General features: G+C 51.5%; 2 protein-coding genes and 1 long non-coding RNA gene across 13 annotated transcripts; 1 reads left to right on the top strand and 2 right to left on the bottom strand.

Moving 5' to 3' along the window:
• Positions 1-3,204: 3,204 nt before the first annotated feature.
• LOC308642715 lies at positions 3,205-26,076 on the bottom strand. Of its 6 annotated transcripts, none has more exons than XR_014020610.1 (5): positions 20,611-26,076; positions 13,568-20,510; positions 7,961-12,521; positions 6,999-7,589; positions 3,205-3,455 (listed from the first exon to the last, which is right to left on the bottom strand). It is a non-coding gene; the product is annotated as an uncharacterized lncRNA (long non-coding RNA). The 6 variants fall into 6 exon arrangements; XR_014020611.1 differs by having other exon boundaries at positions 9,332-12,521; XR_014020613.1 differs by having other exon boundaries at positions 6,999-9,470; positions 9,977-12,521.
• Positions 26,077-35,707: 9,631 nt separating this feature from the next.
• Positions 35,708-57,117, bottom strand: FRMD8 (FERM domain containing 8). 4 transcript variants are annotated; one of them, XM_081281872.1, is made up of 11 exons: positions 56,763-56,912; positions 56,555-56,639; positions 54,316-54,483; positions 50,348-50,449; positions 49,994-50,052; positions 49,717-49,883; positions 46,504-46,731; positions 44,681-44,804; positions 43,696-43,839; positions 39,470-39,674; positions 35,708-37,465 (listed from the first exon to the last, which is right to left on the bottom strand). In XM_081281872.1, the coding sequence occupies exons 2-11, from the start codon at positions 56,637-56,639 to the stop codon at positions 37,347-37,349; spliced, it is 1,401 nt and encodes a 466-aa protein (XP_081137998.1). In that variant the 5' UTR covers positions 56,763-56,912; the 3' UTR covers positions 35,708-37,346. The 4 variants fall into 4 exon arrangements, with proteins under 4 accessions (XP_081137998.1, XP_081137999.1, XP_081137997.1 ...); XM_081281871.1 differs by lacking the exon at positions 56,763-56,912 and adding an exon at positions 56,954-57,116 and having other exon boundaries at positions 35,709-37,465; XM_081281874.1 differs by lacking the exons at positions 35,708-37,465; positions 56,763-56,912 and adding exons at positions 39,941-39,984; positions 56,954-57,117 and having other exon boundaries at positions 39,535-39,674.
• Positions 57,118-60,022: 2,905 nt separating this feature from the next.
• SLC25A45 (solute carrier family 25 member 45) lies at positions 60,023-67,411 on the top strand. Of its 3 annotated transcripts, none has more exons than XM_081281888.1 (7): positions 60,023-61,052; positions 62,077-62,120; positions 62,330-62,401; positions 62,700-62,885; positions 65,277-65,535; positions 65,626-65,765; positions 66,250-67,411. In XM_081281888.1, the coding sequence occupies exons 1-7, from the start codon at positions 61,016-61,018 to the stop codon at positions 66,499-66,501; spliced, it is 990 nt and encodes a 329-aa protein (XP_081138014.1). In that variant the 5' UTR covers positions 60,023-61,015; the 3' UTR covers positions 66,502-67,411. The 3 variants fall into 3 exon arrangements, with proteins under 3 accessions (XP_081138014.1, XP_081138016.1, XP_081138015.1); XM_081281890.1 differs by having other exon boundaries at positions 66,246-66,381; XM_081281889.1 differs by lacking the exon at positions 66,250-67,411 and having other exon boundaries at positions 65,626-66,092.
• The last annotated feature ends 2,020 nt before the right edge of the window (positions 67,412-69,431 follow it).

Raw genomic sequence — 69,431 nt, 5'->3', positions numbered from 1 at the left:
GGCCCGGGTTTGATCCCCAGCACCACATACAAACAAAGATGTTATGTCTGCCAAAAACTAAAAAAAAAAAAAAAAACAAAAAACAAAAAACAAATTTGTCCTCCTCCCTTCTCAGCCTCTGGAATTAGCTGGGGTTCTAGGCATGTGCCACCCTGTCCAATGGCAACTATTTGCATTTATTGTGATTTTCCAACACAGCTCAAGTTTATATGTGTATTTTGCTATTTGTTTTCTATTTCTCTCTCTACTCTTTTCTTTTCTCTGCATTCTTTTCTCTGCATTTTTTTTTTTCTTTTTGGTACTGGGAATTGAACTCAGGGGCACTCAACCACTGAGCCACATCCCCAGCCCTATTTTGTACTTTATTTAGAGACAGGGTCTCACTGAGTTGCTTAGCACCTGGCTTTTGCTGAGGCTGGCTTTGAACTCGAGATCCTCCTGCCTCAGCCTCTCAAGATGCTGGGATTACAGGTGTGCGCCACCAGTCCCTGTCTTTTAGGTTATTTTTATGAATCCTTCTTACCTCCTTTTTTGTCTTACTATGTATACTGTCATATATATCTAAAAAGAACAAATAAAGTTTGTTCTTTATTGGTTCCCTTAAGCATTTATAGTCTACATGTAATTTATCACAGCTGCTGTGTCACACATTGTAAACTATAAGAAACTAATAATAGCACACTTCCATTTTGCCCCTCGGGAGCTTTGTTCTGAGATACAGCTTCATAAAGCCTGGAAGCATTTTGATCTTTTGGGTGTTGTTTTTAAGCGTTCTTAGGTAAGACTAGAGAAGCATTTAGAGTTAATTTTGCCTCACTTGGTAAAAACCTTTTCTTTTTTTTTTTGTTTTTTTTTAATTTTTTTTTTAATAAAAGTTTATTAAAGGACAGCAGAAAAGACTTCTCCCGGAGGAAGAAGGGGACCCAAGAGATGGAATCCCTGTTTTTTTAATTTTTAATATTTTATTTATTTTATTTTTTTTTAGTTCTCCGCGGACACAACATCTTTGTTGGTATGTGGTGCTGAGGATCGAACCCGGGCCGCAGGCATGCCAGGCGCTATCGCTTGAGCCACATCCCCAGCCCGGTAAAAACCTTTTCTCAACCTGATTCCCCATGAACTATGAGTTTTCCTATTCAGACTGATGGAATCTCAATCCCACATGACTTCTGGAATTGTTCCTTCTAATCCTTCTGGTGGCTCTTTCCCTGTCTCCACATAATTTCCATATATTCATGTCCTGAGCAGAACTCACGGGAAGGGCTGGGATGTAGTTTATTTATTAAAATATTTTTCCCTTAGTTGTTGATAGATCTTTATTTTATTTATTTTATACGTGGTGCTGAGAATCGAACCCAGTGCCTCACACATGCAAGGCAAGTGCGCTACCACTGAGCCACAGTCCCAGGATGTAGTTTATTGGTAGAGTGTGTTTTAGCATGCGCATAGTCCTTGGTTCAATCCGTCGCAATTTAAAAAAAAAAAAAAAGTGTTTCCTCAATCTATTGCTCCAATTCTTGTGAAGACAATGTCAAAATTTTGTAGCAATACCACCAAGGGAAGGCAAGTGCTATGCAGCATGTCTGTATCCCAGCTACTTCGGGGGCTGAGTCACAAAGCAAGTTCATGGCCAGCCTGGGCAATTTAGTGAAACCCTGGCTCAAAATAAAATCTTAAAAAATAAGAGGGGGCTGGGATCGTAGCTTGGGCTGGGACTGTAACTCAGTGGTAGAGCGCTTGCCTAGCACGTGTGAGGTCCTGGGTTCGATTCCCAGCACCCAATAATTAACAAAGGTCCAACAACAACTAAAAAAAAAAAAAAAAACAACTAAAGAAAAGAGGGGACTGGTACCCCCGAAAAGCAAAATAAAATAATAAGGGGGACTGGGATGCAGGTCAGTGGTATTGCTATCCCCTAGTATTTGTGAAGCCATGGGTTCAATCCCCAGTAAAACAACCATGCGCGCACACACACACACACACACCATGGACTTAAACTTTGAAATGTGAAGTTTATTTCCTTAAAATCTGTATGCAGAGGCACTACGAAGGCAAATGGCCAACTGCTAGGAGCCACAAGCAAAATATATGATGTATGGCACCTTTGGTTGTAAAGCCAGCTAGCCACTGAGGTATTATTATGCTAAGATTTACATTCATATGCAAATTGGGCTCCTGCTGTTCACCTTGGCCTACTACTGGACTCATGTTACGGGGACTCATGGAGAGTTCCCATTGGTTGGGGAAGGATAGTAGGAGGAAATTCCGGGGGAGGTCCGGGGGACCCGGGTTCCGGGAGACGGCGGTTCCGGTTAGACGCCCGCGTGGGAGGACCGGTTTTTTGCTTGCTGGCGCTGAGAGTGTTGGCGGCTTTTTCAAAATAAAGTTTTGTTCCTGCTTGAGTGGCTCGTGATTCTGTGCCCAGCCAAGACTGCGGCAGCCAACAGCAGCTGGAGAAAAGTTTTTGTCAGAGTCAAGTTCATTGGGAATTTTCCTTTAAGGACAGAGAAGCGTGCTGGATGGAGAGGAGGGGTGCGGGGGAGGGGGTGTCCCGGACAGCTCAGGGGACCCAAGGGCGCTTGTGAGCGGGACTGCGTCCTAAGGGACCGTGGGACACAGGAGACCAGGACCGAAAGAACGGGACGGGACGCGCGGGGCGGGCCAGGCCTACCGCGACACCAGGGTCACTCCCGCTTCCCCCAGCTCTGCTGGCCTCGGTGCCTCAGGCTTCGCACTGGCTGCCTAACGCCGCCGCCGCCGCGGAAACCCAACCGAGAAGCTACCGAGCGAGGACGCAAACGAACCCGCCACTAGGGGCGCTTTGCGCCGCCGCTAAGCCGCGCCCCCGGCACCTGACCACGCCTCTCAGACTGCGCGGGCGCGGGCGCTGTCCCCGACGTCCTGAGGCTGGCGGGTGGGGACTGCTCTAGAGCGCTAGCACCGAGTCTGTCCCGCGGGGATGGGTAGCGCGTACGGAGGGGCCGCAGGTGATGCCAGCGGCGGAGCCTAGCAGTCAGACAGAACCTCCGTTCCCCGTCCGAGGTGGACGTCTCTGCCTGAGCGCACAGGGCTGGAGTGCAGGGCCGGAGGTGGGGGCGGGGCTTCAGGTGAGGCCCGGAGGTGTAGAGGTCGTTACGCGGGGCAGGAAGTCCAGGTAGCCCTAACCAGGAGCTGCGGGTGGATCAGGCTCCTGACGGGAATGGAGTGGGGTTGTGACTGCCCAGGATCACACCCCGAGCTCGATGTTCCAAAGCCTCAGACACCAGCTCATCCGCCTTGCAGTCTCTCCCAGCTCAGCCTGGTGTTGGAAAGAGAAACATGAAGGTCCCCACGGCAGAACAGTGACATCCTAGATGGTAGAAGGAAGCCAGGTCTGCAGCTCAACATAGAACTTACACTCTGGGCGCTCCACCTCCAGCCCCTTACTATGTAATCTTGTACTACCATTTTCTTATCTAAGAATGGAAATAATAGAGGTTACTCATTGACGTGAGAATTCAGTTAATGTATTTATGAAGCCTTTAGAACAAGGGTGTGGTGGAGGGAGGGAGGGAGAGAGGATAGTTAGTGGGTACAATTGAATAGGAAGAATGAGGTCTGATGTTCGCTGCACAGTAGGACAACACGGCAGCTGATAACAAATGAGAGGATTCTGAGTATTTCCAACAAAGAAATGATATTTGTCTTCATTGACATTTGATCCTTACATCAAATCCTTACCCTGATTTGATCCTTACACATTGTATACTTGTATTGAAAGACCACACTATACTCCCTAAATATGTGTGATTACTGTCAGTTAAAAATGTATTAAAAATTGGGACTGGGGATGTAGCTCAAGCGGTAACGCGCTCGCCTGGCATGCGTGCGGCCTGGGTTCCATCCTCAGCACCACATACAAATAAAGATGTTGTGTCGGCCGAAAACTAAAAAATAAATATTAAAAAATTCTCTCTCTCTCTCTTTAAAAAAAATGTATTAAAATAAAGCAGCACCTTTTGTGGAAAAGAAATTTAAACAGTGGCAAAGCACAATTTTGAGTCAAACTTGTGATTCAGATTTTTTTTTTTTTCAGAATTTCCAAATGCATCTCCTTGACTGAGCCTCCTACACGGAGAAGCTCAGAGTCCCAGCCTTGTACCTCACTAATGTCCTGGACGTCAGACAAACTTAGCTGAATGCTTACTACTGCCAAGCTTTTGCTGCTGTTGCTTTTGTGTGTGTGTGTGTGTGGTTGGGGGTGGTATTGGGGGTTGAACTCAGGGACACTCTACCACATCTACACCCTCAGCCCTTTATTTTTGAGACAAGCTCTCACTAAGTTGTTGAGGCTTGCCTCAAACTTGCAATCCTCCAGCTTCAGCCTCCCACCTCTATGGATTTACAAGCCTGTGCCATTACCCTTGGCCAGGCCTTTACTTCTGCTTTGCTCCCTACCAGAAATCCTCTTTCTTCCTCTTGTTGAGTTTCTGCCCATACTTAGAGGCCAGGAGCTGAAGGGAAGGTAGTGACTTTTTTGCCTGAGGCACAGATCCAGGGGCTGCCTGATTGCCCTAATGTGGGGTCTGTGATTAAGAACTGGTTTGTGGGGCTGGGGATGTGGCTCAAGCGGTAGCGCGATCGCCTGGCATGCGTGCGGCCCGGGTTCGATCCTCAGCACCACATACAAAGATGTTGTCTCCGCCAAGAACTAAAAAATAAATATTAAAATTCTCTCTAAAAAAAAAAAAAAAAGAACTGGTTTGTGGGGGCTGGGACTGTGGCTTAGCGGTAGCACACTTGCCTGGCATGTGTGAGGCACTGGGTTGAATTCTCAGCACCACATATAAATTATTTAAATAAAGGTCTATCAGCAACTCAAAAAATAAAAATAAATAAAAAACTGGTTTGTGGCTCAGTGGTAGAGCACTTGCCTAGCAAGGATTTCAATTCTCAGCACCACATAATAATAAAATAAAATAAAGGTATCGTGTCCTTCTACAATTGAAACAAACAACAAAAAAGCAAACCACTGGTTTGTGGAGTTTTTTTTTTTTTTTTTCATTTCAGGAATTGAACCCAGATGTACTTAACCATCAAACCACATCCCCAGCCCTTTTTAATATTTTATTTAGAGACCAGGTGTCCCTGAGTTGCTTAGGGCCTTGCTAAATTGCTGAGGTTGGCTTTGAAACTCAGGATCCTCCTGCCTCAGCCTTCCAAGCCACTGGGAATACAGGTATGTGCCACAAACCCAGTGGTTTGTGATTTCTGCTGCTCCCATAGCATGCTCAGTGTCTCACCTTGAGCGGCTCCCCCCACCATCCTCACCCCCCCATCCTACCCATGTAATCCCCAGGCCTACTGTGAGGGCTATAGTGACACCCACCTTGGTCCTTGGCATTTTCAAAGAGCCCTCCCTGCCCCCACAGCGGATGGTGGCTGCCTCAGCTCCAGCTGTGGTCTGCCCAGTGGAAACAGACTCTCAGGGAGGGCATGTGACTCAAGCCTGCAATGGGGCCAAGATAGGGGCCTCTGTCTTTGTAGAGCTAATCCACACTGTTTGGTGGGGGCTTCTCAGATGGCAGTAGTGTCAAGTACAGGGAAGACCAGGTTCGTGGATGTCCCCCCCACCAGGCCTGTGTTCTTGGCACTGACCCCCCCCCTTTCCCATCCCTTTTTGTGGTGTTTTTTTTTCTTTTGATGTTTGGTTTGGTTTTTTGATGCTGGGGATCAATCCAGGGCCTTGTACATGCTAAGCGCACTCTCTACCTCTGAGCTCCAGCCCCAGCCCACCTCCTTGAGGTTTCTTAACTCAAGGACATGTAGTATGAGAACAACCAGGCTGCGGAGCCTGCAGATCTGGGTTTGATTCTGCCGCTCATTGCTGGTGTGACCTTGAGTCGGTCACTTGGCTTCTCACAATCTCCTCAGTTTTAGCAACATAGATGTACCACATCTGACCCCAGACAGCTGTGAGAGAATAAAATGAAAATGAACCTGAAGTCCATAGGACCCTATTCCTTGTTTCAAAGGTTAGCTGATCCTTCCCAGAGTAAAGAAGGGAAAGACCAGCCTCAGAGGGTCACTCAAAGACCCACAGGCCTGGCTTCTTCATTTATGAGTTCATTCCTTCCCTCATTCCACATGCACTGAGCACCTACCAAGTGCCTAGTCCTGTCCTGGGATCAGGGTGCCAGGTGAACAAGCTGGTCCTGGCTCTAAACTTAGTGAAAGGGGAGTTCTGGAGGTGCCTTAGCCAGGCAGGTGCAATGACCTCTGGACTCGGCCTTCAGCTGTGGGGGGATGAAGCCTGGGGGATTGGGTTACCATCTCTACCCTTTGCGGACTCCTCAGCCAACCTGCCCCACTTTGTGCCATGCTTCCAGATGCACATCTCTAGCCTGGTCTATGAGGACCACCTACAGCAACTACCACAGGAGCAGAGCGGGGACATCTGGGGATAGTCGGATGGATCAGACTCTGATCTTCGCCTTTTGGTGGATGAGGGAATGGGACTCTAGACTGGGCTGCTGTCAGGTACACAGCCCAGTAGTGCCAGGAAAGTGGAGTAGGCTGTCAAGTGACCTAAAAAAGTACCTGGAGGGCTGGGGATGTGGCTCAAGTGGTAGTGCTCTTGCCTAGCATGCGTGAGGCACTGGGTTCGATTCTCAGCACCACATAAAAACAAAATAAAGATATTGTGTCAACCTAGAACTAAAAAATAAATATTAAAAAAAAAGTACCTGGAGAGGGTGTGCAAGGCATAGATTAAGCCAGGCATGGTGGTACACACCTGTAATTCCAGCTACTCTGGACACTGAGGTAAGAGGATTGCAAGTCTGAAGCCAGCCTAAATGCTGTCTTAAAAAAAGATATATATATATATATACATATATATGTATATTTAATATATATAATATATATGTGTACACACATACACACAGATTATAAATCTAATCTAAATATACAAGTATAATTATATATATACAAGTGTATAATTTATTCAAACAGCTTACAAGGAAGATTCAGTGGTGAGAGGCTCTGTCCCTCATGGTGTCTTGCTAAGCAGTGCCTCCATCCCGAAGAGCACTACTCCAAGACAGTAGTGCCTCCATCCCTCTTGGCACCTTGTCCAGTGGCAGCTGGCTGATGTTCCTTCTCCAGAGCCCTCAACTCTGTAGTCACCACAGGAAGGGAGTTTTACAGGCTAGTTGCAGAAGTGATGACCTCATCAGTGCTAGCTGGCTTGTGTGCTTTGTTCCTTGTATGGCCAGCATTCCGAGGGGTGCTGCTTCCGGCGTACGTGCCAGCGAGCAGTTTTCTACAGCTAGCATTCAAAGGCAGTGTCCTTCAAGATAATACTTATGTAGACATCCTCCTAGGGCCACTGTCATCATTCCTTGAGTTGCCTATGGTCCTGGGAACGAAGGCACAGCTCAGGGACATGGTGTTCCTTTGTTGCTGTCTTTCTTTTCTTTAAGGATGACACAGCTGTTCTCCCTGTCTTCTGGAGGGATGAGGCAGGGCCCTCTGGGCCTCCTTCCCTCTGGTCAAGCAGGACACGGAGGGCTTCTCCACTGTTCTCCATTGAGGGGATGGGGGCTATGCTGGCCAAGGGAAGCGACATCCTGTCTGCTAGAGAATGGCTTCTAAAGTTTGGTCAAGCAGCCTGCATTCTAGCATCCCCTTAGATAGGTCCAGGGTGCTTCTGAGCTGGGGACAGGTTCTAGAACTACCTTCTGCCAGGCAATAGGCAGACCCAAGTGCTGAGGGGGCTGTCCTTCGTCTCTTCCACCCTCTGCTGTCACAGACTACCAGTGCCTGCAGCTGTAGTCCTGTGGGGAGGAGGATTGCAGTACAGGCTATGGATCTCACTGGGTTCAAATCTCACTCCAGATAGTGAATCCCCATCTTCTGAATGATGGTAAAAAAAATTCAGGTAAAAAACTCTGAAAGCTGAAATAACACTTCAACTTACCAGGCTGCCACACCCAACAACGGGAAATTGCAACTGTTGGCCAACATGAGGAAGCCCCTCACTCTGCTGTGGGAAGAGCCAGGTGGTGCAGAAACGGGGGCAGCATAGAATTACCATATGACCCAGAAACCCCACTCCAACCTGAAAACAGGGACTGGAACCAATGTTTGTGAATGAATGCCCATAGATGTCCTGTTCAGAATAAACTGTGGGAACAGCGCGGGGTTTGTAGCTAGTGGCAGAGCGCTTGCCTCGCATGTGTGAGGTATTGAGTTTGATGCTCAGCCCCACATAAAAATAAATAAATAAAAATAAAGGTATTGTGTCCATCTATAACTGAAAAAACCAAACCAAACCAAACCCAAACCTGCAGGCACTTCCAGGGTTCACTAGCTGGTGGATTAACTGTCTGTGGTCTACATGGCCAACGGCATAAGGACTGACACGCGTCCCTGTGGGTGAGGCTTGGGAAGACGATGCTAAGTGAAAAGCCAAACATGAAAGGGTGACTGCTGTGGATCCTGCTTACGTGAAGGACCTAGAACAGGAAGATCAATCGACTAGAGGTCACCAGAGGCTGGGGCCCCGGGCAAGGAGGTTGCAGCCACTAAAGCCCTTGAAAGCCCAGCCTAGGCCCCGGGAGGGCCAGGGTGGACAGAAGGAGCAGGTGGCCTGAAGAAGCCCTGTGCTTACCTGTGCCTCCCCTGGGAACCCATGTCCCTGTGGGTAGGGCAGCAGGGCCTGGAGCTGGAGCCGGGAGGAAGCAGGGACGCCGCGGGGACTTGAACCCCGGCCCAGCTCGTGGGCGTGCCACCACCAGCGCCTTTTGCTTTTTCCTGCTCACTTTCTCACAGACTGAAAGGTGAAAAGCAAAACCTGACCGCGGCAATGAGCCGCGGCCAGTAAAAGAAACACCTGCGGCGGCTCTGCGCCTCCTCCCGCCCCGGCCCACCTGCTGCCTGTCCTGATACCCCTTCACCCCTTCGGATGGCGCAGCCAGGGCACGTTTGTCCCCCAGCCTTAAGCCACATGCATATCCCAACTGAGGAGCACATGAAGTTAGACCAGCAGTGAGCCACAGATCACGGGACTGCCTCAGCACTGACAAGGTTGTATATGTACTCAGATGTTTCCAGAAAGAGCCTAAGAAACTCACTGTGGTGGGACTGAGGTAGGCAAGGGGAGAGGGATTTTACTTTCATTTCACACCTTCTTCGTGGCTTGATTGCTCAGAATTAAAGGCAAGAATCTTTTCATCCCCAGATCAGGAAATCTAAGAGCTAAGGGAAACTTCAAGCACTATCAAATGCATACGGTCCTCCAGGTCTGCTGGGCCCTGGCCACCTGAGGTCGTCACACAGACATGCCCACCTGCCTTCCATCCTGAGCTTTCGGCCACCGTCGGCTGCGGATTCCTTCCCGGAAGTGCCATCATTTGAAAGTGAAGTTGGAAGCACAGTGTCCCCACCAACTCTCTCCTCTTACTGGGCTCTGACCTGGAGTATGAGTTCTGGGGAGGATGGGTTCAAGTCACCAGAGCCCCAGAGCCAAGAGTTACACAAAGCCAACCCTGGACCCTTGGCCACCCTGGCAGTCCAGGGCATGGGCACCCACTGCCGCAGCGCAGGTTCTGCCTCCCACAGCGGGTCCACAGAGCACCCCCATGGGCCCTGCAGTCCTGTCAACTGGGAGGCAGGATCCCCTCCCGTGAACCCTGGGGAGATTAGAAGCTGTGTCTCAGTCAGGTCCAGATGAGAAGTGGAGGCTCCAAGGGGCTGTAACCTGCCCGGGGCACACAGTGGTCAGGCCTGGCCGAGAACTGGCTCCTCGACTCTTCCCCAGGAATCCAGGCAGTCGGCCACCTCTCCCTCCCGCCCTCCCACACATGGGTGCCAAGGTCTGGGGCCTGCCAGGTGTGCTGAGAACCTGCAGGCCCGGCCTCCCTTCCCTATTTCTCATGCCCCATCTTCCCTCGCAGCCTCCCTCCCAAACACACCACGAAACACAGGCACTTACTTATCGCAGCGGCAGAGAGGAAACGAGCACAGCCAGACAGTCCCAACCTGATGAAGCAAAAAGCTCTGGCCTAACAAGGCCTCAGAAATGGGGCTTAGAACATACTCTGCAAAGATGAGCAAAGAATTACTTCAACAGGTTAGTGACAGCCCTCAGGTGTGTCCCGCAGGAACCCCGAGGGGATCTACACAGGGAGACAGGCCACAGCTGAGGGGTCAGAATGAAATGGCCCCAGAAACCACTGCACACTCAAGTCCCTGGGCAAAGGGAACAGTGGCACTGGTGAGGCCAGGCCAAAACAGCAACCTCCACACCTAGCCCCTCAGGACCATCAGAGGCGCCAGGGAAGCCAGCAAGAGCCCGGCAGCTGCCCCTTTCCTCTGGCCAGTGGAGAGCCCAAACCAAGAGCAGGCTTTTCGATATACAAAGGGATTTGTGACTGCACCATTTGTAATCACAGAGTGCTGGCACTGGCCCTCATTGCCCCATGGTGGCAGTGATAGGTCCATACCCTGATTGGTATGCCCTCAATCAGAAAGGTAGGCCATTTCAGGATGAGTAACTGGGTCCCCAACATATGCCTCCTACCTGAGGTAGAAAAAAGCAAACAAACAAACAAACAAAAAACCCCAAAAATCTTACCAATCATGACTGTAAAACAAACACACTTACAGAAAGAGGTTAGTTACAGCTACAAAATTCAAGTTGAAAATAGCCCCTGCAGGTATTTCAGTCCAATATAATGAGTCCTGTGTGTGTCCACGCGTGGGTGTTATGCATGTGCGCACATGAGTGTGCGTGAGCAGGTGCCAATTTATACCACCAACGCCAGATGCGGTGACTTCCAAACAGAAAGCACTCCACAGGGGGCATCTTTTGTGTTGCTGGGAGTCTTGATGGACCAATAATGCTGTGTCAGAACACAGGGAGCAAACTAGAAAGCCCCCTTGGGAAGAGGCGCAACCAGAGGAGGTGGAGGGCGCAGCCGCACATCCCTTACACAAGCAGATGGTGGAAATGGAATTTGATCCAAAAACTGATCCAGAGTGGACTGTGACAGAGAATACCTTCTCAACTGCCACAGAACATTTATAAAACTTATCATATCTTAAGCAATGAAGAAAAGGAGCCATGTTTAAAGCAGAAGAAACTATACAGGCTGCTTCCTCCAATAACCAGTCATTAAGCAGAAATGGACTATAATGTGAAAAACCCAAAATTACCAAACACTTGGAGATTTAAAGTATGCACTTAATAAGGCCAAGCTCACATCAGCACTGATACCACAAACACAGCCACAAGAACAACAAAATATCTTACTAAATACAGAGGAGAAGCCGTGGGTTTACCTGGATCTCATAGGGGCCACAGGCTGAGGGTTGGCCAGCCCCAGTCCACCTCACCTTGCACTCCTCTGGCTCCAGTGAGCCCCTCACAGCTCACCGGTTTGCTCAGGCTCTGCTCTCAGCCTGGAGTACTCTTCCTTCCAAAGAGGGTCCAAGGGCTCCCGTGGGGAGGGCTCTGTTCTCATTCATGGCTGGGGATTGACCCAGGGGTGCTCTACCACTGAGCTATACCTCTAGCTTCTTTTTAATTTTACAAGTTGCTGAGGCTGGCCTCAAATTGATTATCCTTCTGCCTCAGCCTCCCAAGTAGCTGGGATGATAGACCTGTGCCAATGTCCTGGCTGCTGTTCACTCCTGGTTTGTGTGACCAACATCTGAGCCTAGGCACCATGAGAACAGGCACCAGCCCAGTGTAGCCAGGAAGGACACAGATGGAGTGACCATTTAAAGATGAAACTGGGGACTGGGGTTGTGGCTCAGTGGTAGAGCACTCGCCTAGCATGCATGAGGCACTGGGTTCGATCCTCAGCACCGCATAAATGTAAAATAAAGATATTGTGTCCACTTAAACCTAAAAAATAAATATTAAAAAAAAATAAAGATGAAACTGGTCTGAGGCAACTACAGTTGGCTGTTCCTTTGCTGGGTGCTCTGCATGCCTTTGAAGGCCTGCCACCCAGAGGACACCTTATATGCTCTGGGTGGCTTCAGCAGTCCCCTCAGGATGCTTCACACTCTAGTTAGGGGCCCTGACTGCCACCATGGGACTGAGGGTGTGGTGGGCTGATGCAAGGCTGCCTATACCACAAACTCCACTACGAGCCTTTACTCCCCTCTGGCACTGTCACAAGCCTGGATATGACAAACCAAGCTGCCAACACTACCAAAGAAAAGCAGAGCTGCAGAGCTGCTTGTTTTATCTAAAGCAGCTTTTTCAAAAAGGCCAATAAAATAGAGTTCTTGAAAGTCTATTCCAGACCAAAAACTAACTAACAAAAACTAGGCATAAAAAAAGTTGAAAAAGCTATTCCTGAGGAGAATATTAAAGTAGAAAAAGATACTCTGCACTAACATACATGAAAAAGGCGATTTTCGGGCTGGGGATGTGGCTCAAGCGGTAGTGCGCTCGCCTGGCATGCGCGGGGCGCGCAGGGTTTGATCCTCAGCTCCACATAAAAAGATGTTGTGTCCACCGAAAACTAAAAAAAAAAATATCAAAAAATTTTAAAAAAGAAAAAAGGCGATTTTCTTGAAAAACAAAACTTGAGAAATTGACTTGTGATGAAATAGAAATACTGAGTAGGGCTGGGGATGTGGCTCAAGCGGTAGCGCGCTGGCCTGGCATGCGTGCGGCCCGGGTTCGATCCTCAGCACCACATACCAACAAAGATGTTGTGTCCGCCGAGAACTAAAAAATAAATAAATAAATATTAAAAATTCTCTCTCTCTCTCTCCCTCCTCTCTCACTCTCTCTTTAAAAAAAAAAAAAAAAGAAAAAAAAGAAATACTGAGTAGCCCAAGAGCCCTAGAACTACTTTCAGAGAGCCACTGAACCTCCACAGTGTTGGCCACTGTTCCCGGACACTGCAGGGTGTGGACTGCAGGGAAGGCTGGGGACCTGCCACAAAGAGACAGAGATAGCTGCTGCCTCCCCCGCTCAAGCAGGGTATCCACATCACACAGACCTAGCTGCTATTCTTCTCCCCACCTTATCACTGAGGAAACCTTCAAGAATAAGAAATTCAGATGGGCCCAGCTACTCAGGAGGCTGAGGCAGGAAGAAGGTTTCAGCCCAGGAGTCAGGGGACAGCTTGGCCAAAGTTAGCAAGACTTTATCCCTTAAAACAAAAGGATTTAGCCCAAGTCCTGTGCTACTAAATGGCAAAGAAACCTAGTTGCTTGGCCAAAACCTGAGTTTGTAGATGCTGCTCTTAGGATTATCTCTCTGGATGTCCTGATCCCAAAGCCTGCTCAACAGCAGCCTGAAGCCCAAGGGGACCTTGTAATTCATTACAAACCTCCAGGTCCAGGAGTGGCTTGGATCGAAAGTCATAGGAGGGCTTATTATTCCATTAGTATTAATGAAATCATTAATAGTTCATTAGTTGAATTAAAATCATTGGAGGATGAAAGAAAAACCCTTTATCTCAAAAGATTCACGGAAGGCTTTTGAATAAATTCAATATTTCTTATGATTTAAAAACAAATAAAAAACTCCAGAGCAATCTAGAAAACAAATGGATACCTTGTCCCGTAATCCAGCAAGAGTGCAGGTGACATCGGTGACATCAGAGACGAAGGACACACCTGAGCAGTACTTCTCTTCCATCCCGTTTAAGGATCACCACAGAATGGGACAAAGTATTTGCAAGTCATGTATCTGATGAGGGTCTAGAATCCAGAGTTTATAAAGAGCTCTTATAATTCAATGATAAAATGACAAACACCTAATTAGAAGGTGGGCCAAGGCTCAGCACAGACACTTCTCCAGAGAACATATGCACATGCTAACAGCACATGAAAGGCGCTTGATATTGTCTGTTATCAGAAAAATGCAAATCAAAATTACATAATACCATTTCATGCCCATTACGATGGTTATATTTAAAGAGTCAATAACCCGTGTTGATGGGAATGTGGGGAATGGAACTCTCACACGACTGCTGCCAACGCAAAGCAGTGCAGTGGCCCTGGAAAGCAGCTTGGCAGTGCCTCAAAATTACACACAGGGTTACTCTGTGACCCAGCAATCCCACTCCTACCTGTGTACCAAGGAGAGTTGAAATCACATGTTTACATAGAAACTTTACACAAACGTTCGCAGTAGCACTGTTCATAATGGTCAAAAGAAACCGTCCAAAGTCCAATGGAAAAACACAATGCAGTTATCAATAATGGAGTATCCTTCAGCTATGAAGAGGAAATTAGTCCTGTTACATGCTACAGGCGTGACCAACCTTGAAAATATCATGCTACGTGAAATAATCAGACACAGAAAGATGCATGATTCCACTTACATGAGGTTCCTAGAACAGGCAAATTCATAGAGACAAGGTAGCACAAAGACGACCAGGGCCTGGGGCAGCAGGGTGCGGAGCTTCCGCCTGGGCTAACGAGGTCTATGGCTGCACAACCTAGGGAGTGAGCAGACCAAGACCCACCAACGGGGCACTTGAGGGGCATGAGCTCTATGGTAATGTAGATTATACCCAGATTTTTAGAAGGGAAAATAAAATTTATTTGAAAAGGAAACTTTATATTAACATCATAAACAAAAAGCTATATTAACATAAACGTATAAACATTAACATGTGAACTATCAGCAGATGGCAACTCATTTGTGGACCAACAAGACAATCACCCTCTGGGCAACACGAAACAGGCCAAGGGGGCTCATATGCAGCCCCCCGGGCCCCAGCAGGACCCTCGTCCTCCATCTGCTGTCAGATCCCCCTCGTGGGTCAAGTGGGAATGAGACCATGATGCTCATGGCTCATTAGTAATTACGGCCAATTCCAATAAGACAAGAAGAGATGCAAGAAAAATGGAATAGTTCCCGTGGGTGACACAGTCCCCAGAGAACAGTGCTAAGTCCATGTCAAGAGGCCAAGTACAATGCCTGCATTATTTCATTAATCCCTATCCCACTCTGAGGTAGGTCATGATCACCCCTTCTTACATATGGGGAAACTGAGGCCAGGCGATGTTCAGGTGGTAAGTGGGAAGGGGTGGTCTCACGGTGGGTGCCAGTTGACTTGAGAGCCTTTCAGTTTTAGCTAAGATGCTGTTTGTGCTCCACTACTGAGCTATGTCCCCACCCCAGAAACTTTAACACATGCAACCACAATACAAAACATTCAGTTTAAGGAACAAACTTCATAAACCTGCATAACCCAAATAAAAATCTAAGACTCCAAAGGAACATTAAAAAAATCATCCTATTCTGAATGAACAGGCAACTTCTTCATTCTTAAATGGAAAATCTTAATATCAAAATATGTTTATAGGGGGTTGAGGTTGTGGCTCAGTGGTAGAGCGCTTGCCTAGCATGTGTAAGGCACTGGGTTTGATTCTTAGCACCACATATAAGCAAATAAACAAATAAAAGTCCATCAATAACTAAATCAAGTGAAGAAAATTAGTGAAACACTGGTCTGCTACAGGGAAAGGCAGCTGTAGTGGAACAGACTTGAAAGTCCAGAAACAGACTTAATTGTATTAATTTGCTAATGATTACCAAGCAGCATTTAAAATCAGCAAAGTAGAATTATCAGTAAACAGTGCTGGGGAAATCAGTCATTTTGAAACAACCAAAGTAGGTTCCTACCTCATCCTGTGCTCCAAGCAACTTCCAGATGGATTAGGTTAGTGTCCAAGGGAACCAGAAGAAATATGGCAGAACACAACGTAGGAGACCATTCTCATGAAAATTGAAGAATGTGATTACAAAATTTAACAAATTAGCCAGATCCAACACACAAAATTAAAAGGCAAACCACAAACTCGAGAAACATTTTTGTAGTATACAAGGCTAACGGGGTCCCCAACACAGTTCTCGCCCAGCAGTAAAAGCACAGGCCCACACACCAGGTACTCACCGCTTCTCAGAATCAAAAAGTGCAAATTAAAACACAGACATGCGCAGAAGGCCTGGGTTCCACCCCCAGCACCACAACAAAACAGAAAGACAAAATGCTAATGTTATTTCTGCCTTAAAACCAGAGAAGATAAACACAAGGACAGGGTAGGCAGGAGGATATGGCTGAACCCCTCTGTGGGGCGCTTGGCAACCGAGTCGAAAACCTCCCAACTGTTCAGACCATCTGGACCTGGGACTGCGCTGCTAAGCAAAAGGCCATCTTCCCTATCGGGAAATCCTATCAGGAAAAAAAAAGAAATCCTATCAGAAATAGAACAGGCTCGACCTTGAAAGGAGGAGAAGCGCTGGCCACGCCAGCCACACGGGGCAGAGGTTCAGAAGACAAACCCCCCCGAATGTGACCTTGGGTACAATTTCTGGCTTTGCATAAACGTACAGGCATTTTTAGCAGGACAGCGTGAATAGGAGCATTTCAACTGCAAAGACCACTCAAGATGTTGACAGTGTTAACAGCACTAGTAACCATTACCCAAAATAAACACATAAGTGGTCTGTGTGAATTATCAGTAAAGGGTCCCGGAGGCAGACAGACCAAGGCCAATATCACTCACCACGGCTTTCCACATAATATGAAGGCAGATTAAAGCACTGTGAGTACAGGGAAAGACATACCTTATTCTTGCACAGAAGGAATATCATGAAGACATCATAGGGAAGGTTCAAGTAATCATGCAAGTCTAGCCGGGAATATTCGGGAAAGTGCAGTCAAGAGACAGGGCCACCCCCACCATATATTAAAGCATAGAGTACAATATTTAAACTTATGTGGAACTGCACATGAATAGATCAATGGCCATCAGCTGTGTCAATCACTAAATGATATGGAGACTAAAGGCTAAGCACTTGGAGTCACTTATTGCCAAAATTAAGTCCAGATAGGTCTGATAAAAATAAAAGAAAAATCTTGTGCAGAAGCCATTAGATGTCTATAAATGAGCGTATACATATTTACAACTTTGGACAGCAAAATACCATAAAACTCAAATATCAGTGAGAATAGGAAAGTATTTGCAGCACAAATGATAAAGGGTTTAATTTCCTTAATATATAGAGAGCTCTTATAAACCAATAAGTATATAGTCCAGTAGAAACACAAATAGGAATTACAATTAAATACCAATTTTTAGCACCACAAACCAAATTTGAGAGCACAGAGTTGGTAAAGAGCGGGGAAGTATCAGCTGGAACCACCTCCCTAGCAGCATTCATCATATCTGGAAAGGCACAGGGACCAGGCCCCAGAATTCCTCCTAGAGAAAACTTTGCCCCAATGATATACTTGCCCATGTACATGAAGGCGCAGGCAGGTAGGCAGATTTTGTAAAGCCTGAGAAACACTCAAAATGCTGGAAACAACCTAGTTGCACCCTAGAAGGGGTGGCCACAGTTCACACGGGTGTTGAAGGACCAAGAGAGAGCCGGTAGACACCCGATTCCAAGTCAGTTTGTGTGCTATGCTTGTCCCTCCACAGCTTTATGCGAACACAGAATTCTCTGGAAGCTTCAGCGATAGGTCACAACAGCTGCCTCTGTGGGGAAGGCGGCCAGACATTAGAAAAGGACATCCCTGTCACCTACAGGGCTTGAAGTTTTAACATGAGCAAGGATTACTTTGAACATCTTCTACACATAGAAGTGAAATAAACTGGAGGAAACCAGCCGACTGTTTGCCTGTGGGGTCAACACAGGAGCAGAGGCGGAGGAAGGGCCTTGTTTTGACACACAGCTGTCACATCACAGAACAGCCAGCTGGTAGAGGCTGAGGAGCCCGAGAAACCCCAGCATCTACTTCTGGAGATGGTAAGGCTGCCAGGCCCAGGCTGCCCGAGAGTGCCCTGCTGTCCGGAGTCCAGTCCCTGTGACCTGTGAGGCGAGGGGAGCCAGAGCGCCTGTGCCCTCTCAGAGGAGAGTGTCCTTAACTCAGAAAGCCGCTGCAGTTGCTGAGCAGAGGCAGGAGTGCCCCGGAAAAGATAAATGACACAATGTGATCCTGCTTTTGGAAAGGTCACAGCCGCTTTCTTAGAATGTCTGGTTTTTGTTTTTAACCTACTTAGAGACAAGAGCTCCAGGCAGCAGACTCTGGACTTGGTCTTCAAGTTCCGACCCATCTCACAAAACTGAGGGTCCCAGACCCAGAAGGAGCTGGAGTGGGTGTGAATGCTGGGGCTGCCTGGCCCAGACCCCATGGCCTCCTGCACGCACTGTCCTGGGGAGGCCCAAGCCGGTGCACCCCAAGGAATTCAGAGTGCATCACGGAGCACTGCTTGCAATGGCCAGAAGGCCCTAGAAATAACCCTCCGCGCATCTGTGGGAAAGTGGAGAAAGTGTTGAGTGTACCAATTAGTTTCCAAAGGTCACCGTTCATCCATGACAGATTAAAGAGGGCAACTGGCAGGGTCTTAAAAAAAACAAAAAGGTTTTGTATGCTGAGTGCCAAAGAGGATATGAAAAACAGATACTCTCGTATTCAGGTATGCAAATTTGTATCTGTTCTGGAGAGGGACAGACCCAAATTCCATGTCTTATACCTGCCCTGAGAAATATTCAGGCATGATGCAAAGGGGTTGTGAAGGTGAGCACGCAGCACTGCTTCCAGTACCAAAAGATGGCCAAACAGCTAAATAACTCATAGTATGACCAGGACAAGGAATGTTATGCTATAGCTCAAAAGAATGAGGACAATTCTTTTTGTGCTCGTATGACTCTATTGTTAAGTGAAAAAAAGCAGGTCAACAGTGATATGCAGTATGCAGGACTAGCCCAACACTTTGATTGTAAAGGAACAGAAAGGTCTGGAAACCCAGCAAACGGGTAACTGCTAGAGGGGTCAGGGCACTGGGAGTGCCAACCTCATGAATCATGTCATGTTTTAATTCTGTAAAACAAGAAGGCATTGCGTATCATTCCTCTAATGACACTTAACAGAAAAGGAGTAACTATCACCATCAATAGGAGAACAGAGGAACTAACTGTAGAGTCACAAGATGGGCTCTGTCCAACAAGGAAACCACACGAAACGACATCACACCAAGTGGAACAAGCAAGTGGAAGATAAACTCAGGGTTCAGGATGCTGATTGCTCAGGCTGGGGCTGTGAGGAGGACACACCAGGGAAAGAGGAAGCTGCTTTCTCTACCATCCTAGCTCTTGTGTTGGCAGAAGGTTCAGAAATATTGCATTATTAGAAATAATCAAGGAAGCAAATAAGAGAGCCATATCATGTCATGAACCAGAGACTCCGAATAACCCAGTTGTGTGTTCTCAGCTCCAACAAGGGAGACAACGTCCCTGTCTTAAGGAGGGATGCTTACTAGAGTTTAAAACATAACCAACAGTAATAGTCGCTGGGATTTGTTCTATTTTATTGGACATAACAACAAAAAATAGAGCCTAAAATTTCCAAATATGATTCAGACTCAGCCATCAGAGGCTCATGCTGGTCAACCCGGAGCAGAAGGGCAGAGAGCGCTGGAGCTACTCAGTACAAGCTCGCTGTCGATTTTAGCATCATAAATAACTGATGAGATGGAGCAGAGGGCTCAAGGCGCTGTGTTCGTGCTCAGCTACTGAAAGGGAAGTAATGAGAAGCAAATCTGGACTCGGTTACTACTACACTTATCAGACCGTTTTCAGGTTTTTGTATAATACATACTCTTAGGGCTGGGGTTGTACTCAGTGGTAGAGAGCCTGCCTGGCACATGCGAGGCACTGGGTTGGATCCTCAGCACCACACAAAAATAAAATAAAGGTATTGTGCCCGTCTGCAACTAAAGAAACATTTTTAAAAAGTATATATACTTATGCATCAACAAAAAGGAAAAATGGAGAGTAAGTCTGACAATCATGACTGGCAATTGCTTATCTTCCTAACTGTAAGAATTCACCATCCTTATGAAAATCTCTTGGTAAGTAGTCAAAAAATGGAAACAGTGTATCAAGTGGTAAAAAACTCAGACTAGCCAGGAATTACAGAAATACAGATGAAGACAATTAAAATACTTTTTAAAGTAGCATCAAATATGTTGTAATGTTGAATTTCGCAATGATTTCTTGGATGTGACACCAAAAGTACAGGCCACAAAAGTAAAACTCAAGTAAGGTAAATCTGATCACTTCAAAACTAAAAAGTTCTGTGCTGGGGTGTGGCTCAGCAGCAGAGAGCTGTGTTTAGATGAGGAGGTCCTGGGTTTCGTCCCCAGCACCACAAAACAAACAAACTAAAAACAGCTGTGCATCAGAGGGCTCACAAAAAGGCAATACTATGGAATGAAAGAAAATATTTGCAGATCACACAGCTGATAAGGGATTAATACCTGGAATACACAGAACTCTGGCAAGTCATCAATTATAATATCTCAAATTTTTAAAATGGACAGGACTTGAATAGACATTTCTTCAAATAAGATAAACAAATGGCCAATTAGCAAATGAAATGAAGCTCACATTACTAAGTATTAGGGAAATGCAAATCAAAAGCACAATAAAGTACGACCTCACATGCATTTACTGAAATAACGGAAAGCAGGATCTTGAAGAAAAAATTGCACCCCACGTCCACAGCAGCCTTATTCTCAATAGCCAAAGAAAGACACAGCCAGCCAAGTGAATAAACAGAACAGGAGATGCACACAGACATCACCCAGCTTCTTAAATAGGACGTTCTCACACACGTTGCAACCTGGACGAATCCTGAGCCCACTGTGCCAAGTGAGATAAACCAACCACAAAAGACAAACACCGAGTTCCTGCAGGAGGAATCTACAGTGGTCAAGCTCAGAAAGAATGGCTGTTGCCAGTACTGTGGGGAAGAGGGAGTGGCGAGTTTCGTGTTGCTGAGTACAAAATTTCCGTTTTTTGCAGGATGAGAAGTTCTGGACATTGTAATTGCCCAACTCTATTACACTTAATATATCAACTGTACACTTAAAAATCGTTAAGGCAATATATTTCATGTTATGTGCATTTTACAGCAAAAAATTTTTAAGGTAGCAATCAATACATAAAATTCAAAAAACCTGATGTTGGCAACTATGTAAGGAAACAGACATGCTCACAAGAGAAAGGGTGAAGAGTGTTGTAAAGCCACATCACCAAGGACCAGGCTGCACCACTCTGGAGAAGACGACACATGTACAACAAATTTGTGGAAATGCCAATGGCAGCACAATTTAAATCAGTCAAAACACTGTTTACCAGCCTGGGAGACTGGTAAATATCATACAGGATAAGAACAACAGAGAAAAGAATTCATTTGCTCTTTTACGATGCTGAGGTCATGGAATTCTTTGACAAGCTGACAGGGCTCTCTGCTACTCCATTATCCCTCTGATCCCAGAGAGAAGGAAGCTCTGAGGGCCAGCCACCACATAAAAGATTCCACAAAAACTCTACTTAGAGGTTTAAATGTAAAAATGAAACCACTCAATTGTCACAGGAAAATCAGATTAATATTTATATACTCACGGTAGAACAGATCTAAGCATAACAAGTGCAGAAATCACAGTGATTTGATTAACCTCAGAAAATTTTTTTTATATCTGAAATAAAAGTCAATCTAGTAACCAGAATTTTTTTGGTACCAAACAAAAGATCATTGATATCCTTAATAATGTAAACAGTATTTACAAAACAACTAACAGGAAAACAAGTGCTTGAAGAATGGTCACTCACACACTGCCAAAGGCCAGTCAACATGTGAGAAAGGTTCAATTTCACTAACAGGCAGAACAACACTCATGTCCAAAGGTAACATAATCTGGATCCACCCAAGCAGCAAAGGTTTTTAGTACCATAAATGCACTCTGTGGAGGAGTTGGTTTCCTGCTGTGAGAACACTGATTTAGAAAATGCCTCCCTGGAGGGCAACTCAGCAACATGAACCTAAAGTTTTAAGAAGTATAGTAACACTCATTCCCTTCTAGATATGTATTCATCTTGGATAAGTAACAACAGATGTGATAAAGTTTGATTTACATGGAACATCATCAAAACTTTTATTTCCTTGAGTGGAATAAAACAAAACCCGGGGACATAATCTGTAAGGTCATCTAAATGAGATTGTTTAAGTTAATACAGCCTTGCAAGAACCAGAACATTGTCAACAATGAAAACGATGCTTCAAACGACTCCAGGTCCACTACATATAAAGGAAAGAGTCAAACAGAATTCAAATATAATCCCATTTTTGAATAAAACACAGATATCTGATGCATAAAGACAAAATAAAAAGATAAACAAAAACCCAGATGCAAATACACCAGTAACACCTGTTAACTGAAGATTTTTCAATTTGTTTTTTGCCAACTTTATGGTAAACCCTTTTGATGTGAGAACAGTGAGCAGTCAGGAATGGGGAAGGTGCAGGTCAAGGTCAGAGGCCCCAGTAGGCAGGGCAGAGGAGGACACCCTTTGCTTCCCCTTGCCATTATGCACCGGTATGTACTGTATTTAAAACACTCCACAGATATCTGTGCACCTGTTTTAGCATCTCCTCCTTCGACACAACCCCACACCAGTGAGCACCAGGCAGGCCAGAGGCTAGCCTTCCTCCTCACCTGGCATTAGAGGTCCTTGCAGTCCCTCAGGATCAGTAAGACCAACAGAGGGTGGCCAATAGGGTGGTGTTGGGGGCAGTGACTGTCTCACCCCTTTTTGTAACAGGCCACTTCTCGGGGGGCTCCAGCCTGGGCGCCCAGGACTCAGTCCATACCTGCCCTCAGGCTACTTTCATTTATAAAAGAACTTCAAGTTCAACTTTGCTATTTGTAGACACCACTATTGCTCACAGCAGTGGCCCCCACTGGCAGTGCCAAGAGACCAGACGGAAGGCCTTCTAGTGGCACATGGCCTTTCTCTCCTGGGGGTTCTCAGTAGTGCTCAAGGGAGGGGTCACCAAGAGACCCTCAGGAACTAGGTAGACAGTGGCTGACCTGTAGCTCTCAACTCCCTGTGATCTGGTCCCAGTCCATCGGTCCTCTCCCTCCCTTGGACACTTCCCTCAGGGAAGGCCAGTGGTGTTCCATTCCAACTATTCTAAGCTGGTACACAGGACAGCACATAAAAATACAAGTGTCAGGATGAGTCACTGCTGCCACTTCCCCACCCAGGCTGCAGATCAGTTTACATGACACACACTCAAGATTTCTCCCCACCCATCAGAAAGCCTTGCTGGCTCAATAGAGCGCTTACATAAGCCCAAACTTTTTAGTCATGTACCAAAAGAGAACATGAGAATTATGTGCTTCAACAGATACATGCCAGCCTCCCAAAGAATGCAAACTAAATAAACACTTATTACATGTCCATTTTATTCTTATTTACAATGTTTTCCCCAAACAAAATAGATGCCATTTGAAAATATGACCAGAGAATGTTCTAGATTATAGTACTTTAGTACTATAAAGTACGTACTCTCCCACCTACACACTCATCTTCATGTGGTTCAGGATCACATTTGCACAAACATTACCAGCTCTCAACAGTGCACAACCCTCCTCCTGAGGCACCAGTTTGTACTCAGGACGTACCAGTTCTCTTTCAATGAAGATTACATTTGGAGCTAACTAGTGAACATGACTCTAGGCCTCAGTCTACAATCTGAGGACAGGGACACATCCACCTTCAGAGGTGACAGGACAGTCGGGCAACATAACAGCAATAAGACCATTCTAAGGAGTTTGGAACTCAAACCTTTATTTGTGCTGTAAAGGGGAAGAAAAATGGTTAGAAACCACACACAGAACAGAACAGCACGTACCTTACAAACAAGTACTTTAACCACCTGTTTTTACAGCTTTCATTACACAACAGCATACCCAGAAATATTTCCCCATAAGCATGACTAATACACTTTAAGTTCCAATGACAGTAATTGTATCACACCCAAGTCATCAGCTAAGAATTGAATTACCACACCAATGTATTTTTAAGCATAAAAAAAAGGAACCCAGAACACAGGAAAAGTCCTAAGGATAAAAGGTATTGGGTATTTAAAGTGTTCAAATTTAGAGGAAAAACAGGATAAAGCCCATTGGAGTTATTCTATCAATTCAACAAAATCAGCTCAGAAGCAAATCAAAGTTTCACAGGAGCTCTTACAGCCTGCCTGTTAAGCTGGCCCCTTCTGCCCAGTTTGCTTTTATTTCCTAAACTGGTTTTGATTGACATTCCGCGCCCCCCGCCCCAGTCCTGGATCATTTAAACTAAAATTACAATAGATTATTCACTAATAATTCTGATTGCTACCAAATATAGTAATTTCACTGTAACCACAAAAGGTTTTCCTTGTTACAATGACTGATTTCAAGACTATAGTTAAGTAAGCAAAACTTTTGCTATTATGGTTTTGACCAAACACAGAAGTCTATAAGGCACTTCTTATGAAACTCCCTTAAAAATCATTCAATCCCCACACCCTCTCCAAAAGCATTTCCATTTGACTCACTACAGTAACAATTGGAGACCATGAGGCATTGGGTGACTTCTGCTGGAACCATTGCCGCAGCCCCACCCAGGAGAACACATTCAATCCCCACCTTCTCCAAAAGCATTTCCATTTTGTTCAGAATTTTGAATCACTGAGATCTCCATGACAAAATATGAATTACAAACCCAGAAAAGTCCATATTAATCTCATCGTAAGTGTATACTTAAAATGTTTAAAAACTCATAATTTTGACACCAAGTTCCATGTCATTTTTCAAGTAAATATTCTTGTTTTCAGTTATACCTTCTCAGTCTTTCCCACTTTAGAGCAAAGCAAAACAATTTTGCTTTTTTTCTTGAACTTTCCTTGAAGTTCTAAGCACTTTTATAAAAATTTCCAAGCAACTTTCACTGCTTATATGCAACCATTTAACCAATAATTCACCATTAACTAGTGTTTTCTCCACTCACAAATTCTATGAAATTTCTCAGATCTCTGCCCATACTTTTCTCTCCAGAGACTTCCTCTCAACCCACATCCCACACCCTCATGCTCCCAGCACTGCATCCCCACCAGCCCTTGCCCCCCTGTCCGCCCCCAATGGGAATAAGAATACTCTGAGATGTTAAAAAAAAAATGGGGGGGGAATCAAATAACTGGACTGGGGTTGTAGCTCAATGGCTGAGCATTTGCCTAAAATGCCCAAGGCCCTGTTCAATCTGTAGCACCAGAAAACAAAACACCCAAGACCCACCCACTACTGGTGGGCCCACCATTCCCTTCTTGTAAGGTTCTATGCCATTAGAATGCCCAGACAAGACCCGCTACCAACACACAGCTCCTGGGCATGACCGGCTTGTCCCCCTCCCACTTTAGCTCAACACATGAGCCCCCACAGTTTGACAATCTACCTAGCTAACAAATTCCCTCTGCCTAAAGCATTTAAAATTGAACAGATCCTGCCCCCCAACAATCAAAAGCTTTATCATCACACTAAGAATTCCTCCGGCCAATGTGCAGACAGGAAGGCAGGTAAGCAGGTGGGTAGGTGAGAGGTCCCTGGGCTCCATCTCCAAGTGCCATCTAAAAGGCATCAGGCTGGTTGTTGGATCAACTTTAAAATGTTCTATAACTTAAGAATCTTCTGGAAGCAAAGTTCACAGCACAGAACTAGAAGGACCAGAGGCTCAATTTAGAAGACGCAGCATCTGAAAACCACCCCCAGGACAAGAGGGGTGCCTGCTGGCATTCCTGTGCCTGGAGGATGGTGCTGCTGGAACATTCAAAGATGATGGCCCCTCAAGACGATGCATCTGCTTTGGACTTGTGAACTGCCCCCACAAGCTCATCTGAAAACCTTAAGGGTTGGCCTCCTGAATACAGGGCTCCTGAGCAAGGCCTGGACACAAGGCACTGGAGAACTGCTCCTCCTCCTAAGCCTCTGGAATTCAATCTGCAGGCATCAACTTAAGCGGGCTGTCTCCTTCAGGGTCTCCCCTCCTGCACTGCTACGACTCACACTGGCGGGGCTCCATTTGTCCTGGTGCCATCTGCTCGCCATGACGAACACTACAGTAACAAACCAGGTCCATGAGGCATTGGGTGACTTCTGCTGGAACCACTGCTGCAGCCCCACCCAGGGGAGCACATTCAATCCCCACCCTCTCCAAAAGCAACACCAACCCACCCCCCAGAGGCTCCACCAGGAAGGCCTTTCCTTCTGCACCATTACCAACAATACCGAGTCCAAGAACACTCCTGCGACTTCACCAGGCTTACCAGACGACCAGAGGCAAGGTTTTAAGTGAAGGGATAACCTCAAGAGAGTTAGAGGGAGGAGGAGGGGTAGAGTGAGCTCACAGAAGAGTTTAGCATCGAACCTAGGGAAATCCAGAGGGGAGGGTACTGCCACCTGGAAAATAAAGGGTTGGTCAATATTGTCCCCAGACACAAGCAGCCTGCCTCAGCAGCCCCCAGTAACAGTTGGCAATGGCACATTGGATCGTGATCACTCCACAGGCCACCCTTCACCTCCTGGGCTCCACCAGGTGAGCCCTGTTTACATACCACCCTGGGCCAGAGCTGTCAGGCCCGCGAAGCCAAGTCCAGTTTCCTTAAGACCAGGCCTCCTCCCCAGGCAGGTTCACAACCCTTTGTCTGGAAAAAAACGGGGGCTGCTGGTTTTGACAAGTTTCAAGCCGGCCCTCCCCGCCCAGCTGCGGGCCTGCGACCCTGCCTGCCAACGACCACCACTGCCTAGGCCGGTCTCCACCTCTTCCCGCCTCAGCCTGCCTTCCTCCTCCACGTTAACCAGGCCACTGGGGCCAGCTAGGCCCACGGAAGGACCTCGGCCTCCCGAGAGCTGCTGCGGCCTCGCGGGGTGCTATGGGCCTTCGCGCTGCAGAGCCCCCCACATCCAAGCTCCTTTTCAGCCCTCCTTCCCCACGCACCCCCACCCCTTCTAGCTCTGCCATCTCCTGCCTGTGTCCCCTGAGACCCTGAACTGGTCACTTCCGCCCCACCACTACACCCAGGCGCCAGCCCTGCCTGTCGCTAACTCCTGCTGGATGGGCCACAACTTTTGCTTTTATAGTCCCGGGGCGCGTCACGAGACACTACTCAACGGGACGATTCCTCCACTGACACCGGAAAAAAAGTCCCTCCCCACCCCGCCCAAGAAGCCAACCAGGGGCGGTTCACGGTCTCCCTTTGGTGGCCACTCCCTAATTATCCCTCCTTCTCTAGTAACAGCCTTCCTGGGGACAGATCCCAACGTCACATTTGGGAGGCAGTGGCCGCGGGGAGAAGTCCCTTCCTCAGGTGGGGCGGGGGGGGGGGCGTGCAGGGGCCGCGCTTCGGAGCCCACCGAGAGAGTTGCGGGGTCGCCTCGGGTCACCCCGCCCAGCAGAGGCCCGAAAGAAGGGCCGGCAGAGCGTCTGGAAAATTCCAGGGGCGGCGGAGGGATCTCTGCGGCGGCGCAGCACTGTCCCGGCGGCAGCGCGTGACTCCCGGGCGGCGCCGCCGCGTGCTCGGCTGGTGACGTCAGCGCCCCGAGATCGCGGTGGGGGCGGGGACGCCCCGGAGGACGCGACCCCCTCGAGGGAAACGCGGTGTCCTGCACAGCAGACTGTACCCGCTGCGCGCGTGGCCGAGACGCCCTGCTTTGTTGCTTAAGTGGCAGGGGGCGAGTGGGTGTGTCCCTGGTCCTGGCCCTGCGGGTCAGCAGGGACCCGGGGAGTTGAAGCATTTCCTAACAGCCGTTAATTAGGCCGCCGGATAGAATATTTAGCGAGATAAGTGAGTGACTATTAATGGCAAAAGTTTATGCAGAAAACAATATGGGCAGTTGTAGGGCCCGAGACCAGGTGGGTGTAGGTTTAAAACTCACTTTGCTTTTGGGGTGAAGAGTCGGGGGAGAAAAGTGATTGAAACAAACAAACCAAAAACCTCAGCACTGGTCCGGGACAGCTTGTGGCTTGTGATGGGCCCCAAGGAGTGGGTCTAGTGGCTTCTGGAGGCACCGGGCTGGCTGCCTACCAGGCATGGATGCCAGCCTGCCAAAAGCAACCTGGTCGAAAGGCTGGCAGGGCTAAGGATTTTCTGAGGGTTTTGAAAAGAATAATTGGCCTTCCAGTACCTTATGGGGCCAGGGTGAGGAGGAGGCCGAGAAGACCCCCATGGGGCACCTATTGGTTCAAGGCCCGCCCCTGAAGTAGGTGGTAGAAAGAGTCTCATGGGCAGAATTACTGCCAGGAAGTCTCCTCCCAGGCCAACCGCCCACACCCCAAACAAACCACCCTGTGACAACAGGCTCCCTTGACAACGAAGGGAGGAATCCAGATAGAAATTTTCCCCTGCCTCTGCAAGATGGCATTTGCAGGCAGGGCGGGGCTCGGCCGCACCCCTCCCCTGCTTCTGGGAAAACTGGTGACTCATTGTCTTGTGACTGTCAACACAGAAGGCTGAGTATGTGGCAAGCCCAGGCTTGTTGGCTGGTGGCTTATCCATGGAGAGTCCCCAGGCTCTGCTTGCCTTTCTCCAGGTTATGCCCATCAATCTTGCCCTGGCATCATTTCCAGGGGTGGGTGACTTGGCCTGAAAGAACAGTGGAGAAGGGATTGTTCCTGTCAGAATGTTCTAGAAAGCTGAGAGGTGTGTGTGAAACCAAGAAAGTGACATCACCCTGCTGCTTCCCAGTACCAGGCTGTGGCATCAGCTCTTACCTGCTAGCATCTGAGAGATGCACAGTCACTACTGTTGGCTGCTTCCAGGGCCCAAGTTGATGTCTGGTTTTTCTCTATTTCTCTTCTCAAAACTCTCCCTGGTTCATACACATTGTTCCCAAATCCCAGACACTAGCTTTCTTAGACTTTTCCAAAGAGTAGGAGGAGGGGTAACTGGCAATGCTCAATGCACAGGGTTCTATAAAGCCCAGGCCCCTCCATGCAGTATCAGGCTCCTTTGTGCCCTCTCCTCTGGAGCTGCCCCAGCCACCCTCTTCCAAGGACAAAGTGACACAGTTTCACAGTTGGTGTTTGGAAACTGTCCAGGCCAACTAGTTCTACGCAGCTCATTTTCCTCGGAAAAGGAATGTGTCTGTGGAGTGGTGAGTGGAAGCTTCAAAACCACACAGAGGTGCCCTGTCCTGCCTTGGGGTCACAGGGCTGTGCCCACAGTATGGTGGGCCTGTGTTCTTCTTTATTTCTCTACTATGAGGCTAAAAATACCTCCACCCTGATGCAGGAGGGAGGAGGGGTAGCCAGTGCGTCAGCAGATCTCTGTAGATCAAAACAAGCTGTTTCAGAAAACTGCCATAAACAGAACCTCAGGCCCCTGGGTGGGGCTGAGTGGTGAGGGACCGCCCTGCCTGGGGGGGTGGCCACAGTTTATCCACCCAGGCCGCTGGTTTAGGGGCTCTGGGTTGGAGGGGAAAGGATAGGGGTGGGGGACTTTGCAACATCCACATTCCAGGGTCAGAGTCCCCTCTCCAAGACCTTGGCCACAGAGGATAAAGATCAGAGGCCTCCCTCGTGACAACCTACCACTCTTGTTCTGAAGACAGCTCAGCTCTTGTTTCTGAACATATCCACACCAGCCCAGGGAGAGACCCTGGTATTTTCCACAAGAACCCCTGGAAAAGACAAGAGGGTTCAGAAAAGAATGATGGTTCAGAAAGGATGGTGCTTCCGATTTACTCCAAGGGTAGGACCATGACAGTGTTGCTGCTGCTACTTGAGAATGTGCCAGAACTTCAGCCCCCATGCTCCAAGGATCCAGTTTGGGAGCTGTGGCCTTCTGGGTCACCTTGGGCTCCTCATGGTGCCAGAGCCCCTCACACTTTCCTGCTGAGCCCCGAGACACCTTGACTCAGTCTGCATCAGGAAACTGCACAGTCACCTTGTGCTAGCCAGGAGCCTTCCTGTCACTGCCTTGCCTCACCCTGCCTTGAAATAGCCCCAGTGGAAAACAACCCCACACCCCAGGCCTCTTCTGGGCTGCCCCCGCCTCTCAGATGATCCAGGGCAGGCTCTGGATCCTCACAGCTGGCTTACCCCATTTCATTATTCTGATGCATATTGTTTTGCCTGGGTCACAGGCCTGGGCACTGAGGTTACCTCTCAACTCTGACCAACACCCCTCCTCCAGAACTTGATCTCCTGAGGGGAGGGGTTTGCGTGGGGTGTGTTGACATCTCTGTGTCCACAGGGTCCTGCCCTGTAGCAGGCCTTGGTGAACGTAGGACTTTACAGTTGACATTCTGTAAAGGTCACTCTGACCACTGCAAGGCTCCAGATGAATATTTGTAGAGTGACTGAAGGCAGGAGGCTGTTTCCAGGTCACCTGTGCTCCATAAATGCAAAGGCACAGAAGAAGGAACAGGACAGCATGGGAACTGAGAACACATGGGTGGCCAGGGGGACTCAGGGCAGCCTCTCTTCACTGGTGGCAGAAAGTATTGAGGGAGAGGGCATCAGATGGAGGCAGAAGCTCTTGTCCTTGTTTGCAAAGCAGACTGGATGCACTGGTCTGTCTGCGGCCTCCCCCCGCCAGGTACTGGGGATTGAACCCGAGGCACTCTGCCACTGAGCTAATCTCCAGCCTTTTAAATTTTGAGACAAGGCCTCATTGAATTGCCAAGATGGCCTCAAGCTTGCAATCCTCCTGCCTTGGCCTTCAAAGTCGCTGGAATTACAGGTGTCACCCCCACGTTGGCATTTGACTGTCTTACCTGTGGGCACCTGGTTCCCGAGACCCTTTCTTGGCCACTGAGGGGCAGATCTGAAGGGGGCTTCTTCTTTAGACTTTATGGAGAAGCAACTTTTTTTTTTTTTTTTTTGGTCCTGGGGATTGAACCCAGGAGTGCTGTGGTTCATTCCCCAGCACCATTTCAAAATTGCATTTTAAGGCAGGATCTCACTAAATTGCCCAGGCTGGCCTTGAACTTCCGATCCTCCTCCTCCACTTCCTGAGAAGCTGAGATTATAGGCCAGTACCACCGAGCCCAGCGAGTCCAAACTTTTCTATACCACCCACATTGCCCTGTGTCCTCCCTTTCCAGCCTCCTCCCCAAACCACCCACCAGGAATCCCGGGAGGGTGCCCCAGGACATCCTGCCAGCTCCCACCCCTAGGTTTGCAAAGCCCCCAAGAAAACCTCTCCCTTTTCCGTGACCCCTGGCAGTCCTGGCTTCCACATAGGTGACTCTTGATAGGAACCTTTAGGCCAGGACCTAACTGCCCTAACAGTGACCCCACTGGAGCAGTAGACTGACCTTGAACCTCTCTGCAGGATCCTTTCTTTTTTTTTTTTTTTTTAAATGTTTTTTTTTTTTTTTTTTTAAAGAGAGAGAGAGAGAGGAGAGAGAGGGGAGAGAGAGAGAATTTTTAATATTTATTTTTTAGTTCTCGGCGGACACAACATCTTTGTTGGTATGTGGTGCTGAGGATCGAACCCGGGCCGCACGCATGCCAGGCGAGCGCGCTACCGCTTGAGCCACATCCCCAGCCCTGCAGGATCCTTTCTGCCCCCCCATTGGTCTAACTGGGCACAGCCTGTGAGCAAGTCTTTCCTTGGGGACAGAGTTCTGGGGGTAAAGTGGGAACACTGTGGGGCTGCTGACCTTGACATTGTGTGGGAGGCCTGTGCTCACTGGCTCAGAGTATCAGCAGTTACTGCCAACCCCACCAAATAATTAAGGTTGCATGGCAGGGGACATAGAAGTCTAGAAAGAGCCGGGACTATTATGTCCCTGTTGTAAGTTATATTTATGTGAAATCGTTTAAAATGCAGGCTGGGAGTGTAGTTCAGTGATAGAACGCTAGCCTAGCATTCTCAAGGCCACCAAAGAGAGAGAAAGAAATAGGTGGAAGTTTAAAATAGCTTAGTATGTGTGGGGGACGGAAGGTTTCTAAGAGGACAGCTGTGAGGGAGGACAGGGACTGTTGGGGAGGCCCCTGGGGTGGCAGCTCCTGTGGGCACTGGGAGGAAAAGGAGGGAGATGACTGGCGCCAGGGTGTGCCCACCCCACCTCCCCGGTTTCCCCAAATGGCCCTGACTTTAAATATTTTGACTAGGGGCTGGGGATGTGGCTCAAGCGGTAGCTCTCTCGCCTGGCATGCGTGCGGCCCGGGTTCGATCCTCAGCACCACATACCAAGATGTTGTGTCCGCCGAAAACTAACAAATAAATATTAAAAAATAATAATAATAAATAAATATTTTGACTAAGTTGCCATTTCACGGAAAACAAACAAAAAATTCCAAAGTGGAATTTATTTCTAGAACATGGCTCCTGATCTTTGGAAAACTCATGTACCCTCCTGGTGGACACCCAAGGAAGCCTCTTATCTGGGTTCTTGGAGGGCCAGGACCCCTGCCCCCATCATGGAACCAATGGCAGGAGAAGGGTTCTGGGAGGTCAGAAGTCAGGGACCTGCTGTGGTTAGGGGATTGGTGGGCAGCGCTTTCAGAATCTGTACCAGGTAGGACCCTGACTGAGCAGGGCGGTGCCAGGCTTGTGCCCTCTGCAGACAAGCAGAAGGAAAGGGCGGGCTCAGCCGCCCCCTGCTGGTTGCAGTTAGAGCAGCACAAGCAGCACAAGACCAGGGGTGTGCTTGACCCCACAATGTCAGCCCCTTGAGTTAAAGAGGAACAGGGTCTCTGCGCAGGCCTATAAGCCTAGTTGCTTAGAAAGTTGAGGCAGGAGGATGGCAAGTTCAAAGCCAGTTTCAGCAATTTAGCGAGACCCTAAGCAACTTAGGGAGAACTTGTCTCAAAAAATAAAAGGGGATGTGGCTCAGTGGTTAAGCACTCTGGGATTCAATCCCTGGTTAAAAAAACAAAACAAAACAAAAAAACCAAACAACTTAAGACTTGCTGCTTAAGAGTACTAAAGTTCTAGGGCTGGGGATGTAGCTCAGTTGGTAAAGTGCTGCCTCACATGCACAAGGCTCTGAGTTCAATCCCAAGCCCCACACACACCAACAAAAAAAAAAAAAAAAAAAGAGAGAGAGAGAGAGAGAGACTAAAGGTCTGGGACCCAGGCCCACCCTGCACGACCGTTCTGGGTTAAATTGGGTAAACTGGGGGCTGGGGCTCAGTGGTAAAGTGCACAAGGCACTGGGTTCGATCCTCTCAGCACCACATAAATGTAAAATAAAGATATTGTGTCCACCTAAAACTGAAGAATAAATATTTTTAAAATAAATAAATAAATACATTGGGTAAACTGGCAGCCTTCGCTGAGATACGGGCTGTACTGGAGCAGGGAAGTGCCCGTTGGCTCAGAAGCTTCCCTGCCAAGGAGAAGGACAAGCAGTGAGTCTGTCCTGGGGTCTGCTCCTCCCCCGAGTCAGGCGGTCAGTGTCAGGCTCCAAGGTCACAGCCCAGGCTTTCCTAAAGCCCTCTCGGTTTGTGCCTTTACCTCCACCTTGCTGAGCCTGGAGGGCTCCTCCAGAAAGACTTCTTTCATCCCCAACCCTCTCCTTGTCCATTACCGTTCCTGGTTGTCTTGTGTTGGGTGTGGCCAGCTCCTCTGTCACGTGCTGCCTGTGTGTGTAGATGCAAGTGGGAACACAGGGGAAACGCAGCCAGCAGGGCTTGGGCTTGGGGACACACTCCTGTAACTCAGGACAGGAGGCTGAGGCAGGAGGATTGCAAGCCCCAGGCCGGCCTGGGCGACTTAGTGAGGCTATCTCAAGATAAAAACTAACAAGGGCTGAGGATGTAGCTTGGTGGTAGTGCTCCTGAGTTCAATCCCCTCCTTGCAACCCCCGAAATGCCTTATGACCTCAAAAGCAGAGACTACACAAGCCCAGGAAGGGGACCAGGAACTGAAGAGGTCCCTGTCCACACCTTTTTGGGGTGGGGGTGCTGGGGATGGGACCCAGAGCCTCACATGTGCTAGGCAAGTGCTCTAGCACCAACCCACACAGGTCACCTCTACCTAGCATCTTGCTTATGGGATTCTGACCTCTGGAACTGTGACTTAATTTCTGTCCTTTTGAGCCACCCAGTGAGTGGGACTTTATGAGGGCAGCCCTAGGAAACTAGGGAAGCCGGGAATGGAATGGCATTTCAGGGAGGGGAACCATGATTTCTCCTGAGCACTCCCCGTTGCCCTGCACACACGGCAATGGGGAAGCGGCTGGACGACTGCTCCCATCATAGAGATGAGAAAAGGAGTCCCAGGAAGGTGATGTGACTCACCCAAGGCCACACAGCAGTGAGGCTGTGAGACAATGAACAGGGTCTTGGCCCTGCAAGCATGGAGGGCGGACAGGGGTCCAGCCTGACAGGTTCAGGTTTGGGGGAGGGTAAGGAGCTGTGGGCTGGGGTGTGCTAGGAAGCCAAGGCAGGGAGGGAAGAAGAGGACACCTGGACATTCAAGAGAGAGGAGCCTACTTGAGCAAAGGTCCCCAGGCAGGAGAAGGCAAGTCTGTTCTAGAAACAAATGGATTTAGTGTATTTACTAGGCAGAGGCCAAGCCAGGACTTGTGGGGCCTCACACATACCTTTTTTTTTTTCACCCCAGCACTGGGGATCAAACCCAGGAATCCAGGGTGCTTTACTACTGAACTATATCTCCAGTCCTTTTTGAGATAGAGTCTAAGTTACTGAGGCTGGCCTCCAACCTGTGGTCCTTCTGCCTCAGCCTCCAGAGTAGCTAGGATTATAGGTATGTGCCACTACAGCAGGTATCAGCCGACTTCAACAGGAGGATTATCTTGGATTATTTAAATTGATCCTATGTCATCACAGGGTCCTTACAGGCTGAAGAGGGACCAGAACAGTTGGAGGAAGACATGTGAGGGTGGATGTTTAACATGTGTGATGTGAGGACTCAGCTGTCATTAGCCTTGAGGGCTAATGAGAAAGGGGCCAGCACCCAAGAAATACAGTGGCCTCAGCAGCTGGCCAAGACTGTTTTCTGGAGCCTCGGGAGTCAGTCCAGTCCCTCGTGACCATGCTGAATTTCTCACCTGCAGAACTGCGAGATCCTGGATGCTCTGGTGTAAGCCATTAAGACTGTGGTGACTGTTCACAGAAGTGACAGGAAACTGACACTGGGGGTGGGACACAGCAGGTCTGGGGTCATACACCATGCTACCACTGGCCTGGGCTGCTCCTATGGCCCTCTTCTCCCTCCCAGCCTCCCACAGACTGAAATGTGGAAGAGTTGACCCCTGCTGCCCGCCCACCCATGCCAGCACTAAAGTGCCCAACAACCCTTCGAGGTGGGCACTGTTATTATTTCCAACTGAAAATTCGAGAAACAGACCCAACTCAAAGCCTCATGCAGTGCCTGTGGTCATGGCATCCTGTGTCTGGATCAGGCAGAGGCCACCAGTGCACAAGGCACCATCACTGTCAGGGATGTCCGGGAGACAGCCCCGGTCTCAGAACCACACTGCTGTGGGAGCAGTGCCCCCCATCTCTAGGACCCCTCCCTGTTGGAGAAGCCTGTGTCAAGGCCTGTGTCACTGCTGGGCAGACCCCTGCAAGGCCCACTGTGCTCCAGGGTGGGTGTGACACTGCCCCTGCCCTCCAAACTGGGTGCTGCCAACAGGATCTGAGGGGAACAAATGGCCTCTGGCCAGGCTCAGGGTACAAGGAGCCCAAGGGAGGGTATGGGACTCTGCAGAGCCCAGCTGAATCACCCTTCCCTGGGGGCGCCAGTGGACCACCAGGGCTGGTGGGGCGGCCCTGAGGGCTTGACACGTACTTAGTAAAAACCAAACAGGCAGCGAGTAATCAAGTCCCAGGCTGAAATAACACACCCTCAGTATTTCCTAAACCACTCCAAAGTTTGCTAGAAATGGGTTTATTAATAAGTCACATGATACAAAAGAATGAGTACATTCGGAGGACATTTAGTAGAATACTGCTTTGTCCCAAAGGGCAAGCAGAGAAGGTTAAGGCACAATGGATGCTTAGGAAGTGAGAAAGGCTGAAGGGAAACATGCAGTGTCGTACCAGGATGCACACCGGCCACGCCCCTCGGCCATCAGATACGAATACAGTGCAGTGACAGTCAGTAGGCCCCAAGTGACCAGAGGGCTGGAGCTGAGGGACAGCTGGCAGCTCCAAGAGGTCACATGACTCCAGGAGGGGCAGCAGGACACAGCAGCTCATGCTGTCCCACAGCAGGGACACCCCAACAGGCTGAAGAAGCCTCCCGGGCCTCCTCTTTCCACTTCCTCATTATGACAATAATGTCCCTGCTGCGGGAGGCAGAACCGCCTTGAAACATCTGGGGCCTCACAAGCTACCAAGGGAGGTGAGCGGATCTCATTTTTGTAGCACGAGAGGTGTGCGCTTGCCCGCTGTCACCTGGGAAGGGACTGCAGAGCAAGCCCTGTGCCACCCAGGCCTGCTCTCCTGGCACTGAGAGCCACAGACCACAGACAAGCCCAAGGGCCCGGAAAGCCCTCCCTCTAGAGCCTGGCTCGTCCCAGATCATTCCCATCACAAAGCCACTGTTGCCAGGAGGACAAAACTGGGACAGCAGGCAGCACCTGTATCCAAGTCCCCTTGTCAACGTCCTTGGAGGGAAGAGACCAGCTAGCAGGTCTCCTGTAGGGACTGTCCCCAGGGAACCCCAGCACTGCTGAAGGCACACTCAGCTCTGAGGAGCAGAGGGCGCCTCCTGGTGCCGTCAAGGTTCATAGGCTTCACCAAAGCAGGGGACGGGGACCCCACCTGCCGCAGACGCCTGGCCCCGGGGTGCGGGAACGGCCTGGGCCTAGGAGAGTGACAGAGGGCTTTCAGGAGATGTTCCCAGTGTGGAGTGTGGGTCTGGTGGGCTTGCTGGACAAGCCAGCCACTTCCCAGCAGTGACATTAGAGACTTGGTATCCTGTGTGCCCACAGGGTCACCTGAGTGCAGGGGGCACCCTGCCAGTCCCATTCAGCCAGGCAGGGGTGCCAGGGGGACCTCACCTTCTTTGGCACGGTCCAGTCCCAGGAGGCCCTCCCACTTCCTCGGAGTGCCAGCCCACCCTGTGGTGTGGGTGGAATGCCGCAGAAGGAATGCCAGACATGGTCACCCAAGTCCAGGGGAAAATCAAAGGCCCACTGAACCTGCAGGTCCAGCCCTGATCCTCGGCCCTCAAAGCTGCCAGCAGTACTTTCAGAGCGGAGGACACTGTCCACCTTGAGATGGGCATGAAGGTGTGTCTGGGGTATGAGGGGGCAGCTGGGGCCCCATCAGGTGGTCCTGAGACAGCAGCTGAGCCCAGAGTCCAGGCAAGGGAGGGCAGGTTGTCATAGGGACCTGCGGGAGGCCACTGGCCAGCGCTGCAGTCCAGTACAATCCCAGGCACAGAAACCACCTCTCCATGGTCTGGCACAGCAGGCCCTGAATGGCCAAGGCGGCTTCCGCCACACGCTCAGCTCTGGAGACGACGCGGCCTGGCCCTGGCCTGGGAGGACGGCTGCCCTCAGCCCTGCTCCGGGCTGTCGGTGGGCTGCACCACGGTGTAGCTGCCCTGGCTCGTGGAGAGCTGCCGGCTGAAGAAGGACGTGGTGCGCCTCGGCTTCACCCGCTTGATGCCCCTGCCTACGGGGAAGCCAGAGGCACGTGCTGAGGCCCCAGGAAGCCGTGTCTGTCTCCAGTGGACGGCTCTCTTGGGGCCTGTCTGGACTGAGCACCCACTTTAGACCCATCCACCCTCCAGCTCTACCACAGGTAACAGGATGCGGGGGGACACGTGGCTCCAAATCCCAGGCAGTGGCCCTGTGCTTTATCATGGGCCAGCAGAGCTGTCCGAGGAACCTGCCCTAAACCTTTTCAACTGACCAAAGAAGCCAAATTCCTGCCATGGACACAAGTGACTAAAGGCAAACCCAGGAAACAAAGAATTCTCTCAAGTTACTGACGTCAGGCTAGGCGATCAAGGTCGACGGCTAGCCGCACGCAGACCGTGGGCACCTCTGACAGCGATACAGATAGCACTGGCCTCTGTGGTCTTCCTCCCCCAGAACTCAGGAGCCCAGGTGACAGACCAACCCCAGCACAGGCTTTCTACCAAAGACTCAACTGGTATGACACAGTCGGGGTCACCAAATAAGGAAAGTCTGAGAAACTGTCACAGCCAAGAGAAGCCTAAGGAGACAACTAACTGTGATGTCTCTTGGCTAGGACCCTGGGACAGAAGGCCATTAGGCAAAAACCAAGGAAATCAGAATGAAGTGTGAGCTTCCGTTACAATAACATCAAAATCTAGTTGTTACACGTCCCCTATTCGTGTAAGATGTTCACTGTGTTGTCTTTGCAGGGCTGGAGTCAGAGCCCAGGGTCCACTGATCAAGACGTTAAAAAAAAAAAAAAAAAGCAACAGAACAAAAATGGGCAAAAGAAATGAACAGTCATTCATGAAGGAAATATACATGTGTACAGGTGCATGAAAATGCTCCAATTTCACTGGTACTCGGACACCAAGAGTTCTCTCCAAGGCAGACATGGCTAGTGTGGGTGAAGGTGGAGAGGGCTGCTGTCTCTGACGGCAGGGCACGGATGGGCCCAGCCTCTCTGGAAGGTGGCAGGTACCCAAAGTCTTACCCTGCACACCCTCGGACCCAGGAAGTCCACTCCCAGGAATTTACTCTTAGGAGACAGTTCAGAATCCAAGGAAGAAATCAGTTATAGGTAAGTTGTCTATGACAACCGGCTGGAAATAAGACCGAAATAACATGCTTGTTGGTTTAAAAAAAAAAAATTTTTTTTTTCTGGTGCTAAGGATCGAACCTAGGGGTACTCTGCCACTGAGCTATGTCCCCAGCCCTTTTAAATTTATTTTGGGATAGGGTCTCCCTAAATTGCTGAAGCTGGCCTCCTGCCTCCTAAAATGCTGGGATTAAGGTGTGCACCACTTTGCCTGGCTTCACATTAAAAAATTTAAATGCACTGGGCATGGTGATGCACACCTGAAATCCCAGCAACTCAGGAGGCTGAGGCAGGATGATCCGAGTTCAAAGCTGCCTCAGCAACTTAGCACGGCCCTAAGCAACTTAGAACTTTTCTCAAAAAATAAAACAAGGGGAGCTGGGATTGTGGCTCAGTGGTAGAGTGCTCGCCTAGCACACGCGGGACTCGGGTTCGATCCTCAGCAGCACATAAAAATAAAGGCATTGTGTTGTATCTATCTACAAAAAAGATTCTAAAAATAAATAAATAAATAAATAAATAAAATAAAACAAGGGCTGGGACTGGTCATGGTGGTGCCCACCTGTAATCCCAGTGGCTGGGGAGGCTGAGTCAGGAGGATCCCAAGTTCAAAGCCAGCCTTAGCAATAGTAGTATACTAAGCAACTCAGTGAGACCCTGTCTCTAAAAGAAAAATACAAAATAGGGCTGGGGATGTGGCTCAGTGGTCGAGTGCTCGACTTCAATCCCAGTAACAAAAAAAAAAAAAGAAAGAAAGAAATTTAAATGCTACCAAGATGTACAAAGAACCTAGGTGTGGCAGTGCACACAGGCTAACCCATGGCTCTAGAGCTTTCCACCCACGGTGTCCCTGGGGCATGCGTGAGTGTGCGTGCGTGGATGTGATGCATGGCTCACCGTCCTCCACGTAGTCAATGGTGGAGAGATGCTGGATCCGGCTGCACACCACGCTGCCCTGCCTCCGCAGCTTGGGGCGCTGAGTGGGAGGTGGTGAGGGCCCCGGGGCCGAGCGGGGACCAGATGTGCTCTCCTGGGGAGCAGCGGGCTCTGAGGCCAGGTTCAGCTCGATGCAGTACTCAATGAGGCCACTCATCAGCTCGGCCTGGGAGAGGAGCAGGGCCAGCGTGAGGCCTGTGGCCCAGCCTTGCCATGGCCATGGCTAAGTGACATCAGATATACAGACCCAAGGCCCTGCCCTCTTGGAGGGTGGGGGCAGTGGCGAGGAGGTGGGAGGACTTAGGAACCACACCGTTCCCAAGGCAGGAAGGAGGGCTGCAGTGGGGGCTCTGGGGACCAGGGGGCAGGAGAGGTGTCCCACATGAAGACTCCAGAGGTGAGGCCGGGTGCACTGGGCATGGTGACACACACCTGTAATCCCAGTGACTCAGGAGGCTGAGGCAGGGTCCCCTGGTCTGGGAGGTGATGTGGAAAAGAAAGAACATTCCAGTCAGAAGGCACAGCCTGGGAAGGCTGCCTGTGTGGGCTGGAGCAGGAGCAGAAGCCCGGCTGGGCTTCTAGAAGCTCAGCAGCTCCAGAGAGGGTGAGGAAGGGAGGGGGCACTCGGCTACAGAAAGCCACTGTGTGCTGGCTGGGAGCACCTGCAGGCCTGGAGAAGTGGGGTGTTGTCACTGGTGGGGGTGGCTCCCTCTGAGCACATTCTTCAAAAGTGACATCTTCTAATAGATTTAAAAACAGAATGCACACTGACATAAAAGGTGAGGTAGCCAGATGTCTGCGACCACAGCTGGGCACAATACAGAGACCTCAATTTCTCAGGGTGTCACAGACAGAAGGCTGTCGAAGGGTGGTACCCTTTTGAGCATCTACTGTGAGCCAGGTGTTGCTGTAGGGACTGGGAAATGGCCGGGGGAGTCAAGCTCTTGTGCTTCCGAGGAGAGGCCCCCAGGACCAAGAGCTGATTGTGGAGATGGGCTGGGTACCTGCTGGTAGCCCCTGTACTGGTCCAGCCCAACTATCCCCAGTGTGGCCTGAGGCCTCAGCAACAGCACAGCGTGCCCTCGGGAGGAGTGGGTGAGTGGGCAGTTCCCTGGCCTGAGAGGAAGAGCAACAGCTGAGGCCTAGTTTCCACACTGCCCTCTGGGCATGTCCACAGGGGCCTTCTTCTCTCACTGTCCAAGAGTGGGCAGTGGGCTTGTGCACAGGTGGCAGCTGGGGGGGACAGTCCTACATGAACTGCAAACACAATGAGGAGCACCCTAAGCTCCTTGGAACAAGAGCTGAGGCAGAGCTTAATGCTTGGGGGGTCACAATGCAACCCCCATTCACAACACCCCTTCACAGAACTGCACTCTCCAGGCCCTGGGGATGACCAGCATGCCAGGCTCCTTGGCCCCATGAAGGGGACGGGAGGAGCCTACAGCTAAGGCCACTCTCACATTGGGCAAAACCAGGCCTTCCCACAGACCAGGGCAGGCTGGGATGTCCGCTCAGTCTGTGAACACCAGGCAGGACAAACGACAGGCAGACAAATCAGAAGGTGACAACTCTGTCCCCATTCACAAACAATATAATGGCCTGCAGGAAAACTACTAGACTAGGTGAGTGAGCTGAACAAGGCTGCAGAATACATGGCTGCCATCCATGTGCCACAGCGAATGACTGGAAATCAAAATGTCAAGAGTACCACCAGACACAGAGCAGAGGGCAAAAAACAGAAAAGAAAAGGGCATAAAGCTAACAAAATGCTAATGAAAGAAACCAAAGACAATTAAATGGAGGAGACACAGAAATAAGTGGGGGCTGGGGGTGTGGCTCAGTGGTACAGCACTTGCCTAGCACACATGAGGCCCAGGGTTCCATCCTCAGAACCCCCACCCCCACCCCAAAGTAGAAATGAGTGGACTGAAGCCAGTCAGTTATCTCCAAAGTTGTCAATGCAATCTTAATCAAAATCCAGGTGGGGCTGGGGATGTGGCTCAAGCAGTAGCGCGCTCGCCTGGCATGCGTGCGGCCCGGGTTCGATCCTCAGCACCACATACCAACAAAGATGTTGTGTCCGCCGAGAACTAAAAAATAAATATTAAAAAAAAAATTCTCTCTCTCTCTCTCTCTCTCCTCTCTCACTCTCTCTTAAAAAAAAAAAAAAATCCAGGTGGTGCCCAGCAACTTATTAAGATCCCGTTTAAAAATAAGAATTAAAAGAACTAGAGATGTAGCTCATTGGTAGTTTCTTGGGATCAATTCCCAGTACCAAAAAACAAAAACAAATCCCGGGTAGTGTATTCTTGGGTGGGTGGGGGGGAACAGGAGAAGGGTAGAAATCAGCATGCTGATTCTAAAATTCATATGGAGGGCTGGGGCCATGGCTCAGTGATAGAGCGCTTGCCTAGCATGTGTGAGGCCCTGGGTACAATCCTCAACACCACATAACACAAAAATAAAACAAAATAAAGACATTCTGTCTATTTACAACAAATTTGTGTGTGTGTGTATGTGTGTGTGTGTGTGGTGCTGGGGATTGAACCAAGCACCTTGTGCATGTGAGGCAAGCACTCTACCAACTGAGCTATATCCCAACCCCCAATTTAAAAATAAATAAATAGGCTGGGGTTGTGGCTCAGCAGTAGAGCACTCACCTAGCACATGCAAGGCACTGGGTTTGATCCTCAGCACCACATATAAGTAAATAAATAAAGATCAATCAACAACTAAAAAAATAAAATAAATAAAATAAAATTCATATTGAAATTGCAAAGGAACTAAAATAGCCAAAATAAATTTGTTTTCGTACTGGGGATTAAACACAGGAGTGCTTGACCGCTGAACTACATCCTTAGTCCTTTTAATTTATTTTTTTGAGACAGGGTCTTGCCGACTTGTGATCCTCCTGCCTCAGCGTTCCAAGTTGGTGATTACAGGTGTACACCACCATGGCTGGTCCCAAAACAACTTTGAAAAAGCAAAAACAAACAAATCAAAGTTCTAAAATTTCAAGACTTAACTGTAGGTTGAGCATGATTTTGTGAAAATCTGAAATCCATTAACTTGTTTTCTTGTACCTGGGAACACGGGGGTGCCTAACCACTGAGCCACATCCCCAGCTCTTTTTTTATTTTCAGATAGGGTCTCACTAGGTAACTTAGGGCCTTGTTAAATTGCTAATACTGGCTTTGAACTTGTAATCCTCTTGTCTCAGCCTCCCAAACTGCAGAGATTACAGGCATGTGGCACTCTAGGAGGTTCTAAAGTTAATCGTGTTTATCACACAACCCAGAAATCTCACTCCCAGGTTTTTATACAAAAGGAGACCTATGCCCACATAAAAACCTATACATAAATGTTTGGAGCAGCTTTACCAATAAAAGCAAAAAACTGGGAACCCAAATCTCCCCAGTAGGTAAGAGGGTGAACTGCTGTACGTCGGACAATGGAAACCCAATTGAGAATAAGGGGAATGAACCGGGGCTGGGCAGTGTTAGGGCGCTTGCTTGCCTAGCATGGCTGGAGGCACTGGGTTCCATCCCAGCACCAGCCCCTCCCCCAAGGAGAACCAAGTGTATGGAAGAGCCTCAGAATCATGCTCCTCAGTGCAAAGAACCAGCCTCGGAAGGCTGCATCCGTTACACTGAAGGGTGGAACACAACTGGTTGACCCATCCACCCCATTGGAACACTGGTTGTTTCCCACCTCTTGGTAAAGACCTACGATACCACCTGTGGGAGAGGACATGTGCTTTTAAAGATGGGAGACCCTGAACTCGTCTATGTGCCAAGAGAGGAGAGGAGGAGCAAGAACAACCCTTCAAGGGCTCTGACAACCAGGGTGGGAGGAGGCGCAGGGGAATGGAGGTTGGGGCCAAAGGTTCACCGGGTACATGGACAGGCCACATACAGAAGCTCACTGAAGGCTGAACCTTAATGTCTGTGCTCCTCATCTGAGACCTGGAGTAGCCACAGCGCTGACCTCATGGGGCCTTGAGCACAGGAGGAGATGGTGCAGCTGCTCATGCGGAACTGCAAAAGCCTCAAGGAACAGCTGCTCCAAGGGCAGCTGCCACTGCCACCACCTCGGGCTGCGAGAGCTGCAGGGCAGTCCTCCCCTGCCAGCCCCGGCCCAGCAGAGCCCGCCCTGCGGGGTGACACCACTACATGCTCCCCACTTACCTGCTTGGAGTAGATCCTGAGCAGCTTGTTGACAGGCACACCCTCACTGTCCCCATCGAACTCCAGCCACAACACAGGCTCCTCCTCCTCCGGGGAAGTGTGGTCCCAGGACAGCTCCTGGAAGCTGAGGCCCAGCAGGACGTGCTGGGGGGGGCGGGGAGCGAGGCTTGCTTACCTGGCAGTGGCCACCCCACCCTGTCCCACTCAGCCTCAGCTGGGAGGGGACTCCTGCTGGGGTGTTTGTCTCTCTGGGTTGTCTAAATTCCTCCATGTGTTTCTCTAAGGAGAGGAGCTGGCTTCCATCATGCTCCTGGGGGCTGGGGTCCAGGGAGGCCAAGAACCTTATTCCTCAGGCTCCCACCCGTGGGGCAAGGGCCCTGACTGCTGAGTCACCTCCGGGAGGAGGCAGTGGGACAGGGAGGTCTCTGTCATGAGACCAGCCGGCCAGGAAGGGCTGGAGTCCTTGCCGGGGACAAAGGGATGTCAGTCAAAACTCTTCAGCCAGTTTGGGAGGGTACTTGTGCCCAAGTGCAGGGAAGCCGTCACTGCACAGGGAGAGCTGCTGGCACAGACGCCTACACTGGCAGACAAAGGCAAGCCAGCCACGACCAGGGAACAGCGGGCCTTGGGCCCCCCCTGGGCTCCCAGCTGTAGGGTCTTTTAGGGTCTTTCTGGAACGCCAGCAGCTGGACTCCACCACTGGGCAAGCAGAGCAGCCAGGCACCCTGACTTCCTAAGCTCAAAGGGAAGATCCCCGCTGCAGCTTCCTCCCCGCTCTGGCCACGTGCAGTGCAGCCCAGTACCTGAGGCAGAAAAGCTGACCCAGAGCAGACCTGAGGAAGCAGGCCTCCAGGGACAAGCGGGAGGCACAGTCCACTCACTGTCATAGGCCCAGGGGAACTAGGAATGCCTGGGCAAGACCCTCACTCCCTTCTGACCCACAGAGGTGGCCTAAGGTCCCACCCCAGGGGACTGGAGGCTGTACCTTCTCCCTGCTGTCGATGACATGCACGCCTTCCAGACTGATGGCCACAGTTACTGACTTGCGTCCGCCCCGGTGTAAGAAGCCCTGGGCTGGCTTGTCAATCTCGCCATGGAAGAAGGCACAGCTGGGGAGGAGACGGGGGTCAGCCGCTCCTTCCAGCACTTGGCACACTGGGGAGAACCGCTCTATGCTCTAAGATGGCTTACTCTGTTTGGGTTAAACAGAAGCCTGCCCTGGAGGAGGAAGAACTGAGCAGGGCGAGGGGAGGTTTCATGGGGGTGGTGGCATATAAGCCAGCAGTGCAGGACATAAGGGACTGGGTGGCACAGGGCAGAAGAGACAGGAGAGAGCACGAACCCAGGAAGGGGGACAAAGCAAGCTGCGCTCAGGAATGGCTGGAGCCTGGGACTTGGCCTGGGGGTCAAGGCTAAGGTCACTAGAAGTAGCCACAGAGCCCTGCTGCCCACTGTCCAGGACAAAGATGCTTGAGCAGCAAGGACCTGCTGGGACAAAAGAGAAGGTGAAGGCTGCCCCGGGAACAACTTTCTAGGCTTAAGACTGAGAAGCGGGTGGGGGCTGTGGCTCAGCCGCAGAGCGCTAGCCTAGCATGTGGGAGGCCATGGGTTCGATGCTCAGCACCACATATAAATAATAAAAAAAAGGATATTGTATCCAACTAAAAAATAAATATTAAAAAAAAAGACTTGAGAAGGGGTGTTAGAGAAATAGCCTAACATTTGTGAGGCCCTGGGTTCAATCCCAAGCACCACCCAAAACAAGACAAAACAAAAAACCAGACAAAGAAAGAAACAAAAAGGCTGAGAAGGGAGCTGGGCATAGTGGTACACGTCTGTAGTCCCAGCAACTCAGGAGGCTGAGGCAGGAGGACAGGTTTGAAGCCAGCCTCAGTAACTTAGCAAAACCCTAAGCAACTTAGTGAGACCCTGTCTCAAAATACAAAATAAAAAGTGCTAGGGATGTGATTCAGTCATAAAGAGCCTCAGGGTTCAATCTCCAGTACCTAAAAAGTAAAGTGTAGCTCAGTAGTAGAGCTAGTAGAGTGCTTGCCTAGCTAGCATGCACAAGGCCCTGGGTTCCATCCCCAACACACAGTGAGAGGAAAAAAAAAACCAAACAACTGTGGAAGCCAGTGGCACTGGTTGCCAAGCCCTCCTCCCTCTCCCACCTGTCCCACCTCAGCTAGGCTGATGTCCATCACCAGCCTCAACGAGGGCGAGCCCAACAGTGCACGCGCACAGGACTCGAAGCTGCAGCCCTGCAGCATGCGGCGCTTGGTCTCTAGGGACCCTCCCGACCTGACTATATCTGTCTCAGGTCTCTGTCATTACCACTGGGCCTGTGCCAAGCCTGTGGGTCACTGCCACACCCTCCTCTACTCGCCTGGCTGCCATGCCTGCCTGCAGCTGACCCCCTCTCCCCACCACCGCCTCGCACATGAGCTTCACTAGGCAGGGATCACAGGGCCTCTGGCTCGTGAGGTCCCTTCAGTGCAGAGTGCCCACCGTGCAGTAGGTGCGCGGCAGCTATTTGTGATACGTTGACTGGGTGAGCCAGAGAGCTGAGTGCGGGTGCTCGGCCAGGCCAGTGACTAAGTGACCATGGCAGGTGGGAGGAGAGCCATCCAGGTGTCCTGGCCTGGGACAGGAGCGGGGAGCACAGGTACCCGGCTTCGGCCCAGCGCTCATGCCAAGACCGCGCTTCACAGGAAGGACGGAGCAGCTGGAGCTCCGGGGGCTCACGGGCAGCTGCCTGGACAAGCCTGCCGGGCTATGAGCAGTGGGGCCAGGGCCGAGACTGCTCACCCATAGAAGGGCAGCTCGTGGCACTTGAGGAGGTAGGCACGGTAGTGGGAGCCCAGGGCGGCCTCCTGCCCGCTGTCGCTGCTGCCGACTGCTTCCTTCACCTGGCGGTAGGCGTTCAGCAAGCCCTGCTCACCCGTCCCAGACTTGGCACTGCGGCCCCGGAAGGCAGCAAAGAAGCCGTGGCCCCGTTTGCAGAGATGGGCAGGGAGGAAGGAGTCCAGCTTCTCTCTGTGGAGGAAGGAAGTGGGTTCTGGTGGCCCTACCAGAGGTGCCAAGGACTTCAGGGTGTGGGTGACACACCCAGGGGAAAGGAAGGGCTTGGTCGGTGCCTGGTTGGGGACCCACAGGGCATATGTGCTCACCAGGGCTCTCCCTGCCCTGCACGTGGACCGCTAGAGGGAACCCCACTGTTCCATTTCAGCCAGGGCCTGCTGAGCCTGGCTCAATGGCCAACCCATCCTGGCCAGGAGGGGCCCCTGTCAAGTGCAGGTGGGGTGCTCTCCCCTGTAAGAAAAACAGGGTGACCAGAGGAAGTGACCTCCAAGCCAGGCACTGGGTAAGAGGCCCAGGTAGGCACAGCCATGGCGGGGGGCAGATCTGCCCCTCCACAGGGCAGGTTCTGGAGTTGGACCTGCCTCTGCCATGACCAGCTGCACAACTGGCAAGAGGTATCTTCCCTGCTTTGTGCTGCTTCATCTGCAGAATGAGGACGGTACTGCCACCAAGGGCACCAGTGATAGTTACCGCCACCCTAAACACGTAAGACTCCAGGCCCAGGATTGGAGTGGGAGCCCCCCGAGGGCAGCCCAGGTCTCATCCACTCTGATCCTGCTCTTTCCTACTGCTCTAGGAGCCAGCCCACGTAGCCACGAGCAGAAGCCCTGGACACATGCCTGTCCCTTGAGTCCTGTCCCAGTCTGTGGCACCATCCACGCTGCGAAGAGCCTCCACACGGCAGGCCCTGCCTGCCTCCCCCTCAGTACCAGCTCCCCACCCAGGAGACCTAAGGAAACACCACGAAGCTGGCAGAGGGGACAGATTCAGGGTCCACCAGGCCCATTCTCACCCCAGGAGAGGAGATACACTAGCGAGAGCACCGTGGTGTGCTAGGCTCTGTGGAGGGTGTCCCAGTGGGTCCTGCGAGGGGCTCGCTGACACGAAGGGTCAGGTGAGTACAGGAAGTTGGGAGGCACCGAGGTGTGCAGGAAGGGACAAAGGAAGGCTGGGACCCAAGAAGAGAGCCAGAGCAGGCTCTATTGGGAACCAGATCGGCAGGAGGGTTTCAGAGCAATGTCTATGTCACAAGGAAGGATGACTGGCATTTCTGAACTGGGAGCTTTTCTAACCAAAAACTTGTGCAAGAGGCCTAATGCTTTCTTCTGCCAGATAAAGATGCCAAAACACCAGCCTAGAATCAGGTTCATGAACAACAGGGCGCCCCATCACACACGCACACAAAGCAGGAAAGGATCTCGACATAAATGCAGTTACTTCCGCATCTTAGGCCACCCAAGGATTCTGGGGACCATGGATTGGCTGTTCCAATAAACTAAGGTCAGGGCCTGGGGATGTGGCTCAAGAGGTAGCACGCTCGCCTGGCATGTGTGCGGCCCGGGTTCGATCCTCAGCACCACATACCAACAAAGATGTTGTGTCTGCCAAAAACTAAAATATTAAAAAAAAATCTCTCTTTCAAATAAAATAAAATAAAGTCAGAACTCTTGGTCTGTGAGGCTCCAGGGCTCCATCTTCCCTATATACAAAAACGGACACAAATCCCAACGAACACAGAAGGCTGGGGCGCTGGCATGGGCCCAGGCTGAGGTCAGGGCTAAAAGATCTCACTGTGCTGCCATCTTCACCAGAGCAGAAGGGTCTTGTTGAGGATTCTGGAGCCCCAAATACCCCAGGCCGTGAGGGCAGGGGCAGATGCTCCAGCAGAAGGGCAGAGGGAAGGAACCTATGTTGGCTCAGGAGGCCCAGGCCCAGCAGGCATGAGGAGGGGACCCCAGAGGGCTGCTATGGACATTTTGTCACCTGTCCCCTTACACCCCTTCATTCAGGAACAGCTCCCACTTGCCATGAGAAAGCCTTTCTTGCTCTCAGCTCATGTGGTTTGTTGGGTTTGTGGTGGGACCCCCAGAAGGACCTGGGCTGCTCACGTCACGATGCTTCCTTTGGGTGGACCTGGGACCAATTCACTAGTCACCAGAATGAGTCCAAGGGCTCTGGTCACACAAGGGAAGAGCAAGTTACCACTGGGCCCACGGCATGAGTGTGCCTGAGCTGGCAGGGGCAGGAGGATGAAGGCTAGGCAAGGAGAGTGAGAACGGGGCTGGGGCCCAGCTGAGCCCTGGCACTGAGCTCGGCCGAGGCTCCTTGACCATACTTGAATGTGACCTGAGCAAGGGCTCAGGTGTGCCATCAGTTTGAGCTGGGTTTGTTGTCACTTACAAGAGGAACAGATGTGCCTACTGCAAGGGCCTGGGCCCCACAGTCACCAGCCTTGGACCAGCTCAGCTGACAGCCCTCCAGTTCAACTCAGACTGGGGTGGTCCTTGCTGGGCCCCAGTCATCAGCCCCAGCACAGGGTCCCTGTCCTGCACACCGCTCTCCTGCCTCATCCACTGTAACAGGGTAGTATCTCTAAACCTCAGCGGCATCCTCCGTGGAGGGGAGAGCGTGGCCTGGTGTGCTGCCAGGGCAGACTCAGTCCTTGCCCCTGCCCCCACCCCAAGGCCTGCATATCACATGGCAGAGGCAGCCCCGAGAAGGTTGGGAAGCACACAGCTGGCTGGATGAGTGTCTGGGGAAGGGGGTTCCATTCCCTGGGTTTGGAATTAAGCTGGACTGTTACTGGCCACTGAAGAACCAGTATTGGTTAGTCCCTGGCTGTGACTTCAATGAACAAGGCCAGTTCCCTCCTGACTTCAGCCAGAGGCCAGCCTCCGCCCTCACACTTTCCTAGGGCCTCTTGGGCTATGGAGTCTTCTTAGATAGCACTTCACCCTGGTTTCCTCTGCCCAGATGAGGGAAAGGGGGTTCAGAGAGGTGGAGCGACTCACCCAAGGCCACACAGTGAGCATGTGTGATAGGACTGAGGCCTCCAAACTCCAGGACTGTGCCCCACCTTGCAGGACCGATGACCACTCCCACATAAGTGGGAGCAACTTCCCCTACCAGGTGCCCCTGCCTTGGGTCACCTGCCCTCACCTCAGGGTGCAGGCAGCAGGCTGGCCAGGCTGGTAGGGCCCAAGCTGCACACGGCACACCAGGGCGCCAAGCACCTCGCAGTCCTCCACATCACACGGATATCGAGCGGTCAGCACGTTGCCCTTGGCCTCCTCATACAGCAGCCGCAGGACCTCCGCATCGTGGATCTGTGGGCCAGTGTGGCAGAGGACTGCTCAGCCAGCTGGGGCAAGGCATGAAGGGAGAAGGGGAGCTGGCACGGCCTGGTCTGGGTACTCTGCCAGGGCTCACGCCTCACCTGGAGCTCCCGCCGCTTTGGGAAGAACACGTTCCTTCGGAATTGCAGGGAAGGCTCATCTGGGGAGGGAAGCAGTGTCACTGGCCAGCCACCCTGCTCCGCCCAGCACTGCCTTTCCCTGTGGCTGGCTCAGGCCCAGCTCCCAAACTCACCCACCTTGACTACGAAACCCTCATGCCAAGGGCCCTGAGAGAGCTACACAGTTCACCGCCTCGCCCGATAAGCGTCCCAGCTGCCCTTATTCAGCCTCCCCTAGGCACCTGATCTCCCATCAGGAGTGGCTGCCCAAACCTGGGGGAGATGCAGGGCCTGCCTTCAGCTAGGGCAACTCCACCTGCCCAAAGCAGCACTGACCCATGGCCACATCGTCGTCTGGGGCGTCAGTGAAGCGCAGTAGCAGCTCGGGCCACTGGCGGCCCACCTTGTAGGGCTGGTGCTTGGGCTTCAGCTGCACCTCTGCAAGATGAGAGGAGAGGCATCCATGCAGCCTCAGGAGCAGGCTGATGGTGCCCACCCACCCCCGTCATAACTGCCCACTCACGGCAACAACAAGAACAGTCACATCTATCAGTAACTGAGTAGGTACAGAGTGTCCAGAACCAATTCAAGTGGTTCTTATGCATTTACCCTAATAACTCTATCGTCCATTTCATCCTCAGAGAAAACAGGGCTCAGAGAGGTTAAGCAACTTGTCCAGAATCACAAAGAGTACTGGGCTTCAGAGACAGCTGACCCCTGCTCACTCCAGCCCCAGGCAGGCTGAGGTGGATGGAAGGGGCTGGGGGGGGCTATGCAGAGAGACCCAGAACTACCAGGAAGCAGACTCTGAGGCTGGAGATGAGGGCCCAAAGTTCAGAGAAGCTGCCTTCCCCTGCCCTTGGCAGGGCCTGGGCCTCCCCACTGCCAGGCTCCACCTTCGCCTCCATGGCACACAGGGCGATGCCGCCCAGCTCCCGCCTGTGTCTCACCTCGCTACCTCCCTCGCCCCCTCCACTCTGCTCCTGCTACACAGGCCTTAAATCACTTGAACACTCCTAGCCTGATTGTCTTGGGGACAATCTGTACTTGCTGCTCTTCTTGCCTTGGATTCCTGTCTCCCAGATCTGTACATGACTGGACAACTCAGATCTTAGTTCAAGGTCATCTGCCCTGGACTCCTAACTCAGGCAGCATCTCCTCAAAACCTTCTATCTGTGCCCTCATCTGCCTGCCTTTCCAGCACTTTCCACCACCTGACAAGCTCTCACTGCCTCAGCCTGCTTTAGACTGAGTGACACGTGGATAGGAGTAGATCCTGTGCACACAGGGTCCCAACATGGACTGGCACAATGATTGAACACTCACTCACAGCGCCTCAACCTCTGTGCTATCAGCCCAAGATTCAGCCCCTCCGACCAGGGAACAAGCATCTTCAGCTCACAGACCAGAGTGCCACCTGGGGTGCTGCCCTTTGAGAGGTGTGAGGGGTTCCAAGCTCACTCAGAGGTGAACTGAAGTGTCTGCTGAGGATGCAGGAGGGGGAGTAGCAAAACACCTGTCACTCACCTGCCCTCTATCATCTGCCCCACATGGCCTTCTTCTCCCCCTCCCCCTCCCTGTAGCCTAGTGCCAAGAGTCCTCATTTCCATACTTTGGACCTTTTGAAACTTCCACCTGGACCCAGATCTCTCCTTTTTTCTTTCTTTCAGGTACTAGGGATTAAACCCAAGGGTACTCTACCACTGAGCTACATCCCCAGGTTTTTGCTTCTTAAAATTTTTAAAAAATATTTCTTAGTTGTAGATGGACACAATTTATTTGTCTTTATGCAGTGCTGAGGATCGAACCCAGTGGCTCACACATGCCTCACACATTGCTTAGCGCATGCTAGGCAAGCGCTCTACCACTGACCCACAACCCTAGCCCAACTTTCTTAAAATTTTGAGACGGAGTCTTGCTAAGTTGCCCAGGCTGGCCTCAAACTGGCAATCCTCTTGCCTTAGACTCCCCAGTAGCTGGGATTACAGGTCATGCCACCACACCCAGCTCCAACCCTGATCCTGATCTCAAACAGGAGCCACAGCCTCTAAATTGGCCTCCGTCTCCAGGTTCTTCCATCTAACCCTCCATCCAGCTTCTCTAGTCCTTTCTTACCCCATCATTTCGGATCCAGATTCCCAGAGGCTCCACAGTCCTCATTTCCTGCTTAGATCCTTAGTTCCACCCATATGTCACCCCCCACAAACACTCCAAGCAAGAGAATATGCCATTTGCCTCAACAGCTGCGTTTTTCTCCCCTCCTGGAAGTGCTCCCTTGCCACCTTCCTGCCTGATCAGTCCCTCCTCCTGCTCTATCTGGAGATTCATAGGATGTCAGGGCTACGAGGGCATCAAGATCATTTTCAGAGGGATGGGGACTGCCAAAGCCAAAAGGAGTTAGTCAGGAGTAGAGTTCTGTTCTTCAAACTTCTCTACACTTTCAACTTGAAAGTACCAACTTCGAGTTCACTGCGGGTACGGACTCCATCAGTCTGGTTCCCTGCTATACCCCCAGCATGCAGAACACTCCCCAGGCCGGAGTGCTTTGTGCCCTCTTATGGAATAAACAAGGTAACCCACTAGCTGGGGTCTACTGGTCACACTGCGCGGAAGGGGAGACCTGGGGACAGGGACATCCTCCTGTCTTCACTACAGGTCCTGGAAGCTCAAAGGATCCCATTATCAGAAAAGGACTATGCTAACCCCATGGTTTCAGACTTCCAGATGGGCTACTTGCCTGGAGGCTGTCACCTAAATAAGACTGACAGTCCCTGGAGCCCTGCCCTCATGCAACAACAGTGGCATCTAGGAGGCCAAATTCTACCAAAATGTGCAAGGGGGCTCCTGCAGACGGTACCCCATCCCTGCCTTGCAGGAACTCTAGCCCTGGGGTCTCTGCTACTGTTTCACCAGTGTGCTGTGGGGGAGCTCAGAGGTTCTGGGGCCTGAGGCAAAGCTGAAGTGTAGCATTCACCCTCCAAAACCAGCCTGGGAACAAGGTGGGTGTTGACTCTGCAGTGGCCTCAGCCATCCTCCCCCTGGATGGACCAGGCCACACAGGCAGCCCATTCAGTTCTTGCCACTGGGGAAAGGAATGTGATGAGGGAGGGGGTGAAGGAAGTGGAGAGGGGAGCAACCTGCCTGGCAGCAGCACTGGGAGCCTCCCAAGGCAGGCCCGGGATACCCACTCAGGCTCACCACCCCCAGCTTTCCAAAGATACAGCCAAGGGGCCCCGGTCCTGACCAGAAGCTCTGAGGGTGAAGGGGGGTAGCTGGGCTGGGTGTGGAATGGCCAGACACGGGTCAGCAGGAAGAGGGTAGGCGGCAGCCCTAGAGCAGCAGCTGCGCAGGAAGCTGGCGGGGGGCTGGGGGTGGGGGTGGGAGTGCTGGGAGCTCCCTTTCTTCTACTTAACTCACTGGGATGCTCCCTCTGGGGGACAGGCACAAACCCCAGTGGCCTCAGGAGAGGCGGTAGCCTGGGGCTGGACTCAGGCTATCCTGCTCACCTTCTCAGTGGGACTAGTCACCTCCCTACCCTGTTCCTCTACAACAAAGAAAATGTTCAAGCTCAGGAAACATGCCTGGTCCTGGCATCAATTTACTTTCCCAGATGATGACACGGGGCATTCTGTCCTGTGGCCTTCTTCCTGTCCAAGGTAGCAGGTCCAGGGACCCTATTCACCCAGGGACTCCTGGGTAAGGGTCTGGAGGGCCAATGCCCCCACTTCCACCCCACCCTGGGGTCCCAATATGAAAGGGCAGGATGTGTATAGACATTGGGTCAGAAACCAGGCAGGGCTGAGACCCCTGTGCAGAGAAATCATGTACTTCCTCTTCCTGTCCTTTCCACCCTCGACAAAGGCCACACCATCACTGCAGCTGCTTCCTGGGTTACACCTCACTTTCCTCCCTAACCCCAAGGAACAGAACACAGTCCAGGACCAGCACCTCCCTTCTGTTTTGGGAGACCTCAAATTCCTCACTGCAGAACAGGTCTAGGCCACAGGATGTGAAACTGTGCTCTCAGAGTGAGGCCTAGCTGTGGCACAAAAGGTGTGCTCAGTTAACAGGAAGCCCTTCCCTCCCTCCCCCAGAGTCCTGGTTCAGGCTTTTCCTCTGCCACCAGCCAAATAAAAGTGGGGATAAAGGAGTCAGGAGTTTCCCGAGGGCTCTGGATCCTCAAAGGGGTAGCTAGCTCCAGGACACACTCCTGATGTGTAGTAAGTAGCCAGAGGTTCCCGAAAGAGCACTAGTCAGTGCCCTTCCAACCCTCCTGCCCAGGGCTGCTCACCATCAAGCCTTACCCAGCAGCGGGGAGACAAGCCAGAGTGCAAAGGCATCTAGGGCAATGTCTGGGAGCTGCAGGACTTCGCGGACTGCCCGGTGCAGCTCGTGGGCACTGAGTGAGGGCAGGTTCTCCACAGCCAGGGGCACCACTGTGTCATCGGCCAGGTACACCAGTACATCAGCAGCTGTGACAGAAGGCAGGCAGGGTCAGCTAAGGCCCACAGCCTGGCTGACCAGGCACCCTTCACAATCCTACACCCCTTGGGGGTGACCCAAGCTACACTCCTGAAACAGAGCCTCAACAATCTTTCCAAAAGACCCTGTTAGGAGTGCTGCCTATCAGGACCTCCATGAGACCCTCAAACCACCCAGAAACCCAGCATTGTGGCCTTGATACCAGCCTTACCTCACCTTAACTTAGAGCTGGCCATGATAAACCCCTGCCTCCAGCTCTCTGGCAACCCCAAGCACTGCTGCATTTCTGCCCTGAAGAACATTCCGCAGGTGAGGAACTATGCACATAAGCTGAACCCATCCTGAGGTCACAGCAGTTAGCCTATGAGGCTGGGAGTGAGGAGGGATGGTGACCCACAGTTTCCCTTAGCCTGGACTAAAGAGAGCGTGAGTCTTGCCTAGGAAGGGAATGAGGATTCCTAAGGCCACCCCAAGACAAAGAAATTTCTATGTCTCTGCTTCCTCAGGACTCTTCAAGCCTCAGGGATCAGTACTGTGGCCTTTCAAGAAAGCCTTAAGCAGGCTGGGAAGCCAGGTGTGGTGGTGGTGCACACCTGTAATCCCAGGGACTCAGGAGATTAAGGCAAGAAGATCTCAAGTTTAAGGCTAGCCTTACCCACTTAGTGAGACCCTGTCTCAAAAACTAAAAAAGGGCTGAGGATGTGGCTCGGTGGTAGAGTGCCTCTGGGTTCAGCCCTCAGTGCTGCAAAAGGGGAGGAAAAAAAAAAAAGCAGTCTAGGAAAGGACAACCCAAAGAGCTGAGCATTCCCTTGTTACAAGCTATGGGATTTCCATCGGGAGCATAAAGCCAAAGAGAGACCCTTGGCAGGGTAGCAAGATTCAAATTCTCATCCCTGGAACCACAGGCAGCAAAGGAACACTGAGCTTGGAGGCCCACACCCCAGGGTTCCAGTGCTTGTCAGCTCTCTAGGGCTAACTGGCTGACTTTGGCTAGTCAGTTTGAGTGTTGGCTGACCCATCTGCAAAAGCAAAGATAATATCCCTCCCTCAAAGACTAGCTGTGAACCAAATGAAGAAAGCCAGTGAAAAGGAAGGGCATACTTTATTTATTTATTTTTTTTAAAGAGAGAGGGAGAGGGCTGGGGATGTGGTTCAAGCCGTAGCGCGCTCGCCTTGGCATGCCTGCGGCCGGGGTTCGATCCTCAGCACCACATACAAAGATGTTGTGTCCGCCAAAAACTAAAAAATAAATATTAAAATTCTCTCTCTCTCTCTCTCTCTCTCTCTCCCTCTATCTTTAAAAAAAAAAGGAGAGAGAGAGAGAGAGAGAGAGAGAGAGAGAGAGAGAATTTTAATTTTTTTTTTTAGTTTTTGGCGGACACAACATCTTTGTTTGTATGTGGTGCTGAGGATCGAACCCGGGCCGCACGCATGCCAGGCGAGCACGCTACCACTTGAGCCACATCCCCGGCCCTGGAAGGGCATACTTTAGAGTCAACTGTGAAGGTACTTTTTGGATTCCCAGTCTCTTTTGTCTCTATAGCTACTTTGGGGGATCAAAAAATCATCTCCTGGCACCTCCAACTTATAGGGAGGGGAAAAAGTTCAGCTCCAACTCACAGGGAGGGAAAACAGAGGCAATGAAGAGAAGCTCATGATCATGATCACCTAGAGGTTTCCAAAAGCCTGTGATTTAACCTCTCTAGGGCCTAATTTTCTCCCTATAAAAGGAAGATAATGACCCCTGCCTTTGGAAGGCTGTTTGTGAGAAAGAAAAGGAACAAAGAAAGTGAAGGTGTCACTTTTCATTCATGTGTTCCCACTCGAATTTCACAACCAGGTGAGACTTGCCTGTTCTATAAATGAGGAGAGCAGGAATTCAAGGACAGTACCAACTGGATCACTAAGCTAGTCACAAAGCCCAGGTGCTCTGCCTCTGGCTTGTTTAAGTTTGCCACATCTCATAAACACCTGATATCTTAAAACATAAGATTAGTAAAAAGACAAGGCAGAGTCACATCTCCTGGAGGGTGCAGAGAGAGGAGCAGAGCAAGGACCCACCTCGGGCTCCCACTGAAGACACGCTGCTCCGGTGGGACCTCTCAGCTGGGCCAGGCTGACCAGCATTGCCTTCTGGCCCGTCCATCTGCAAAGGGAAAGTGAAACAGCAGTTACTGGGGGTCCAGAGGTGGGGAATGAGGGTCTCCTGTAGCTCTTCACGAGTAAGAGAAGGGGTCTCAGCCTGGGTCTACAAGGCTGAACAACCTGCCTGGCAGAAACCAACTGTGCAGGCTGGAGGTGGAGCGTGCCCTTCGGCTGACTGGAGACCGGGACTGGTGAAAGGCGTCAAGGCAGTGACAGGGGCGAAGGGTCGAAATTCGCTAGCCAGAATGTCCAGGCAGAGCACCGCGAGCCCCAAGCCGGGGCGGGGGCCCAGCCAGGGAGTGGCCGCGCTCTCACCTCGCAGGGTCGCAGAGCCCGCAGCCTCAGGCCAGGATTCAGCACTGACTCCGGCTCCCAGCTCTGGCTCCAGGGCCCCCTAAGCCTACCACCGCTCGGTATCCGGGCTGCTGCAGGCGTTCCCGCCCCTGGGGCTGCGCCTCCGAAGCGGCGGTAGGAGGAAGCGCCGCAGTCAGACTCCGCCTCCCCTGCCGCGGGAGCCAATCGAAGCCTGAGGCCGCCGCGCAAGCTCTCTGCCGGCGCCAGAGGGACCACGCCCCCACGGGCCGCGCATGCCCAGATTCTCCAGGGGTCCCGCCACGCCCCTGGGTGGGTCACGCCCCTGGCGTGGCCGCGACTTGAACCGGCAGGGTCACCAACCCGAGTGACACAGGTCCAGTTTCTCTACCCGCAGTCTCAGACCATTGATCTGCTGTAGGGTGTGTTAAAGATTCAAGAAAGGGAGGGGGCGCGAGTGTAGGCGTTCACTCCATTCGCCTGTGACTTTGGGGTCGCACTCCCTCCTGAGAGATGAAGATGCTTGGGTGGACTGGTCAGCCAGCTGAGCGCTGGGCAGAGGTGTCGCAGGCAGCGGCCTATACCGCAGAGCCCTCTGGCCGTAAAGGGTGGTGGTCATGAGACAGTCAAGTCCCTTCCCCTCTGGGCCTCTGTTTGCTCATCTGTAAAACGACTTTGGACTCCATTCTCATTCTCAATTTATGTGTGTATGTCAAAAACTGAGGTCAGGCACAGTTTTTCCAGGGCACAGTCACATGAGCCTTGGCTATCTGAGACACACAGCCTCTGAGACTTTGAGATATTCCCAGACATTGGAGCTCTGAAGAGGCAGGTGTGAAACCACCTATCTGCCAACTCACGTCACCAACATTTCCTGGCAACATGGGTATGTGTGTATGAGATGCAGAACACAGGGAGAAAAACAAGTCCATGGGCATCTGCCCAAGTCAGAGGAACTTGTTCTGAGACAACAATGGGCTTGGGGATCAGCCAAAAGGGACTGTGGGTGTTCTGAGTGAGCTACGTCAATTCATAGACCAAACACATTTATGTCTTTCCATTATGTCAAAATTTATTAAATAGTAATAAATTCACAAGCTACACCACTTTCATTGGTTGCAATTCACAGAGTATTTTCAAGTCACCTGATAGTCATAATCTGAGCAATCACCAGTTCTTTTATTCCTATCTTAATAACTAGTATTATACTAGTAATATAAAGAATAATTATAGTCAGGTATAGTGACACATGCCTGTAATCCCAGCTACTTGGAAGTCTGAGGCAGGAGGATCACAAGTTAAAGGACAGGCTGGGCAACTAAGCAAGGCTGACAGCAATTTAGCAAGACCCTGTCTCAAAATAAAAGTAAAAAGGGCTGGGAATGTTGCTCAGTGGTAGAGCACCCCTGAGTTCAATCATCAATGCTGGAAAAAATTGAAAAATAAATAAACTATAGATGATGACAGTGTTGCCATAAGAGCTACAAAATACCGTAAGTAGGAAGAGGAAGGTCTTCAGTTCCTGCTCAAATACTGTGTGCTGCACACTGTATTTCTTCATGTCCTCATGGATCCTGGGAGTGGAAATATGAGCATTAGCAGCTACTATTTATGTGCCACTTTTCTAAGTGTTTAAAACCTTGTCGCATACTGGGTGAGTATTATATCTCCATTTTATGAATGAGAAAACAGGACTGAAAAGATTAAACAAGGAGACCGACTTCTGGCAGTGCGTGTGGTGGCAGCAGTGGGGAGATTGGAACCTGGCTATAACCAAGCAGGGCCATTGAAGAATCCAGAAGGCTGAGTGACAGGCTGGCTGACAGGGTGAGGAAGGCAAGCAGCTATGTGAGACCATTAGGTTATAGGAAAGCCCTGGGTACATCAGGTAGTGGTGGTTCTTTTTTTTTTTTTTTTTAAAGAGTGAGAGGGGGGTGGGGAGAGAGAGAGAGAGAGAGAGAGAGAGAGAGAGAATTTTAATTTTTATTTTTTCTTAGTTCTCGGCGGACACAACATCTTTGTTGGTATGTGGTGCTGAGGATCGAACCCGGGCCGCACGCATGCCAGGCGAGGGCGCTACCGCTTGAGCCACATCCCCAGCCCAGTGGTGGTTCTTGAACCCCAGGGTGAGGGGCATGGCCAGTGAGGAAGGTGTCAGGCATCAAGGATATTGTGGAGGTTGTGAGTTAGAAAGTGACAAGATGAGAGTCCTGCTCTTCTGTGAAGAGGATGAACCTGGTGAAATTTGCAGGAAGACTGAGAAAGCAACAGCCGGGGTGGATTTCCCTCTGTGAGGCTCCCAGAAGTGGAGAGAAGAAATGGCTCTCATGAATTGGGGTGGGATGGTGGAAATGAAAGAGAATGGGCCCATTCTGAAGTCGGGGAAAAAGAGTCCATGGCCCTTGAGGGCTCAGAGGCTTGGACATAGCAATCAGCTGGGCTGATGCCCTACTCTGGCAAGTGTTAAAGGACCCTAAAGCCCACAGAATGGGTGCCGATGTCACTTGGGAGAACAGGTGGCCGAAGAAGGGCAGCCCCACCCACCCATCCTGAGAGGCCAGTCCTGGAGCCCAGACAGCTCCAGGAGAGGAGGTTGGAGATGAGGCCCGGCCTCCTGGGACTTGCCCACCCTCAGAAAAAGGAGAGAGAAAGGCGAGCCAGACCGGTCCTTGGGCATCCAGTAGGAAACCAAGGGGGCCTGGAGTGGAGATTGGCGTATTTTTGGGGTCCTTTGGCAGTGGGAGAGAGATCTGGAGCCCCAACTCTGGCCACTGATGCTTTTTCTGGACTTTTTCATTGATACATTCATTTACTGAGCTAGGATTTATTGAGTTCCTATGCTGTGCCAGGCACTGTTCTAAGCCTTTGAGATACAATAGACAAAACAGCCGGAGAGCTTGTCTGCCCAGACATTACAAGTCGGTGACAGGCGCAATTCCAGAAAGAAGAGGAAGAGTGGGAGGGCGGGGCACCAGCCCCTGGGTGGGTGGGCAGATCTATGTTACTGAAGATGACGTTTGTGTGGTGGCAGCCTGGAGGAAGTCAGGGAGAGGGTGTCCAGGAAGAGGGAATGGCCCGTGCAAAGACCTGGAGGCAGGGGCTTGTTTGAAAGAAGAGTAGGGAGTCCAGGGTGGCCGGAGGTGAGGTCAGAGGAGAATGAGTGGGCCCTGAGGGCTCAGAGAACCCAGAAAGGATTTGACCTCTCTCTCTCTCAACTTATAAAGAAATTTATTTCTCCCAGTTTGGAGACTGGCAAGTCCCATATCTAGGCGTGGGCATCTGGCTACGACCTTCATGTTCCATCTTCTTGTGGAGGAGGCAAGAGGGTGAGGGAGGGTGAGAGAAACAGCAAGGTTCTGGTTTTGACCCAGAGCAGCACTGTACCATTGCACAGACACACAATCCTTTACCTAGTCAGAACCGACAGCTTTCCCTGGGGCACAGGAGGCTGAGGGAGGCAGCATCTCTGACTGAGAGTAGACAGGCTTAAGGGCATGGTGAGCCTCTTCTAGGGCTGGTTCTTCTCTTTTCCTGGGTGCTTCCCAGCATGTCGGGTTTGGGTGGCTGCTACAGGCCATTGTGAGCTGGGCCTGCCACCTAGTGTCCACACTCTGCCTCCACCAGGCCTCACTGCCAGTCTGGGGTGGGCAAGGCCTGTGCTTCGGTGGGCATGAGTAGGAGTTTGGCATGGACAGGCGGGACGGGCCTTGTCTCTTGCTAACTGAGGCAGCCCTGGAGGGGCCTGGCCGGGCTAGAACCCAGTTGCCATCTCAGGCCACTCAGTAAGGCGTCATTGACCAGAAAGGACGTTCCGCAGGCCTGTGGGCCCATCTTCCTGCTCCGGAAGATTCCCTGCTCGGCACACACCTCCTCCAGTCTCAGGGTCACTGAAGTTGGCTCACGCCCCACTCCTGGTTGCTTGAGGTCTGGGCACTGGGCCACTTCTCACCCTCCAGCCAGAGTTAAACATTAGTGGGAGGCTGTCTGCCCGTCTCGGGGGAGGGCAGGGGAATCACACTCACCAGTCTCCCGTGTGGAGCACCAGTTCCTGCCCGAGCTCAGACAATGCCTGTGGAGGAGTTCATGGCTGGCTGGATCTCTGGTAAGACATTTTTCTTCCTTCTATCACATCTAAGGGTAGGTCACTTCCTAGGGATGGTGGGTGGGTCACTTCCTAGGGATGTAGGTGACATATGAAGAACCGAGGCTAAAGTTCTGATCCCCCTGGAGGCCCAAAAGCCAGCTGTCCCCAGAGCCTCCTGGGAGTCACGGGGAAGGAGGAGAGGAGAAGAAGGTACAGGCCAGAGGTACAAGCCCTGCATCCCAAGGCTTCTCCGCCTGACACCCACTACAGCAGAGAGCCGAGGACCACCCTGTACCACAGGTCCCCCCCTAGGGCCAGGTCCATCTTGCAGGGCCCAAAAGGAAGTTCACCTTTGACCTTACCCTACTGTCCTGAGTTCCCCTTTGGGCCTCTGCCCTACCTGGCAATGGGTTGCACCCCTGGGCTCTGAGGCCTGACATGGCAGTTTGTGTACCCAAACCCAGATTCTAGATGACATTCCTCTTGAGAGAAAGGGAAGGACATTCTGAACCCACCTCCTGGGGAGGCAGCCTCAAGCTCCAGAGCAAGCCTGAGCTGTGGAGGATGAGGCTGGGAAGTGGGAGGTGGGGTCTTCTCCCCAGGTGCCAGCCAGATTCCTGGAGGGACCCTCCAGCTCTGCACTGCAGCCCGAGTAGCGAGTGCCAGGGAGGCAGGGTCTCTGGAGCAAGGCCACAACACTGTGAGATGGAGGAAGGTGCCGGGTGGAGATTCCTTCCAGACCCTGTGTTCTATAGTCAGTGTGAACAGCGTCTGCAGTGGGCCCTTCCCTTCTGCATGTGTCTCCTCAGGTGGGGCCCAGGGTCTCAGTCCTTCAACCTAGTACCTTCCTGGCCTAGCACATAGCATGGCAGGGTCGGGCAGCGCCAGCTGGAGTCTCCTTGAAGTCTGGAGGGCAGGTGGACAGTCTGAGAAGGCCTAGCTAGCCTCCTTCCTCTTGCCTGAATCCCTCTTTCCTCTCACACAGACTTGCTTCTTGGGCCTGGCATGAGCCCTCACTCATAGCACCTTCTTGTCACCACAGGAGCTCTGGGCCTGGTCCTGGGACATCCCTTTGACACTGTGAAGGTGAGTCAGGAGAGGCACCAGAGGACTGGACTGTCTCACTTGAACAGAACATCATGTGGCCCAGATCAGGCCTGGCTGAGAGGGGCTCACGCTGCCTCGCCTACCCACTGGCTTCCTGCTCCAAGGGGCAGAGGGCAGAGCTGGCTGCCTGGCATGGATGCAGCCCTGACTGGCTCACCTGCCCCACCTGCCCTGTCCTCCCTATGCAGGTGCGACTTCAGACCCAGACCAGCTACCGGGGCATCATGGACTGTATGGTCAAGATTTACCGCCATGAGTCGGTGGGTGAATCAGCTCTTTGGGGTGGGAGGCTCTGGGGCAGGTGGCACAGGTTTCCTTTTCCTCCCAGCAGGGCTCTGCCCTCTGAAACAAAAGACCACGTTTGGGCTAGTTGGGAGCACTGGGTGGTAGCTTAGCCCCTTCAGGATAGAGCCAGGCCTTCCCAACCTCACCACCCCACCTCCCTGGGATAGGGCTTAGTAGTGGGGAGTGGGAGGGAGGGAGGAGACCTTGCTGGGCTGGTAAGGGGAGAGGGTAGGCCCGCCGTGCCTGCTTCAGTGCCACCATGTTGCCCCGCAGCTCCTGGGCTTCTTCAAGGGAATGAGCTTGCCCCTCGCCAGCGTAGCTGTGGTCAACTCTGTCCTGTTCGGGGTCTACAGCAACACCCTGCTGGCACTCACAGCCACCTCCCGCCAGGAGCGGCGGGCCCAGCCCCCCAGCTACACACATGTCTTCATAGCAGGCTGCACCGGTGGTGTCCTGCAGGTGAGTGGGTGGCACGTGGGCATACACACAGGTGGTACCGTGCTGACCAGAGGGGTCTGTCTCCTCCCTAACCCTCTGGTGACTCAGAGCTACAGATGGGCAGGCCTTGCTGAAGGCCATGTGGTGCTGCTGCTCCTGGTGGCCTAACCAGGCTGCCCACCTGAGGGTGGAGAACAGAGCGGGCAAAAGGCAGAAAGAGTTGTTTGGCAGTGCCAAGAGGAGGCCATAGAGGAGAATCTGGAGCCTGCTCTCGAGCTGACAGGACTTGTCCACCTCCAGAGGGGTCTGCCTACCTCAGCTCTGTGGGAAGACTACTCCCCGTGGTGACCTTTGACCCTGAACAACAATTAGTCCCCACAGAGCTCAGAGCCCAGCCCAGCCTGGCTGAGGCCCTTGCCCTCAGCAACTGGTGGCCACTATCTGGGAGCCCCACCTGAGGCTCCAGGCCACAGATCTTACTGGGAGAGGCCCAGGATATTAATCATTAAGTCGCTGCAGTCATTTGGTTTTGTTCTCAGCACTGAAGTTCATGGGCTTTTGAGGGGTGTGGTGGAGGCAAGAGGGAATCTGAACAGAAAGAGGCAGAGGGACTGGTTCTGTCCCACACCCCAGCTGGTCACCTGCCTTGATGCCCTTGACACATTTCATGGAGCAGAGAGCAAGACCCGAGGACAAAGTCAGGCTGCATATTAAGTTAATTAATGATTAACGAGACCCCCAGAAGTCTTGACGATTCTGTCCCTTCTTGTGTGGCAGCCATGACTACCTATCTCTAAGCCCCAAGCTCTATACTCTGCAAAAACAATAAAGAGAACCCAGACGCTCAGCAAAGTGGCCTGACTTAGGCCCAGCCAGGCCCCACTCCCCAGGTCTCTAGAAAGCAAAATAGAGGACAGTCAGGGCCATGGATAGAGACTGGGTCCATGGGCTGACTGGAGCCTGGGATTCATGTCAAGCCTGTGGCTTTGGCATAACAGGTCTTGAAGCAGAATTGTGTCTTAGTGAGCAGGTGGGAGGAAGAGGGAGACACCAACAGCCTCTGACGCGCACGGACGTTGTTCTTGACCTGGCAGAGGCTGATGGCTCACCGGGGAGAGAACACCTGGTGCTCTGTGGCCCCCACCACACAGCACTTTCCTCACCCCTCAGGAGACCAGGCTCAGGAAACCACCCTGGCCAAGGGCTCAGCTCAGCCAACAGGCTCTGGAGGGCAGCATTAGGGCCTGTCTCACAAAGGGGGTTCCCAGCCCACAACCCTGCCTGCTGAGACAAAAGTAAAAGTGTGGCTTGCTGTTTATCCAAACCTACCTCCAGGGCTGATCTCTTGCCCCCTCCACCACCAGCCATGTCTAAAGCTGAGGAGTTGGGCTCAGGTGGCTCCTCCCAAGACACATATGAGCCTGAGCCTGGAACCACAGTGCACGCCTTCAATCCCATAGGCTCAGGAGCTGAGGCAGGAGGATCACGAGTTCAAAGCCAACCTCAGCAAAAGCGAGGCACTAAGCAACTCAGTGAGACCCTGTCTCTAAATAAAATACAAAATAGGGCTGGGGATGTGGCTCAGTGGTTGAGTGCCCCTGAGTTCAATCCCTGGTCACCCCCCCCAAAAAAAAAAACCAAAACAAAAAAACCCCACACATGTCCCCAGCAACATGCCACCCTCAGCCTGGACCCAGCTCTCACCTGAACTTCAGCAGCTTATCTGAACAATGCGGTTGTGTCCCTGACCCAACCCTACCCCTCCCCCTCCTTTCTGTATCCCCTCAGTGCCCACCCTCACCAGGGGCCCTGTCCCATTTCTACCCCAAATCTTTCTTGTCTACCTAAGACAATGACAAGAATTCTATGACCTGCTGAATCCCACCCATCACAGGGCTTGGTGAGAGACAGGAAGAGCTGCCCAGTGGTGGCCTCAGGCCTCTGAGAGGTGACACACAGAGGAAGGGGGAGAAGCTGTGAAGCTGGGCCCTGTAATTAGAACAATGACACTGAGGTGACCTCCTTCACCCTGGGGAGGGCCTGTTCTTTGGTGTTTCATGGTCACAGACTGAACCCTTTATTCAGCCCAGTTCCTGCAAATGCCTGCACATCCCTGGATCTTGGGAGGCCAGACACTCACTCCCACTCCTGGGAAAACAATCCGGGCTTGTCCTCTCGGGCCTGGTGCCTGCCAGGCAAGCTTTGTGCTGTGCATGAGGAGGGGACCAAGCCTGATACCCAGGGAGGTGGCCTGTCCTGCTGCATCAGAATGCCCTGGCCCATGCCCAGCCATGTGTGGGAGAGGGCCCAGTGTGGTCCCCACAAGCTGATGCAGCCCCTCTGCCCATCCTTCCTCTTGTTGTCTTAAGGGACAGTTACCAGCCCAAGCCCTGATTGTTTCCTTCCCAACAGTCCTACTGCCTGGCCCCATTTGACCTCATCAAAGTCCGACTACAAAACCAGACGGAGTCAAGGGTGCAGCCAGGGAGCCCTCGACCTCGGTACCAGGGGCCCGTGCACTGCGCAGCCACCATCTTCCGGGAAGAAGGTCCACGGGGACTGTTCCGAGGATCCTGGGCCCTAATGCTGAGGGAAACCCCCTCGTTGGGAATCTACTTCGTCACTTATGAAAGGCTCTGTCGTCAGTACACTCCAGATGGCCAGACCCCTAGTAAGTGAAGTGGAGAGAGGGTGGGGGGCTGGGGAGGGAGGGGGTGCTCTTTTTCCCACCTGACCCCACCCTGGGCTTCCTCTACCCCAGGCTCAGCCACAGTGCTGGTGGCCGGGGGCTTTGCAGGCATTGCCTCCTGGGTGACAGCCACGCCCTTCGACGTGATCAAGTCCCGGATGCAGATGGATGGCCTGGGACGCAGAGCCTACCAGGGGTTGCTGGACTGCGTGGTGAGCAGCTTCCGGCAGGAGGGACTGGGGGTCTTCTTCCGGGGGCTTACCATCAACAGTGCCCGCGCCTTTCCGGTCAACGCTGTCACCTTCCTCAGCTATGAGTATTTCCTGCACTCATGGGGATGAGCCTGGCGGGCACTGCCAGCAGCTCCCCCACAGGACCCTGAGGGCAAGACGGGAAGCCAAGCTGAGAGCACCCAGCTTGAACTCAAATGCAAGGGGCTTGGCCTCTCCGAGGCCCGGCACCTCCAACCACCCAGACCAGGCTGCAGGACACCTGAGCAGAAAGCCATGACCCTGGCTTCTACCCAGCACGGCTCACCTGGACCCACCAGGAAGCACGAGTGGTGCTGGTGACAGCCCAGCCCCACTTCTGCCAGGTCCCCATTTTTTTTCTTTTTTTTGGTATGAGGTATTAAACCCAAGGGCATTTAATACCTCAGCCACATCCCAGCCCTTTTTATTTTTCATTTTGAGACAGGGTCTCAGTAGGTTGCTTACAGCTGTGGAGGCTGGCTTTGAACCTGTGATCCTCCTACCTCGGCCTCCTGAGTTGCTGGGATTTCAGGTGGGCACCACCGTGTCTGGCTGCCATGTCCCCTCTTCAGGAGCTCCCAGAGACTGGAGGTGGCTTCCACGCCACCCTCCCCCGGGGTCCAGTAACAGCACACTGAGTTCTTCTTCCCATCCACTCCTTTCAAAGCTCTCCTCCCATGACTGTAGCGTGGTGTGACCTTTTGTCCATTCCCATCCAGAATCCTTCAAGGGCTTCCATTACCTTGGGGAAAATTCCAAACCCCACCACTACCTGGCCGTCCCTCCCCACTAGGCTTTCCTCTCCCTTGGTCACTTCGTGGACATGAACAAGCTGTGTTCACTGTGGCCCAGGCCTGGGAGGCTCATCCCCGCTGGCCGTCGGGGGCAGTGATTCCCCAGCTGACCCCACTGTCCTCCAAGACACAGCAGAGCACTGTCTCCAGGGTACTTCCTGCCCTGCCCACGCTGACTCTGAGCTTCCAGGGCCCCCAGCCCACCTGCACTGCTCTGTGTTTGATTTGCTACTTGGCTTCTCCATTGGTGTGTGAGCGCCTTGTGTCTCTCAGCACAACCCCGATGCTTGAACAGATGTATTCACTAAGTGCTCATTAAATGAAATGCTGATTGCACCCCACCTGTCTCCCAACTTCAGCCACCACACCTGCTCCCTTGGTCCTGCCACACACAGCTGCCTCCTGTGCCTCCCAACCTCCATTTGCATGCCTTGACCTCTCCAAGTCATCTCCAGGGAAGGGGTGCAGAGGTTGGGGTTCCACCTCATCCACACCCATCCCACATCTTCTTTTCCCATTTCACTTGCCAGGTGGGAATTAAGAATTGGCTAAAAGGATCCCTATCGTTGACAATAAAGCTCAACATAGCCTGTACCCTCACTAATGTCCTAATCTGGTCTGCAATCAACCTGAGGCACCCTGTGGTGACTGAATTCCTGCCATTGGTTGGGTGCCCCCTGTAGACGCTATCCCATGTAACTGTCACAGTTTACAGAGGAGGTGGCCTTGGCTCAGAGATATTTTGCAACTTGTCCCAGGTCACACAGCTCGAAGTCACAACTTGCCTGGATGCATCTGAGCCTCCAATCCCAGAGCCCATTTCCTTTGTACCTTGCTCCACCTAGCACTTTGGTTATCTCCATGAGTCACCTAAGTTCCAACTGACGTAGGCCATACCTGCCAGGACTGACCCTCTATGTGCTCATCGGAACCCTCCTCCTTTGCTGGCGGCCATCTTGAAGGTTCTCCCATGCTCAGAGTGTGGCTGGGCAGGTGGCCCTGAGCAGGGCTGCATTTTCTAGCCTCCCTTGCAGCTAGGGTTAGTTTCTTTTCTTTCTTTCTTTCTTTTTTTGGCAGGGGGTACCAGAGATTGAACTCAGGGGCACTTAACCCCTGAGCCACATCCCCCGTCCTATTTTCTGTATTTTATTTAGAGACAGAGTCTCACTGAGTTGCTTAGTGCCTCACTTTTTGCTGGGGCTGGCTTTGAACTTGCAATCCTCCTATCTCAGCCTCCCGAGCTGCTGGGATTACAGGTGTGTGCCATCATGCCCGGCAGGGTTAGTATTTTGTTAGACAAACAAAGCGATGTGTGCAAATTTCCCCTCACTGGCTCCAAAGGAAAATCCTTCCAGTTGGTAGAAGTGACTAGACTGACCCTAGAAGGTTGCTGCCAAAGATGCAGGAGGTACCCTGCTGGCCTAGAACCTGGGTGAGGCCCACAGCCCCCTCTCCACTTCACCCCAGCTAAGCCAGGGTAAGGGGCCATGAGTATATAGTCTATGCTAATCCAAGTGTGTTGTGTGGGGGGCATTTGAGCCAGGAAGAAGGTCCTGCCCACTTCACACCTGCCAATCCAGATCTCTGGGGACAGGGCCCAGGAATCTGTATTATAGAAAGCTTTCCTGGTGATTTTTATTCACATGAAAGTTTAAGAATCAGTGTTCCAGGTGTTCCTGAACAGAAATGTGCTGCCCTGTCAAGCTGAGAAAGTTGTATGGTAGGAGCCTTTGAACTAGTTTTTAGAAATCTCTGTTCCTCTTTTGGAAAACATAGTCACCTTGAGACCAGTTCTCAGGTGACTTGAGACTAGCACAGCCCTTTCTGCTTTCTGCCTCAGTTTTCTCTCTGAGGTTCCCTTCGGGTAAGGCAGTTTGGGGCTGGTACAGTGCCACTGCACTACCAGGAGTTTCAGGCTGGACAGGGCAGTGGGGGCACAGCAGATGCTGGGCCACTGGGGCAGTCGGCTGCTCTAGGGAAGTAAACTGCGCACACGTGGAAGAGGAGATGGCTTTTATAAATGGCCAGGAGGGGACAGAAGAACCTGAGTGGCCCTTTGTAGTTTGCAATTTCTCACCAAATGACAGCTATCAAGAGTAAAATCAAGGAATCCTTATTTTTAAAAAATCCTTTTGGAGTAGTAATTGTGCCTGTACATTTGGGCTTCCATCTTTCTTCTCTGGTTCTACCCAGAGGCCTCTCTGGCAGGGCCTGAACTCATAATTTAGAACGAGAGGGGTACATGGCAGGGTGCAGGAGGGCCACCGAGTTCCAGGTGTCGGTCCTTTCCACTCACGCACAGCAGGGCTGCTAGCTGGGCTGTGAGGTCCTTGGGTGAAGCCCGGGGCCATCTGTGGTAAAACTGCTCCTCTTGCATGGGGCACAGGGGGAGTCAGGCACCGTTAGAAAACTGAAAAACCAACAAAGATCAGGCAGGAAATGACTCAAGTTTTTTCATTCTCTTTTTCTCATGCTGGGGATGGAACCCAGGGCCTTCTCTGTGCCGGGCGAGCCAGCGACTACTGAGCTACCCCCCAGGCCGGGGTGGCCGTTATGTTCCGGAACTCTTGAGAGAGCAATCTCTAAGAAATAGGACTCTGTCGGTGAAGTGGCTTTCAGGTTACCAAGGGGCGGGGAGGCTTGGCATACAGAGCTGGCAACTGAGACCAATATGTTAAGTAGAGTCCTGTAGGACTTGTGTTGTCAGATGTCATACTTAGTTTTATAGCAGTGGCCGAGGAGCTCCAGGGGAGACTGAGGCATGGAGTGCTACAGTGGCTACATATAAAGGGGAGAGGGAAGGAGCTGGGGCTGTAGCTCAGTGGTAGAGCGC

This window comes from Spermophilus citellus, assembly GCF_964194105.1.
Source record: "Spermophilus citellus genome assembly, chromosome: 2".
NCBI lineage: Eukaryota > Metazoa > Chordata > Mammalia > Rodentia > Sciuridae > Spermophilus > Spermophilus citellus.
The sequence above is the reverse complement of the archived record's forward strand: the minus strand, read 5'-3'. Positions and strand labels throughout refer to the sequence as shown.

What these genes read in the sequence shown, in the direction of transcription:
- FRMD8 (XM_081281871.1), bottom strand. Translation starts at nt 56,639, where the DNA reads ATGGACGGGCCAGAAGGCAATGCTGGTCAGCCTGGCCCAGCTGAGAGG. An exon ending in CAAAGCGGCGGGAGCTCCAG is followed by an intron (nt 49,884 to 49,993) that starts GTGAGGCGTGAG and finishes ACTGGCCCACAG; the next exon opens with ATCCACGATGCGGAGGTCCT. An exon ending in CACGAGCTGCCCTTCTATGG is followed by an intron (nt 44,805 to 46,503) that starts GTGAGCAGTCTC and finishes TCTCCTCCCCAG; the next exon opens with CTGTGCCTTCTTCCATGGCG.
- SLC25A45 (XM_081281888.1), top strand. Translation starts at nt 61,016, where the DNA reads ATGCCTGTGGAGGAGTTCATGGCTGGCTGGATCTCTG. An exon ending in CATGGCTGGCTGGATCTCTG is followed by an intron (nt 61,053 to 62,076) that starts GTAAGACATTTT and finishes TTGTCACCACAG; the next exon opens with GAGCTCTGGGCCTGGTCCTG. An exon ending in ATCCCTTTGACACTGTGAAG is followed by an intron (nt 62,121 to 62,329) that starts GTGAGTCAGGAG and finishes CTCCCTATGCAG; the next exon opens with GTGCGACTTCAGACCCAGAC.